General features: G+C 41.0%; 1 long non-coding RNA gene across 1 annotated transcript; it reads right to left on the minus strand.

The window, feature by feature from the left end:
• Positions 1-11,407: 11,407 nt before the first annotated feature.
• LOC306781971 lies at positions 11,408-51,617 on the minus strand. Its single transcript, XR_013772245.1, has 3 exons — positions 51,525-51,617; positions 40,774-40,856; positions 11,408-11,462 (listed from the first exon to the last, which is right to left on the minus strand). It is a non-coding gene; the product is annotated as an uncharacterized lncRNA (long non-coding RNA).
• Positions 51,618-72,089: the final 20,472 nt, after the last annotated feature.

Consider the following 72,089-nt stretch of genomic DNA (forward strand, 5'->3'; position numbering starts at 1 on the left):
GTGCCCCACTGGCTAGCTCATGGCCCCTGCTCTACACTGCGCTCATACGGGGGTTACAGCTGATAATGTTGTCTCGACTGACGGCATCCTTGAGGCAACGTAACCTGTTTCCCCTCAGGTAACACTGTTAGTAAGTTGCAAAAGTACCAGCAACACGTATACAAACGATAGATTTGTATAGATTCCTCCTAAAAAAGTATCTTCCATCTCAAATAAATATTTATGAAATATGTATTAAATACACAGTACATATTTCAAAACATAATTTTCATAAAGAATGCAAGATATAATTCTGTTATCCCTGACAATACATCTAGTTATGTGGTTCAATTTGTCAGAAAACATCTTCTGATTATGCAACTATGGTGATGAGACTTTGAACCATTGTCAGTCTCTGTCACGCACCTGGTTTGTTTAACTAATTAAAGGATTCATCATTTCATTACTTATTTATGTATTTGTTCATATATTTGCCCGTTTCATCAGTCATCCAGTGAGTCATACAATGTGATACAAAGACTTTAACACCATCACACATTAATTATATTTTTGGGGAAAGCGAAGTCAACAGTTCACAGTCATGACAGAATATATCTTCATATGTCCCCATGGCCATTTGGTCGTATGCCCTGTGATCAGGTACGATTGTCTGTTGCTGTTGTCAAAGAGTCAGATCTACAGACAGAGAGAAACATTTATTTAACACCCACAAGTGTAAAATAGACTGTATTATATTTTGCAACTACTAAGGAGGGCTATGCACACATTTCACTCCTGTCATCCATTATTCAGGTGTGTAAAAGCATCGCAACATAACAACAGCTTAACAAAGTTGTATTCCTGTGTCATTAACATGTCAGGCAGCCAGATCATGAGACAGGAACAGGAGATCCAAGGCAGGCAAATAAATGAAGTTGTGATTGACAACTGCAATATTCAGGATATCATTTCTTCGTGGAGCGGTGTCAGTGGACTTCTCAATCCATCTGTTCTGAGGTCTTTGAAATGTATTCAGGAGTTTAACACAAATCAGTTATAACGTATAAAACATAAACCCAAAATAACAAGCAAGTTTTCTGCCTACCGAAGTCCTGTATTGTATCAAAACAAGTGTTGTGTCTACCGGTATGTATTTTATCAAACGGCTCTTGTTCTTGGGTATAGGTGATAGCTGGCACTGTAAATGTTTCATCATTCTTTTCTGGCTCCTGTCTCAATAAGTACAGAAAAAATAAAAAAACGTGTTTTCTTTTTCAATCTTAGAAAAATCTGAAATTCAGCTGCTTGTGTGCATGCTGAGATACACTACATATGCACAACAGCCGTGCACACTGCAGGCCTGTCAGACCTCGTTTCTTCGATGAAGTTTGTGTGTCTTTCATCATCATAAAAAGAATGTGTGCAGGGCACAGTGACATTTGCACATACACAACCAGTGAATTAGGCCCAACCCTGCTGGTATTTTTAGCTAGCGAAAAAAAAAAATGTTCAAACTGAATTTGTCTGATAGTTACTTTGTCGTCCTTACTCCCCTTTTACATTGTACTGAACGCTCTTTATTCTGCACAGTACTAGGTTGTTGTTTTTCTAGTCTGGTCTTGTCTGCAATGCTTTAGTGTAGATTGTTTGTTTTTGTCAATTTCTACTCTATTCTATTGTAGCACAAAGGGAAATGTGTACCACATGCTGTTGCAGTTACATACAGTGCTAGAATTCAACCTCCACCCCTTTACAGATATTTTTAACTCCTCTGACAGAAGTTTTTCCGACAGAACCTATCTTTAAGACAGCCTGATGGTGAAAATTGTGGTAAATCTCCTGCTTTCTTGTGTCACTTGTCTCTGTTCTGATGTGCTGTGTTGTCTGCTCTATTTTAAGTTGCTTAAGCTTTTTTCCCTTATTCGTATATTCCATTCCAACCCTGCTGTATCACATTTGTCTGTTCTATCTTTGTCTGACCTTCCTGTTATTCGCTGTGTTTTTAGTATCTCAGTATCAGGTGCAGTGAGTGACAGTTATTGGTCTGGTGTCAGTGGCTCAGGCGTTACCTTTCTTTAAGGCTGATCTCATTTCCTGCACACTTCCTCTGCGGGGTTAACGGCTGGCAGGCTCATACACATCCTGGCTGAGGTACATGCGGTAGGAGGGAAAACAAAATAGGAGCCATTGCTGTCATGGGCGCCAACAAGTGGAAGATAGCATGTGTATGGTGACATTTCACGGCATAATGTCCAATTAAGCCAGTTGATTACAGGTGTCATAAAGCACTATGCAGCTTTGATAATCATAAGTCTTCCTTAATTGTCCAATATAACCTGTAATTTTTCATTATTGCTTCCCCCTTACACAGTATGTATCTGTCTGAGCCCGAGTAGATCAAAAGAAGAGCACGTAACCGCTTTTTATTTAACTTTGCAAACAAGCATTTTACTGTATGCCTCACAGGAGGACAACTGGTGGTACAGACTGTTTGAAACGTGACAAAAAGTTGAGGTAAGGTATTTGTGTATGAGTGTTAAAATTGAAACCCTCAAGCCTTTTTTTGCTTGCACTGTCTAATGGCTTAAGAAGCCCCGTCCTAACTTTTCAGCCTGTGTGAAATCAGCGTATTGTTGTAGCTTAAGTGAAGAAAGCAGGGAGGAAATGAATGGTAAAGAGCAGACAGATGATGTTCAAAAATGTAAGGTACGCACGCACTACTGGTGGGAATGTTTTTCGTGGACTTTAGAAAAATAAAAATCACTTATAACAAGTTTAATAATAGAATTCGGATTTAAAACAGATGGCAAAAACGTGTGAGAAACATATTGCATAAGTAGACTATTCCATAACTTATGTTTGCCCTACTTAAAGTTAACGTGTTATACTGTATGCCACGCATATGTTTGAACTGAGTGTTTATACCTCACATGTTGAAACAAGGGCCGTGTTGACATTACACCAGGTCTACTCTACTCATCCACAAAAAATGCTGTTCCTATTTTTTTCTGAAAGCTGATTCCACCTTTTAAGCACAATTCATGATCCAGCTAGCAGCTCGCAGGAATAAGGCCAGATGTTGGACAGAGCAGGTTTTACGCTCTTTTCGCTCTTAGGAAATCTGTTCATGAATGTCTCAATGTTTGACGGTGTGACTGCGCGCCAGACTGACAGAAAGTATGACAAACTGCCCTAGAAAATAATGAAATCCCTTTGCCTGGCATTTATATCCATACCATATAATGACAGTGAAATGAACTGCATCATGAATGATTTATTAAACGCCTTATTTAATAAAAATGCAACCCCATGCAGTTCCTAGGGAATAACATTCACAGACATTCAAGAAAAAACATTTTACATCCGATTTAATTCCATACCATCGGATATCGGCTCATTCTGACTAACTCTCAATCAATCCAATGTGTGCTTCAGACATTTATGTTCACGAGTGTTGTTAAAGAAAAGCTCAGCTTAGACCTCCTTCCTGTTTTGTGTTTACTCGTGAGACATTAATGTTATATCATCAGTATGCTGTACAGTGCAATATACCATTTACACTGTAATGGTATGTCCCAAAGTCTTTGATATTCCTGTCTGGTAGACTGACTGGGGGCCCAGAGCAGAGGGAAAGGAAGTGTGATAAACTCTCCATGGACAGCTGGGGCCCAGATCTGGCCACTGAAGGGTTAGTAACCACAGACAAAGGCCGAGGGAGGCAGATAGGGAGCCTTCAAAACTCTTCACTGTAGGGGTGTGATAGATAGGGCTAACCCAGCTCTGGCATTTTGAATTCTCTACATGTTGTTTTCTTCGAATGAAAAAAAAGACATAACATTTGATTTAAACTTCCAAAGTTGTTGACATTTCTCAAAAACTATCGAAACATTGTTTGCAGAAATTGTTTCCAGAAGGATAAATAAAGCCTTTGGTGATGTCCTGACTCCAGCAGAGCCACCAGCAGGTCAAATTTAAGGATTTTAATAAAATATCTTGACAGCTGATGGATTGATTGCCATTTAATTTGATACAAGCATATGAACAAACTAATGACACTGACATCAGCCTCAGGTGTAAGCATGCTGACACGCTAAACTGAGATGCTGAACATGGATAACATTAGCATTTGTATTATCGTCATAGTCAATGCCTAGCCCCACAAAGCTGCTAGAATATATTCCAAGTCTTGTTTTTATTAGCCTATGTCAAGTCATCAAAACAATAACATCTCGGCTTTAAGAGAAATTACATGAGAAGTAACCCAATATAATTATAACCTGATGTAAGGGCAGATATAGTTAAGAACATACTGACAAGAGTTTTGCCATGAAAATATGTGATTTCTTTTTAATAAAAGAAAATAAATAAACAGGTTTGGTGTCGACGGTAAAGTCAAAAAAGGAAACCACATAATTGTAGAGGGTAAGTAAAGCATAGTACAGCTAATATTATTTTTGAGGTCGGTTTCCATCCATGGTCGTCGCATGGAGGTGCGAGGCCCTGCTCATTGCAAAGTATGGGCATGAATCACAGTCACGTGCACATCGTTATTCTAGTTCTACTGTACACGCTCTTGCTTGGTGCCACAAGGGGGCTGACGCCCACCCTCCTGTTCCCCTCTGAATTATTAAATTGAGCACCTTTGGACTTGATGTGTCTATAGAAACATGAACAACAAAAACAGCGACATTATTTGCCCAATACGTGCGACTGTTGTTTTGGAACGATGGACAGCATTGTGTGTGGGTAAAGACGCACTTACACTCGCACAGCTATGTCCGTATCACTGAAACTGAGTGGAGGAGAACAAGAAACAGACAGACAAACAGTAAACATCACTTAGTTTGCTTTTAGTGGTTGTTAATAGAACTTTTGGCCTTCAGTCCATTCTTCCCCCCCATTGTAGCAATCCACAGACAGAGGGGAAACGAGAGAGAATCGTTCATAATTTCAAAACATTTTTAGTGCTCTGTCTTGACTATGCAGTGTGAAATTGACTTTGAATTTCATGAAGCATGTCAAGAACAGTCATATATATATATATATATATATATATATATATATGTTTGTAATCCCATACATATATATATACACAGAGACCGTGTGCGTGTTTCTATCATTACCGGTCAAACTGGACGTGCAAAAATAAAGGACATGCAGTAAGTGAACCACAAACATATATTATAAATCAAGGCTTAAGAAGGCTTTTAGTGTATTTATGACACATTGCATCTTAAGTCTCTAGTGGCATTACAACAGCACCCAGCAACAAGGCACTCAACTCCTAAATACTTAAAGGGCTTTAAAACACAGATGTGGAAGACGTCACATATAGATTCTCATATGACAAGTGTAGTCCCATGTTTTAACGAGTCTGTTGAGGCACCATTAAAAATTCTTTATTCAACCTTATATTACCTAGATTTGTCGCAGAACAATACAATATTCATTAATAACCTATGGTGGGATGATAAAAGTGGAATGCTGTACATATATGGTCCCATTAGAGCTCGACATTCTGGGAATATTTCTACACAGAGCTTTACATATTGTATGAGTACATGTTGTTGATGTTGTCTTTGTTCCCCCGTGACCACATTGGGATAATTACTTCTTAACCGAGACAATGCACATACATGAATATGTCGTTGTACCAGACAGTAGGGTTGTCGAAGCTGCCTAACACTGTCAATCCTTATACATTGTTCTGATCACATGTTCTCTCAAATGTACATACATGAGAAGCATGAGGAAAAAGCTATGTACCGTAAAGTGGAGGCACTATTGCGGAACAAAAATGTGGACAGCAAATAAACAGCACTTTCTCATGTATCAGTGAACATAAACAAGAGTAGTCATTTCCAAATGCATCACACACACACGTACAGCGCAGTAACACTCATGGTGGTCCTGAATTTGCAACGAATTCATTTGTCAATTTTTATATAGTTCTATACAAACTCATTGTCTTGAGAAACATTAACAAAACTTTGCAGCAAGAGTTGTGGTGATTCACATTATATAACACACAAAATAACATCAATGCAGAATGATTTTCTCACTTATTTACAGTCGGTGATATCCTGTGAAAAGTAACACTTGGGAAACGAAGGAGTTATATGACAACAGAGATGACGAACATGTTATCGTATATATGCGATTGATATGCATAATTAACTGTTGACTCCATCAAGCAGTTCCTCTTTAACTTCTGTATCTTCATTTCCACACAGGTTTCATTGAAGATCTGCATTACACACACACACACACACACACACACACACACACACACACACACACACACACACACACACACACACACACACACATAAAGAGCAATTATATACAAAGATGAATGCCCGTAAATATGACCACAATGAATTGAATTTTAAAACGTTTTTTTTTCCATTTCCCTGTGATGATATATGATATTGCACACAATCAGCTCCAATGTGACAGTAATAATGATCACCAAGATCATTTGTATGTTTAATATATTTATATTTACCCTTTCATTGTAAATTTCACCGCTCAAATTCTCACTAACGTTGTCTTTCACTCACTGTCAGAATTAGAATATGTAAGAATGTGGACGCCTTGAATACAACCCAAGACAATGACATGATGGTTTAATTACAGTAGACCTTAAAACTCTAGAAAAACAATTTCTAAGTAATTGTAAGATAATCTAGCGGCCCCTAGAGGTTATGCTGCTCTTTACACCGCACTAAAGGCCATTTTCTACAGAGAGGACTTCTGTAAGATGACGTTTGCTTTTCTGGGGAAGTCAACATGGGATCATTACTCAGCATGTTGCAGACTGTAAGCTAAACCGTGAGTCTGAATATGAGTGTCTAGGCAAAATGAAAATGGCCTCATAAATCACCACGCTGTAATACAATATCATTAAACAGGATCTGACATATAAATCACGACAAAGTCTATATTATCCCTAGGGGGTATGCACACTTTGCACTGTCAGGCTGTCTGTCTCCCAACATGTCAGTCTGGCTTCATTTCTGGATCACTGTTATTATGAAAATCATAACATTTAACAGGGTATGGAATTTAAACATCCAAAATTGAAAGCCAGTGTCTTCACAGAGACGCGGGATGTCTATATGTACAGTTTGATTTTAGACCTGAGAATATACAAGGGAACAACTGACAACATTGGGTTATGCATTTGGGTCTCACTTATGAATGCCATGGAAACTGTAAGTAGAACTAAATACAACTGATCAATAACTTACAGATACAGCATATGAATTCAGATTTAAGTCCTTGACACATGTCTCAATGTCTGTGTAAGCAAAGTGACTTCATGTAAAAGAATGGAACTCATAAAGGGTGCATTTCCTGGCAACAGCAAACTCGATTAGTCTGGTGAGGAAAACACTGCTGTATGAAAACGACAGCCTCAGCTGAGAAGGAACCCAAAGAGGAAATATTGTAGAAGTCATCAAATAGATTTATACTCCGAACAGAAAATGAGGCAAAATTCCCGCCAGACTGTGCGTCTCGTATACATTCAGACAGTCCAACTATAGCAGTGTGTCATCTTTCAGTGAACACCCCTGACTCACCATGACAAATCTGAACAGTCGCGTATAAACACACGCAGACACGAGTACAATTGCCTTCTGTCATGTGCTCAACGTTATCAATAGCTTGTTTATTCTTGCACAGTAGTTAATAAAGATCAATTGTCCACACCTCATTATGATAGTCTTATCTTATCAAATGTGAAATCCTCAGCTTTTGTCAAAAATGTGACACAACAATACGGTGGATATATTATTGTCCAGAATATGTGTGCACGGTCGTCTCAGTACCGTCCTTGTCATCATCTCTGTGGTCACACGAGACCAACAATCGCCTTTGGTTTAGATTTAGAACGTGAACACGTGGTTTCTGACCTGCATGAGTGTAAACAAGCAAAAATAAAAGCGGTCACCAATCAACATGCCGCTATGATGTTGAAGTGAAGAGGGAAGGAAAAGGTGTGTGAAGAAAACAAAATATGCATTGTGATGGGAGAAAGAAGAGATAACCCTCTTTCCCTGTCTTCCTCTTTGTCCTTTTTTCCCTCCCTCTATCTGCTCTTTCTGTTTCAACTAATTTTGCTGCCTCACCTTCTCTTCACCCCTCCTCCCCCTTCCATTTCTCTGTCAGTCTCTGTTTCTCTCTCTCTATGAGCAGACAGACAGAGACAGGGAGACTGTTGTTGTGCTTGCAGTCTGACACTATCAGCTCATAAATCCCTGTCAACAGCTTGTATGTCTCTCTCTCTCTCTCTCTCTCTCTCTCTCTCTCGCTCTCGCTCTCTCTCCCCCCCCTCCACTGGTGAAGGAGTGGAGGAACCCAATGACCTGCCAGTGTGAGTTTGACTGGCACAGACACACAGATAAAAACACACATTTAGAAAAAAGAAACACACACAGAAGCATGCAGCCATGGATGTGGTATAGATACAGTAGATGGATAGATAGATACTAGCCGTGTTTCTATTATTCAACCTCTCTCTCTCTCTCTCTCTCTCTCTCTCTCTCTCTTCCTCCCTATATCTTTCCCTCAGGCGACACTCATCATTGACAAGAGCTTCCTGTGTTTCGGGGTAAACACCTGGGTAATGAGGCCACACTGCACAACAAGTCCCCCCCCCCTCCCCCAAAAATGCACATAGGGGCGTGCACACAGTCAGTCATATACACACATGCACACGTATCCTGCAGAAACACAAGCGCAGTGAGCCAACCCAGCAATGTCAGCCAAAACTCAATACCCAGACTGACTGCAGTGAGCTGAGGTGATGGGGAACGAACAGAAGTCAAACTTCTTCACCGTCACTAATAGTTTATTCTCCAAACTTAGAAACAAATTTCGCTCCATGTGTTGTCAGTGGGAAACTCAGTTTGAACAATTTGCAGTATGTCTAAAACCCTGACTGACTGCAGTGCGAAGTTGTGCTACGGTGAAGTGTGCGAGCTACTGCAGTGCAGCTAGAGCTGTCAGTCTGAGTGCAGCGTCAGTAACGCAGCATGTCACTGAAGGAGTTTTTCGTTGTTGAATTGAAGGGGGGGGGTCCCCTCACCAACCTCTTAGCCTTATGTCACTTCTGACATGCTAATTAATGTATAAGTGGCGACATATTAACCTTAACATAAAGTAAAATCATGGTCCTAATGGGTTTGTCAAACATGTCTGTCGTACCATAACCACAGTGTGAAGAAAAGTCAATATGCACATAATCGAATAAGACTGCTGCATGCATCATTTAGTATCAGTTAATTCTCCAGACTCAGACTCCATTCACATTGAACTCAATGTCCCTTGGATACATTTTATATTAGAAGGTGTATTTTTTTGCTTTTAAAAGAGCTAGGCTTATATTTCCTTTTGCCAGGCGAACACATTCCGGATCTATTGTAGACGCGCTGGACGCACAAAGATAAAACTAATATCAATTTCCTCATGTGACTGTGGATGTGGCAGAGAACACTGTTACTCTTCTTCTGTTTCTTCTTCTTTTTTGCATTCCTCTTATTTGTGGAAACAATATTGAGATGTGCCCATTCGCAAGGCCCAAAACAGAGGAGAGTTGTTTTGAGGCAAAATAGATGTGGATATTTACCCGATAGCTGCGGATATTTAGCCGATAGCTGCAACCACTTGTACACCTTCACGCCGCTCTTGCTCTGTACAATGCACATGCTATCCAAACTACTATTGTCACAACAAGAATTACATCTTTCTGCTCCACTGCCTCAAAACGTTGTGTACTGTACATTTCAAAACTTCAAGAATGTTCCGTGTCAAAAGCACTACAGTGCAAAGTGATTCACTCAAGAATCTGTGTTATCGCTGGACAACACGGGCACAGCCTACATCTCATGTGTCATCGGAACAACAGGGAAGCCTGTGGTGAATCATCAGCCCTGCCAGAGCTGCAAAGCTAGAAAAGCCTTTGAACACTTTTAGTTTTGCAGAGGTTTTAATGTCCAAGGAAATCAAGCAAGGTTTTTGTGTTAAGTGTTATTAACTTTGGCAAAAAAAACCTCACTATTTATACACTTTGTATGTGCTTCTGCGTGCACTCATATGGCAATGTCTGGTTCTGCATGTGTCTAAATGTGTGTGTGTGTGTGTGTGTGTGTGTGTGTGGTCGTGCAGGGTGGGGGGGGGGGCACACATGTCTTTGTGTGCAAAGGAAATGGCTGACAGTGAAAAATGTGACCAATTCTAATTTTAATTGCCAATGAAAAAAAGGCCTCAATATTTATGGGTTCTGTCCAGACGAACTGACGAGAAGGGTTTAAGCATGAAAGCATATTCCTTATCACAATTAAAAAGTGCTTGAACATGACTGCACCCCTTTGAAATTAGATTAGCAGTAATATTGGACAGATTCGCTCTGGCTTCGAACAATGGAATGTGAATGGGGAGAAATAAATTATTTAACAGAGCCAAAGGTAATGCTTCCCTTTCGTTGTCTCTTTTTTTTGTTTTGGATTAGCCTCATGCTATTTTTTGATAGATTTTCTTGTGTGGAACCACTCATTTTTTTCTTCTTTTCAACATGAAATTACTTCACATGTACATGAAAAAATATGCTTGGAGTCCAACCTAGGGATTTGATTGAAGGGACCAAAGAGAGGGGGGGGGGGGAGTAATTTGACAGCCTAGTTTGGAATCCTTGTTAAAGTATTTGAAGCCTGGAGTGAAAGAAAATATCTTCTCTGTTGTATATATGGCACCGTTTCTGAAACGTTCTGAAACTTTTTATACTTTTTTATTTTGCGCCCACATGCAAGTCTTGATTGTAAGGATATTATATGTATGTACCACCCATCTACACATACAGATAGACAGTGACAGGCACATACACAAACAAACAAATAACTGTGAACATGTCGGTTAAAATTCCCATCATGACAGAATAAAAAAACGGAATTCAGCCAGTCACAAGCAAAGCCATGGGAAAATGCAAGGCTGCAACTAAGGGCTGTGTAATTAGAGAGAGAGAGAGAGAGAGAGAGAGAGAGAGATATTAACCCCAGGCACAGAGAGGGAAGGAGAGGTGACAAAGTTGAGAAAAATCCGACCGTGTTAACCCTGAAAGAGACAATAGAGAGGAACAAGGAGGGCAAAAAAGCAAACAGAGAGCAGCTGCTGAGGATTTACGTGCTGTAAATAATTCATGTAATCAACTGTAGGGGCACAGAGAGAGAGCGAGAGAGAGAGAGAGAGAGAGAGAGAGAGCGAGAGAGAGAGAGAGAGAGAGAGCGAGATGGAGACAAAGACAAGAGAAAAAAAAAATCTGGTCTGCAGAGAGAAAGGAAGAGCGATGGAAATGGAGAGATGTGCAAAGATAAACAGGCATTGTATAGTGTAATGGACAACAGAAAGAGATTGTAACACTTACCCGGTTAATAGTCCTGTCTAGACCCAGTGGTGTTCCCCTCTGACTCTCTCTGCCACACCTGAAAAAACAATAACTCTGTTTACATGTGTTATTCTCTGGTTTCATGCACAGCTTCAGATTTTTGCTTCCAGGTTATGAATGGCAACTAAACCTGTACATGAGTCAACATATATTCCCTTGATATTGATTGTCTGTAAGCTTTTGACATGATGCTTGAACTTTATTGGTCTTCTTAGAGGTTTGTGTATATGTCTGCTATAAAGCCCACTACAATGATCCACAGTGTTTCTGGCCTATGATGACCAGAAGCTCAGTGCCTTTACAGCATGTTATATGTTTGTTTATTCATCAATTTAAAACCCCTGGCTGCAGTCATGTTTCATTTTAGGTCAAACACTATTGCATATGTTGGTGCTTCCTACTGTGCTTGTGCTTGTGCATGAGTAGACTGAGTAACAACATTGACATTAAAAAGTCCACCTGTTGTCACCAAAGACCAAAATGTTTCACACTTTGACCACATTACGGTAAGTATATCACTGAGCTTCACTTTCTGGTATGGGTGTAAAGGTGGACAGGTCTCCAGTTTTGACTTCATGCTGCCCGGGACATTGCACACCGCAAAAACTAAAACAACTACGTGAGTAATGATATCCCATGATGTCTGACTCCTCTGACAAGGTATTTATGTGCTGTAGCTTCATACGGTGATTACAAATATCCCCGCAGGCAACATTCTGAACATTATCATGGGAGGTGAACTGATACAGAGTGCAAAATCCCACCAGCAAACATATTACATATGTAACAGCAATTATATATAACTATAGCTCACCATGTTTGAGTGTTCAAGTTTTATTTTTAGTGTTTAGGTTGATTAAATGCATGGCAAGTTAATTAAGAGCCATACTTTATCCAACCTTTTGCAGTACATGCCTTCTCATGATATGTTATTTACTTCACTTGTGCAGTATAATCCAAGTCTCTTTTATCCAGCCGTATGCTCAGTACAAACACATGCATTTTATCCAAAATCTTACTCTCCCATTTAAGACTCTTCCGCCACTACCGTCCAAGTTTGCCCATGCGTGCTGCGGGTCCGTGTGCGCATAGAAGGAAGTGATTTAAATGTATATATTTTTTGGCGAAAATGCGCGTTTGGAAGTACTGAGCATGCGGCTGGATAAACAAGACTTGGATAACACCGCACGAGTTGAGTGAGAGTTTGTAAAGAGATAGTGAAATAGTTTTACTGTCGTTAAACTTGGCCTCCGTTTACTTTAATGTACAAAGGATTTACTCCGTTATTTGGATTATATGTCCACTATGGAGGCATGGGAGAGTTTTCTTTAGGAATTCAAAGGAACACGCAGTGAGTGACTGATATTAAAAGGTACTTTTAAGGATGAAGTATTTAAGCTGAAAGAAGAATTTAAGCAAATAGTCATATAAAGTTGCAGGAATATATACAAGTTTACAAACGACCCATCCAGGTAACACAATGTAATACATTGGAGGTGAATTCTTAACCAGATTGATCTGGTTATTTAGACTCTCCTATATTATGTCACCACTTGTCTTGCTCTTCTTTCTCCCCCTTTCACCCTCCACTAAAAACGAGTCTCTACAGATTACATCACAAAAAAACACATACAAATAATAACCTCATTGCACTCTTTCTTTGCTCAGTTATATTCCCAGCAGCTTTTTGAGAAAATGCTGATCCTAAAATCCCCATGTGTTTGGTGGACTGGACCAGAGCCAGTGGAAATTGCAAATAAACATTGGAGCTGTTGTGTCTGATCTGAGCACAAACAACCTCAAAGCTCTCATTCTTACACATCACATCTGTGTGTGCGCTTGGGTGTGCATGAAGGAAAGTGGGAGAAAGTGAGAAAGAGATTGTGTGTGTGTGAGAGAGAGAGAGAGAGAGAGAGAGAGAGAGACAGAGATTGCAAGGCCTAGAAGGTGTTTCAAAGGCATTACAGCATAGATTTATGAGGGCATTCGCAGTAACACTGGCAATTAAACAAATATCCCAGCTCCTGTCAAAAGTTCATATTCGGTCTGCGTGTGAGGAAGGGAGGCAGGCAGAGAGAGAGAGAGAGAGAGAGAGAGGGTGAGAGAGGGGATGGAGGGTAGAGAGCGAGGTGAGACTGGTGGACCAGAGAGACATTGAGAACAAGAGCCGGAGAGCAGAGGACACAAACAGAAAACCATTTCAAAAAGGGGGGAGAGAAACCTCTCATGACAGGCCAAAGGCGAGAAAGGACACAACCAACAATTCAAAGAGCTACCAAGAGAAACTGTTACCAGCTCTCCCCTCCCCTCCTGTCTCTCCACGCCATGGTTTTAGCCACCAAGCCAACACCACATTATGGGTCCCTGGGCTTTTTATAATGGCTGGGCGTGTTCTGATCCTGCACTGAAGTCATAGGCCGTTAAATCCCATTCCTAATTAGTGGTGGGAACCAGAATGAAAAAGGGAACCAGCAGATCGGTCGAGGAACAATTAAACATCAGTGAGGGAAAACAATATTTCACATCATGGCGTGTGATGTGCCACACAAGGCACATAACATACACTCATGATGCTGTGGATTTCAACTGGTGTTTGAGAATACGTGTCTCATATCTCCTCTTCCACTCTGTTGTATACTTGACACAATATGGTTGGAGTTAAAACTTCATAATGTCTATGTGAGGTAAATCCTAGCATCTAACCAAAATTAAACACTATTTTTCATTTCAGTTGTTTTGGATAAAGAGATGAACATAAATGGAAGGTATCAAGTGAATCTCAGCTTCGTAACAATGGTGAAGCATGTTTTCTATAAGCATATCTTGAGAAAAGTGGAATAAGATATGTAGTGATATCAGTGCAGAAATCTCTCTTTTTAGTAAGAGCTGACATTTTTGGTGAATTTGAATGCGTTTCTAGCTCGTACTGTAGAACAGAATGCTGTGGTGTGTGTGAGACCACGTCAAACTGAAAACATATTGTCAAATGACTAAATAAAGATATTCATTGGGATTCCTGTAACTATTGGAGATGAGGAGTCTTCAGCGAATAGATGTATGTGATGAGCAGAGGTTTAATAAAGTCTACAAATGTGTTGAAAACTTCACATATAGAGTAACTACATGATACATGCAGCACAGTATATGCATTGGCTCAAGTAAGTGCGAGTTCTTTCTTTCAGTAAATGACACACAGAGAACCATACGCACACTGATGTTAATAACCTTAGGAATGACGAATGTAAAGGTGTCAGTGGTGATATATGCAGTTGTAATTGTGAGTTTATAGCCTGGCGTGCCTGTGCCTGACACATCAGTCAATGATGGGAATTTTTCAGGAAGATTTCAGGAAGTGAGCATTAAAGGAGCCACTTCATTAGTGATTTCTATTATCTTGCATATGAACATTCATACTACGGTAAGTCTGATGTAAATTTGAGTATGTAGTGCGTTCACGCTGTATAGTTTGGGGATTTTGTGTTCTCAAGAAATGCCAGGATGTATATATTAGCAGGACGTCCTCTGTATGAAACGTGAGCCCACTGAACACACTCAGCTGCCCAACAATGCATTGCGTCTGGGTGCCTTGAGAACGATTTTGAGCTAGGCTAAAAGCTTTTAAATGTTTCCAATGCGAGAAAGTTACCTTTTAGATTACCGATATGTGGTAAATTTATCCCCAAAAAAACCTCTGTTTGGAAATTTGCTGCGATAGTTTTCAGAGATGTGAGGGAGCCCCTGGCGGGGGGCCTTGACACACGCCCGGCTGTCGGTTGAGCATACTTCAGAGGGAATAGTCTCCGATTAAAATAAAATGTCTAAACACGGAACAACAGCAATATATCAATGGATTGCTCAGTACACCCTGGGCGCACGCCTTTCAATGCTATCCAAGTGCACCCATAATAATCTACATTATTTATTACACTCGTGACATTCTGCTCATTACTTTGGTTGCTGCCCAAAGAGCACTGATCTGCTTAAACTAGAATGTGGTGAATATCATGTTATTCCATTGTGCATGTACTCTTGAGATCAGTACTGTTATGCACTGTTGCCCATTCAGCAACACGCTCTCTGATTCGTCGACAGACTCGGCCCAATGCATCACGGCATACATCTGGCCCTCGATAGGCTCCAGCTAACGACAACAACAGCTCCTTTCAACGCGAGGAAATGGACAAATAATCATGGAAGACGTTCAGTGTTGGATGAATTTGTTTCATCGAGTCTCTGAAAACCTGAGCCCTCGTTGAAAAGCTACAACAGTATTAATAGTAGAGGCCGTTCAAAGTGAGTGTAAAGACCGTAGCGTTCCAGACACATTCTAAACATAGGACTTAGAGTAAATCTCTTCCAATACAAAGGAAAACATTTGAGCTCATGAGACTGTTCGTTCAAAGACAGGCTATAAGATGTGACACAGTGATACAGCAATCGATCATCAGTCTGCTGCATACAGACTGTTTTTATGTTTGTGTTAATTGATCTAAGCTGCAAGCATGAAGCTCTTAAATGAATATGAGTTTTTAATTATGGGTCGCTGTTGGTCCAAAAGTAATACTCATCCCATTCCTTGAAATACGGGTTTGTGTCTCATTCTTTCTTTTTTTTCCTCTACTTTCTGTCTTATAGTTCCCTCTCTCCAAGTGATTGTTCTTGTCAACACAGTATTTCTCACTGTTATGTTGGAAGCCAAATGTGCTGACTCGCAGCATGGCCGTGATGTCAACACACTGGAATGCACCACCATCTCCAGAGGGGGTGGAAGGGCGAGTTTATATTTGATTGATTGACAGTTGGTAAGTCAGGCCACTGAGTGGTGGAATGTGTGCGAAAGGCAAGCAACAAAGCAGAGAGAGAGAGTGAGGGGGAGATTATGAGTGATTGACGGTACCCACTGAGCAATTAGAGTGAGATTAATTGGTTGGTTGCCACTTCATTGGACTGTTATTAGCCTAGCTTCTCCTCTCTGGAAACCATTTAAATGCGAGCTAATTGACGTAATTGTTCTGAAGACGACAGAACTCCTGTGGTATTACAGAACACACTTTGCTTTTCCTCAGTGGGTTAACAATGAACTGAATGGTAATTGACAAAACGTTGCAATTCAGAGAGAGGAGGCAGCAGCGAGAGAAAGAGATGAAAGTCAGCAGGAGGGGAGAAAGGGAAAAAAGAAAAGAAAAGAGAGCTACAGCAAGAAGAAAACACAATAGTGTGTGTGTGTGTGTGTGTGTGTGTGTGTGTGTGTGTGTGTGTGTGTGTGTGTGTGTGTGTGTGTGTGTGTGTGTGTGTGTGTGTGTGTGTACAGTATGCATGTGCATGTTCAAGCAGCATGGAGTTGAGGTCATGGAAACTTAACCGCCTGTGTGTTTTGGCCTGTGGATTAGCCAGGACATGCCTCCACTGTGGCTGGAATGCTTCTTTATCACACACACAAGGTCAGACTTGGAAATTAGAGCAGTGTTTGAAATGACCTTGTGAGGATATTTATGTAATAACGTAATAATAGAAACCAGTTAAAAAGTTTATAGGATTTATAAATGATCCTTCCAAGGCATTATCACATCATATATTCTTGTAGCTCAAGCTCATTGTGTATTTATGATCTCACTAACTCGTACACTTGAAATGCTGATACTCATTTTCAATATTTAAATGTGTGATAAATATTTGATTATTTGTGTATAATTAATGCAAAACTTACCGCATTATTGTGACAAAAACAAACCTGAGCATACTTCCGTTTTTTTACTTCCCTGATAGATATGTTACACTGCGCAACATGCATACCACTGAAGATCAGGAGGAGTCGGCCTCTAAAATAAGTTGTCAGATCAGATCAGTAGCATTCAGGATTTTCCCAAGTTTGCGATGTGATTCATTAAAAATACATCAAATTGTGTGATCCAACCAGTTAAGAAAAGTGTCTTTTCTCAACATTATCTCCGAGATGATCGGTCTGATAAACAAGAGGAAGAGCCGAGGATGTACTACTCACATCTGCTGCTGAAAGAGGATTGTTCAAGTAAGACAGCTTCTGTGCTGCGTTTACAACCAAAGTCAGACTGTTTCCAGATGTGGTTTCTTTTTAAATTATTATTATTAATTGGATGAGTCCACATAATTCAAACATTCTATCTAAGAGATGCAACTAAAGTGCTAAAATAAGTCCGGAGGACTGACAACACTTCTACCAACAGTTACAGTTTTTATATAGAAATATTATACATCTTCAAACCAATCTTGTATTTCTGTTTGCTTTGCATTCAGCCTTCACGCCGAGATTCCTGCAAGATGGAGCTAACTGGGTCCTTGGAAAAATTGAAATGCTTACGTAAAGTTAAATATTACTTTAAGCCGAGTGTGACATATAGTTACATGACTCTAAATGTGTCATATCAATACAGGATTACCAAATTAAATTGTGTGCATAAATGTCATGCCACATACCCAGTTTCATATTGCCCGAACTGGAATTATTTAAAGTCGTAACTAGTAGAATAAGCTTACCTGAATGTTTTTAATTAAAGAGGTGTGATATTTAATCATGAAAAGTGTATATAGCTTGCATGTTTTAAGGAAATGAAACCAGTGAAAATAAAAGTTTAAAGGTAGGCATGGTAAAGTTTAGAAACTAGCAAGAATACATTCGAATTTAAAATATATCCACCCAAATAACCCGGCCCAGTGTTGCAACTGTTTTCCAATGAAAGTAGCTAGCAGCACTAGCTCCAAGAGACAGTAGACGGGCACAGAGAATGAAATGATTGGACGGGCATATCACAGTCCTGCAACAACCCAACACATTCTCATCTGAACTCTTTGCATACTGACGCTTGATGATATCCTCTGGCATCACTTTCTAACCCAGCGTGTCAACATATGACACTCCACACCCGCGGTAAGCATGTGGTTGATGTTGTGAATTCAAACAAAAACACTTTCTTAGGTTCAGGCAACAAAACCACTTAGTGAGGTTTAGGATAAACATCATGGTTCGGTTTAAAATAAGTAACAGAGGGTAGGAGGTAAAAACTTAAAACAATGTAACATATAAGTGCCGAACACATGTAACTTCAAAATAACTCAACAACACTTTAGGACCCAGTCTCCGGGTTAAAAGTCCTGTGTTTGTGTGATCCATCCGTCTCCCTAATTGTAGTTACTTGAAAGCCCGGACTCTGAAGAGTGTCTTGTGCGCCGGTATCGGATGGCGTGACAAAGCAGCAGTATTTGACGGCCTGAGAATGAGAACAGGCTGGACAGCCCGGGTTGTTGTTGTTTTGTCAGAGTGTTTGATTTATTGAGGGCTGTCAGGATGCCATTAAAATTTCAACAAATTTCACAGCATTATCAACCCTAGCTTGCAGAGACTTTACACTGCTGAACATGTTTCCTGTCGAGTACTGTACGTCCTCTAAAAAGATAAAAATCCAGCCACCACCTGGAAAGAATTACAGTTGGTTACAGTTGGCCATATCTTTTCCCCAGTGAACAGGAAATGGCTTATTTCTCCTGAGTAGACCAAGTCCCCGCTAGGGAAGTGGCTAACCACATGAAGCTAGTGTGATCCAGTCTGTTTACACACAGTCATTTGCACAGGTGAGAGAGGCTGGGCTGCTGGGATGAATACAGCGGAGCCTTGTTTAGTCCCCCTTCACTGGGGAATGGAGGCCGTTTGGAAAAGTCATGAATTCATTTCATTCATTAATCCCGGTCTAAGATTTGTTCATGTTTGAAATCACACGTGTAAAACAAATACTCTGAAACAGTTTTAAAAATAGAACTGTATAGTGTTATTTCAAGGTGGGAGCATTACTGTAACATCAGAACAGCAATAAAACAGGGGGGGGGGGGGATCTGTATTTAACTCTGCAGACATTAAAACTACATGACACAGTACGCACATGCAGCAGTTTAATGAAGCAGGGTTTTTTAACCTGAGCTAAAAGTGACTTTTCATGAACAAAATTGCCTCAAGCAACACATGTGAAGTAACCAAGTTAATACCACAATCACCTTTTGTCCGATGAGTGAAATGATAGAGGTGGCACAGAAGCTCAGTGGTAAGTAAGCACCGTCTCTTCAAAGCAAATCTCTCGTGAGTTTGATCCTGAACAGGGTCAATGGGGCTTTTATTGCAGTTTGCCTTTTTTCCCTCCATATGTCTGTGTGGCTTTTACCCAGGTGTTCCAGTTTCCCCCAGTTCAAAGACATATCAGGTGAATTGGACTGGAAAGGAACCTCCCTATAGCATGCAAGTCGGGGCTCCAATTATATTTCAGCTGAATAAATCATAGTCACATTTTAGTTGAAGAAATAAGCTGTTTCTGCAGTTTTTCTCTGTTGAAGCTATTTCAATCTTTCCATTTGCGCTGGCCTGGTTCCTTTTCTTTGCTTTCCTATGGTCAAGTGATCAAGTGTGCTCATTCGGTCTGTTGTGTAGACTGCACGTTTTGTGATAATGTCGTGGAGCTGTCGCTGAGAGGGCGAAGAAGCACAAAAGTGACAGTCTGGCCCTGTCACATGGGCCCTGTAGCGACACAAAAAGACAGACAAACACACACTTGTAAACACACTGCCATCCCTCCCGCATCTCCAAAATCCATATTTGTTTTGAGAGAGCATCGAACCTAGTCTCTAATCTATTCATATAAAACAATTCCCATGTATCTGTTTAGTTCACAGCCCTTTATATCCTATTACAGACATATCCATGTTTTACTTTTTCATGCTGCTTCTGTGATCCCCATCCTTTCAATCTTTCACATTTCCTCTATCTTCCTATCCCTCTTCAAAAGTTACTTTATTCTGACTTTCCTTTATATTCTGCATAACAACCTACCATCCATCCATCCTTCCTCCTGTGGATTCGCCTCTGTTATGTTATTCAGACTTGTTTACAACTCCCCCGCCCTCTCTCCTCCTCCAATCCATCATTGATCCTTCATCATTGCTGATCGTCCATCATTCATACAGCCATTCCACCATCTTTTTTCCATCCGTCTTTAGAAGCGTGCCTGCTTAACTCTCTGCCATGCTGTTTACTGACCATTCTTGCTTTTTTTGGACTGCTCTCCTTCAACTTTTCAGCCTGTCCTATTCATTATAACTTCTTTCCTCCTTTTCCATCCATCCATCTATCACTTCAGAGCAGACTTTTTCAAGGTTGCTATCTATAAAAATCACCACTTTTTCTTTCTCTCCATCCTCCCCTCTCACCTTTCATGAAAATGAGGACCTCTATTATAGCTACCTCTTTCATCATCACTCTCTTCCTCCCCATCACTCTCTGCCCCCCCCCCCCCCTCTTAGGTAAGGTATTTGCAGTTATTTGGGTTTCTGAATTCTGACTCTACCGCTGTGGTCAATGTTTTTTTCTCTCCTAAGAGAAAAGGCTACGAAAAAAATCAAAAAATATCTGACCACAACAAACCCGGTCCAGAGAGTCGACACCACCCTATATAATGTGATTGTGTGTATCTTGAGGGGGGGGGGAGGGTTTGAAGGGAGGCTGACAGGCAAGAATATATGCACAAACACACACATGGTCACGAACCATGTCAAGCGTCCATCTCACACTTCAGAATTATTTTCATTCTGCTTTATTTATGCAGCAATCCCCTTTAGATTCCAACTCTCACCCGTTCCTCCAACTGACTGGCTACCCTCTGTTTCTTCTCGGAGTGAAGAATTTCATAGACCTTGAGCAAAAATGGAAGAATGGATGAGAGGGAGCAAGCAAAAACACAGCTCAGGTAATAACCTGATTTCGCCTCAGCTGGTTTTCATTTAAGAGAGGAAGAATGTGTCAGAAAAAACAGCAGGCGCTCTCCTGTCTCGATTCCATGCCAGATTTTTGAAGAGAGAAGCGAGAGAGGGATGGAGACACAGAATGAAAGGAGAGAGAAAAAAATGAACTGAACAAAAAGAGATAGAGACAGTGAATCACACCCCATGCCAATAAAATGAAATGAACTGACACAAAGAGACAGAGACACCAATGATGAGTGCGCTACAGAGGGAGACAGGGGAAGGGAGATGGAGAAGGACGTGTGGGAGGGTTTTGCCAGTGAATGCATTTTTAATAGCATTGAGATCAGTCGTACCAGGAGCTCAAACAGAAATAAATGCATTGCCTCCATAATTTAAACCTCATTTTTTTTCTATAAAATTTTGCAAAAGTATGTTTATTTCTCCTAACAGGACGGTTCTTATCAGTCAGCAAACATGACAGTGTGCCAGTGTACCTGGCACTAGAGAGCAAGACAGCAAGACAGGCAGGGACAGAGAGGCTTATGGGTAAATAGAGCGTTGCAGTCACTAACACCTCATACCCACAGCCAGTTGATTACCCTAGGTGTCTGTATTCACACATGAGGAGCATTTGAATTTTAAACTCCTCCAAAAACATGTGTCAGCCTTCACCCATCTGTCTGTCACCCTGCAACACCCTGACAATAGCACGAGCACAATTAATGTAAAGCTGGGTGGATGTGCCAATTTACCCCCGATTTCCTACTTACAGCACCAGACTTTTCTTTCAAATGTGTATTTTTGTAGCATAATATATGAGGCGTGCCATTTTCCCTGCCAAACGCATCTCCATATCAACGAGGGTGTCCCAATTTGCCAATTTGAAGCACATCCCAACCCCATGTTTGCTGTAAAACATTACAATTTCAGCAGCTATATTCAAATGTGCACCTCCTCGTAAAAAAAAGGGAACATTACATTTTGGCGCTCAAGTTGGTTTTTTTGTTGTTGTTTCAGCATGTATATTTACATTCTCGAGTCATTCTTGCTTGCTACCAATGTTGAGGTTTATCATTTGTGCAACGGAATGACTAAAAAGATTACAAGCTGGGGAATCTACAACTTCCTTGATTTATATGCTGTCTTCATTCTGCATGAAGATGAATTTCTCCATTTTGATTTTGTCAAAGTTGCACCTAACTGAGCCTGTCTGTTGTTTGCTCAAGAAGAGTATCCAGAGTGATGTGATTAAAAGGTATGCATCATGGATATACAAGATCTTTGTTTGGCTTTGTCTACCCATATCATGCATAAATTGACATGAAAGCAAAGGATGGAAAATAAATGAAAGGGGCAGATTTAACTTTGATTTTGTTGCATTACAATACTGGTCTTTCAATAATTTAAACATTAACTGACTACGGGTATGCAATGCTAATCAAATGTCAACCTCTCTGTTTCTATGTGAAGGCATCTCTCCCTGTTATATGTGACACTTATCCCTGCCTCAGAAATCTGAGCAGTAATATCTTGTGTGGTATATCAGCATGATGCATACAGCGTATTCAAAGACCTGAATACAAATATGTAAATAGCTCTTTCATTGGGCTGATGGTAATCGCTTTCTGCGAGGCAGGTTTCCGTACACAAGGCCTAATAAGAAAAAAACAAAAACAAATAAATGATGTAGGCCTTACAAGTCAGTGGGGTGTCAAGAAAATGGAAAACAAGTATTCAAAAGCCTAACCCTATAATATTTGCCTTATTTTTACCTCAGTTTTTGTTTGTTTGTGTTGCGCAATAATTACGTGGAATTATGTGGAATTTGGTTCACATGAGGTTGAAGTAGAGCCAGAATTAGAATGACGCAGGTCAAATAGCGATTCAAATAATTCCTCAACCTTTGCACAAGAGGTAAAAGGATCAATGTTCAGCTTCCTCTCAACATCTGTTGAGTGTTTGTTGTTTTTAATTTGAAGGAAAGGGATTGATTCATATTCCAACCAGCAGTTTCAGAAAAGCCAGTTTTGAAGGGCAAGTTCAACGCTGTGGTTTTAATAAGCAAAATAGCTCAACAACCACTAAGATCTTCGGGTTTAGTTGTTGTATTCTCTTTCCCAGGATGATGCAATCATCATGCACCACACTGACCTTGTGCAAAATATAATGAATCCAAATGTATTTAATTAGCATACAATTCTTTTGTAATCAGAGCAGCTGTCGGGTTTCGGGTAGAATGCACAAAAGAGAAAAAATAAGAGAAAAGAATGAGAATAAAAATAAAAATGTGCTGCTGTTCTCTAAGCCTGCCTTTGTTTACCCATGGTTATGCTTAAATCTGTGCTTCTATTGTTGCCTTTCGGAATGGTAAACACTAAACAGCTCTCTTTTCCACTCCCGCCCTGTACCCATCCATTTAGCAAGCTTCCTTCACTCTGCTGCTGAAGTTCTTTGGGCCGTTCTCTCACACTTTGTTTCTGACTGTTGGCCTCTTCTTTTCCTCCCTCTCTATCTTGGACCTATTTAAGTAGCAGGCATCAAACTATGCGCTAACATGTGCTATATACTACTATACAGTATTTGCTGAGCGAACTAAACTAAAGGTGATTAAAGGATGAATCATTGTATATTCTGGGTATTTGAGGGGCTTACAAGTGCAAAGTTTCTATCAGGTGCCTTTTGCCTTCTTTCATTCATCAATCAGTTATGAACACATTTACTTGCATTTAACGTCACACTGTATTCGTGAAGATGGTAGAAGTAATTCATTACAACACTTTTCCACGCCCTATAGTCGTAAAAGTAAAAAGAGTAAATGTGCTTGTAGTAATTCTACCTGATGATGTAGTGGTGGCTGTGCCAACAGCTACAGTAGTTTTCATAGTAAGAGCATTAAGTCTTCTAAAGCTTCTGTATGCTTATTTTCACAGTGTGTGTGCATGTGTGTGTCTGTGTCACAGCTGTGAATGCAGAAGATGAAATGTGCAGTTGTAACACATTTAACAATATCATATAGAGGCAATGGTATTCTTTCCTGCACCTATTGGTATTATCATGGGCACTCACAATGACTCAAATTAAAAGTCCCATTAATCCGACAGTGTAATCCCCCCATTGCATGGAGCGCCTTGTTCAGCCTGGTTGTGGATTAGAGAACACTGAGACCCTGTGTTGGTGGTCACTGATGTATAACACCTCATGAAGATAACATGGTGTGTGTGCGTGCGCGTGTTTCTTGCTGTGCTGGTGGTCAGTATTGCGCGTGTGTGTGTGTGTGTCTTGGGGGAGTATGTTGTACATGTGGATAATGTGCTTCTTTTCTTCCTTTGTGGTTACCTGGTGAAGGGGAAAATCCCTGTGAGGTGGTCTTCCCGCAATGTGGACTATATAGACAGGGGGCTGTAACAGAGGAAACAGTGAATTAATAGAATAAGGCCCCCAGAGTAGAACACTAAGTCAGAGGGCTCAGATACGGGATGGAAAGCAGAGTTTTAAGGAGTAAAGGAAAAGAGGGACCAAAGACGATATGACAACATTTGCCAGTTTTCTAACCCTATAACCATCCACCCAGAGGTTTACACATCTGCTTTGAATTTATAAGAGCTTTGACGCACGCTGACCATATTTCATGCGTTTATCTTTGACGGATGCAGACAAGTTATTTCAAATGTTGTCTCTTTGTTCCCCACAGAGTAACACGGTCATGCCAAGGTTGTATTTGGGGTCATCACCCTAAATAAGCCTCTCCACTCTGACTCCTTGAGTTAACAGGACACTGTTTTAGTCAATCACCCTCCCTCCTCACCCTCTCTCCAGCAACTCATCATGTTGGTCACACAGTGTCGGTTATTTGTATGCACAGTACCCCTAACTATCTATAAAATCCTAATTCCAACCCCCGCAGAGTAAAAGAGAGCAAATGCACCTCTTGACCCCACCACATCTCATTCCCTGAGATCATTCGTTAAACGCAAATTGGAACTGGTGGGCAAAAAAAAAAAAGGCAGATGGCGAATGGGAAACTGAAACAGTAATAACAATAAACATTTATATCCCTCTGTGGCTGTATGGGAAAATCTATACTGTACAGCCTTCATACAATCATGAAAAAAGTATCGGTCAGAGATGCACGGCTGCACAGCTCTCACTGGAGCTTGGCATGAATGTATTCATCATACACTGTTGTTGCATCCCAAATGGGGACAATCTTAAAAGGTGGTCCTAAACATAAAAAACAGTTTATCTTCATTTGAAGCACTGATGCATAGTGGTGCGTGTGTGTGTGTGGGTCTAAGAGATGTACAGTTTATATATTCATGGCTGACTTTTATAGCCATGAAAACGAGGCCCACTAGTCCACGGTAGCAAACAGGCAGATATTATTCCATTTCATCACCATGAGCTTATAGCACAGTGAAGCTGAGTGTTGACAGTTTATTATAAACCATCCCCCAAGACGAATATGTGTGGTCAGAACTGAACACTATGCATACTCATTAGTCTGGAGTGGTCTTTTTTTTCAGCAGATACAAAAATGTTGTTGTTTGACTATTTGGGAAATGGTGAAGTAAAAATAAAAATAAAAAGATGAGTAAATTCAATTCAAGTTGTTTATATTTAATTGGAATATCATCGTTTTATTACACTCACATCTGTTTCAAACTTTGTATTAATGTGTATTTAAGTAATGTAACCGTGGCAAGCAAAATCAGACGAGTTTTTGATTTGGAAATGGAACAATTTGCTGATACTGAAGTCCAACATGCTGGCTGAGCTGTTGCTGCACCCCTGAGATGCATTGCTTACGGATTGGCTCCAATATCTTCCTATTAGATCAGCACTTCTTGTGAGCAATGTGCCTTTTGCTACTGCAGTCATTTATACATTTGTGCAGGCCTGCTGGAATGTTTCCCAGCCCAACAAACCAAATGTTTTTTCGTAAACTCCTGCTGCATTAATGCAGGATACATGTACCTTGGTCATGCTGTAAAACAAAAGCATGGGTGGGCACGCACAAAGTGTCAGGTACAGTGCAGAACAAAAATCTCCTAATCCTCTAACTCTTTGCTATTCATAATTATTTCACAGGGCAGCCGTCCCAAAGACATACGGCCCCTACCCTGCTCAGCCCAGTCTGCCAAGATCCTACACTGGGTTTGATGTTCCTCCAACATCCTACAGGGTATGATTATTTCATTCCTTTTTTAACATAACACATCAATTATTCAGCCTTTGCTAGACCAGATTTGATATATCTTTTTTGATTTTTTTTTTTTGATTTAGCAAAAATGACTGCATGTGTGTATGGGTGTGCGTCCACCCCATCTAAGGGGAGACTGAATATAAAATGTTCCGCAAAGATAATACCTCATGCCTTGGATGATTGATGGATGGTGAAGGGGTGGAGTAGAAGCAGCAAAAAAAATGCAAGTTCTCTGGATAAGTGATGGCTGCATTAGCATAGGATGGCAAATGCTCCTTTCACTCTACAATAAATTGCCTCCCATTCTCAAGGCAAACTGTCCGCACAACAAGTGTAACTGTGACAGTGTGCGTGTCTGTACGTGTGCTACATTCTTGTACTAATTCTGCTGGGTTTGTAGACTGTAGTAGCACTGCATCAAGCACAAGAAAAAAGATTAGATGATTATACAATGACACCTCCAGGTTTTGCAATGCAGTTACCGTACTTTTCGGACTATAAGCCGCTACTTTTTACCCCACGCTTTGAGGCGTCGGCTTGTAGTCCAGTGCGATTTATATATGGATTTTTCCATAGCTTTTCTCCGCCACAACAACAACCGCAACTTCTGGTTCCGGTCTAACACAACATTTACGAGCTCCCGACACAGAACAGTTGCTACCAGCAACCCCTCTGCTACCAGCTGTTACTGACAGGGTCGCTACAATATGGATGAAGTACCTTTGACCTACCTCTCACTAGGACTGTTAACAAAAAAGGTTGAACGGCAAGATGCTTTTAACAGTACATGTCCGACTCGCTCAAGGACCCAAATGCAGACTCCGGACAGCAGAGTTATATTGCAAACCAAGATCATTTATTTCTCTCACTCAAAAACACGCACACAAAAACACGCATTGCGCTGTCCTCCGCATCTCGTAGTATCCCAGCCTTTCGGAACCCGTTGGTGATGGTGGATTCTTTCACACTGCTCCGCGCTGTTAGGATCCACTCGCAGACTTGAGAAAATGCTGCTCTTCTCATGCAGCGTGTCTACGTTGCTCATAGCTCTGAATAGCATTTACGGCTAACTGGCTTGGCCAGTTGCTGCTAGCACAACAGCTATTCAGAGCTATGAGCAACAACAAGTTATTGACTCATTGCTTTTCGTTTGGTAGCCGTGAGAGACCTTAGTCTGTAATGCAAGTATGTCTGCATGAAAAGATGTACAAAGATATATTATATATTCGCTAATGCTAATCGCGGTTAGCATTTCCCCATTGGCCGTAATGTTAAAATTAGCTTAGAAGCTAGCGACATGTTATGATGTTCATAGAAGAAGAGAACTTTAGTACTGTTAAAAGCATCTTGCTGTTCAACGGGCACACCTGCGGCTTATAGACCAGTGCGGCTTATCTATGTGCAAAATATTTTCCTTTTAGAAATCAGCTGGTGCGGCCTATATGCCCGGGCGCTCTATAGTCCGGGGAGTACGGTAAGTCAATTTCAAATACCCACTGGGCAGCAATCGTAAACTTTTACTCTATAAATGAGATGAAGTCCTGAAAGTTAGAACTTAGTCCCTAAATCATTTCATTGTTAAATTAATTAGCTTGTGATGCACAAGCCTCTCATTAATTCATACCTTTGCAAAAATGATTATTTTATCCTTTGGCCTCATTTCTTCTCTCACTCCCCCTTTCTCACCATCCCTCTCCCCTGCCATTCCCCTCCTGTCCTTACATCCTCATCTTTGCTAATGAGCCCACTTAAATCCATGCCAAAACACAAACAGCAAGAGAAGAAATAGCTACAATGCTTACTGGAAGCTCTGTTTGTTAAAGGATTCATCATGTGAGCTGTTTTCAATAAATAATATATGCAAACGCTGACTTTTGTCTGCAGACGAGACTTCGGGACATGAATTATGCATTGTTATTTCTGGATAGGGCAATACCGGGACAGTGTGGCAGTGTGGTGTGTGTGTGTGTGTGTGTGTGTGAGAGAGAGTGTGTGTACCCTGGTAGATACAATTTCTGAGGCTTACAATCACATCACCTATGTAGACACAACTCACTGTGATTACAACTCTGAATAAATTGTTTGATGTGTAAATATGTACACGATCCTCACCTTAAGCTCCTGGAGGCTCATTTTGACTTTGTGTTCAAACTTGACTCCAAAGGATCACAACCACTACCCTTCAATTAGCAGTTGTAGTTCATCTTATGCTGATGAAGTCTCACGATTGGTCAGATGATTTAAAACAGGATTCATATATGAGTTTTCACTCATTTGTCCTGTGTGTGGGAGGTGGCCCTCCCAGCACATTTGTGTTTACAGTATTTTTTTTTCCCATTTGATCCCTACTCTCTCCCTTCTTTCCTCTTTTTTTCCTGCTGTTTCCTACTCTGTAATCACTACAACAACAAAGGAAGCTGCGTTCCCGCTAGACAGTGGAAAGGTTCCACTAGAAATGCTAAATGTGTGTGTGTGTGTGTGTTTTTAGGCTTCTCGTCTGTTGTCACCGGGGGAACATGAGTGGAAAAACTTGATTGAAAATCAGGAAAAAAGGGAATAATTACAAAGAGGAAAAAGGCACCCATCCACCCGCGACAGCAACCATCAGTGATCTCTGCTGTCATTTCATTCCGCAGTAAATAATTCATCAAGAGAAACAAAAGGGGAAACAAATATGCAAATAAATCCCGAAAAGGCCAGTAACATCGGCCTACCGCCACATGGGAAGAATAGTAGTGGATTATTATCATGGCAGGTTATGACTGTGATGAATCTGAATTCCTCATGTTTCATCTACCTTGACAGTACTGAAGTCACACATGCACAGAGAAAGAAAAAAAACCTGGAGGGATTTGAGGATTTGATTGAGGAGGGAGGGATGGAGGGATTAAGGACAAGGGGAATGGAAGGATCGAGGGAGGGGGGAGGAGAGGCAGGGAAGAGGGGTAGCAGACATTGGAGGGAAGAAGAAAGAGATTTGGGAGGGGACTGGAGGAAAGGAGGGAGGGAAGCTTTTGAGGGTGTATTCGACAGTACTGTGAAAGGTAGCCATCAAGAGCTTTGATGAAAAGTGCAGACCTTCTAAAGCTTAGGAGTGACAGCATATGATTTGGTCAAAGCATGAAGCTTTTCAAAGGTAGACATTCTCACTCCTATTTTATCTCTCTCAGGTTCAGTGTAACTTTTGGGCTGAGCTCTGGCAAAATTCAAAAATTGGTTTGACAGATTGACTGCATGTGATATTGTCCCTGTGACTTACCAACAGTAGGCCAGCTGGAAAAGTAGACATCCTGAAATGAAGGGGAATTACATACGCTGTTTCAACAAACTGTCGTAGATCGGCAACTATGCTGCTTTTATTGAGGAAGTGACACAGAATGCGGAATGCTGAATGCTTAAAAGAAACCTCATTATCATTGCCCTCGGTTCTTTAGCCATACAAAAGTGCTTAATAAAAGAAGCAATGCATGACAGTTCTTTTTAAGTTCTTATTTTAAATGTATTTCAAGGAAGAAAAACACTGAATTTACCACATTTTACAGATTATGAAGTCACTTTTTCCCATCCCTCATGCTACAAACACAACCCTTATGGATGTTATATGCGTTTCCTCAGTTGGCAACACCTTAACACGCAGCCACTGCTTTGCTAATGGCCACCTAGTTCTTTTGGAGTGGTGCTTGAGGCGTATTAGCAGTTTGGCTGGGCAACAGCAATATGGACAGGCTTTCTGAGCCAACGGTCGTTAAAACTGAGGGTTGAGGTTTACTGTCCCAGGTCAGTGGTACCAGGCAGCCTGTCAGATGATACTAGTGTGTCATTTTCACACACACACATACACAAATACATTATGTTGGAAATAGCATGCAATTTAACACCTACGCACATAGACGGACAAACACACTCATGATAATGCTCTTTACATGTAAAAGCATGCATGTGCACAAAATTGAAATGACATGCCTGTGAGGCTCTTGTCTGATAATGGTGTCTAGTTCACTCTCTCACACAGTTACACACACACACACACACACAGATAATAGTGTCTAATTTAGGCCCTCATATCTGTAGAGTTCTCCAGAGGACTAGACCTCATCAGGAATATATTGGTGACCTACATACTAGGAACACACACACACACACACAGGCATAACTGCAAATGATTCTATACTAGAACACAGACATCTACAGTACAGGCATCTGCAGCACATGCATGCATGCAGAAACAGGCACAGAAACAAACCTGCACACCCTGCGTGGAACTAAGCCCACACAATCAGATACACACAGACATGCAGGCGTATAGACATGTCCATAAGATGTACGTGTCTGGTGCTACCCACTCCACAAAATGTACACAGACATACGGTATGCAGGAAAGGATGCACTCCCACATCTTCTTTCAAAGGTCAAAAACTATTAATAAACTATATTGAAAACGGTGATGTGAAAAGTTCTGCACATATTCAGCTGGTTAAGTAGGGGTCAAATGAAGTTTTAGCCTGCTGCTTTATGTAGACCGGTCTTAAGAAAAAATTGGTTAAATGGACTGTTCTTGTATTCTAGTCTTCCAACCACTCAAAGCGCTTTTACACTACATGTACTTCACCCATTCACACCCATGCATACACTGATGGCAGGAGCTACCATGCAAGGAGCCACTTGCATGGTCATCAGAACTATCTGACATTGATACACCGCAGGAACAGCCTGCGGGAGCAATTTGTGGTTAAGTGTCTTGCACAAGGACACATCGACATGGACTAGCAGAGCCGGGGATCGAACCGCCGGTCCTCTGATTGAAGGATATATATATATATATTATTTTGATTTTTTTAGAATGGTGAACAGATCAGAACTACTTAGTAGGTGTCCATCATCAGGAATTAATGGACACTCTGCAGCCAGTCAATCGGGTATTCACCCAGACCATAATATAAACACAATTATATTTTTACATAACAGTAATCGTAAAGGGTCTTTGACTTTGTCAATAAAGGGCGCCCAGGCACCGGTGGTTGATTTGTTGGCACTATGCATTGTTGACACTAACCTCTCATGCCTGAATGCTGTTTTTGGTGTCTTTCCACTTTAAGTGGCTGTACTTTTCTGCCCATAGCAGATCTGCTAATGATATGATACAGTAACTGCACCGTGTGTCTGATGTCTGATGGGGAGGACTGGAATCGCTGTATATATGCTGTAATGCATTCTGTTGGCACCAGACAGACCTCCAGTCATCATTCATCATTCATGGGCATCGTCTGTCAGCTTCACAGTCTACTAAATGTCGACCTGACGGAGGGCGAGAGAGAGAAAATCTCAACAAAACATGCCAGAAGGCCTGACTCATAGTTATCACCACTGCAAACACCTCGGCAGAGACTTCAGAGACTTTGACCAAAGTCAGAGACACAGACATGTACACAGACATACTGTATGCAGGAAAGGATGCACTCAGAGACTTTGAGTCAGAGACTTTGACCAAGTAAGAGATAAAGAGAGAGAGTGAGATGACATGACAGAGAGAAAATTAAGGAGATGATTATTATTACTTTGATAACATGGGTCCTAATATGTTTGAATGATAAGAGCCAAACTACATTCAGTGGCATGTTAAGCCCCTGCTAAAACTTATCTGCCAAAAGGTGGAGACCTCCGCTGACATATGAGTGACTGTCTGCTCAGCACCATGTTTATGTGAAGCTCAAAGACCCTACCACACACACTAGTGGTGGCTACGTATAATGGAGAAGGAACTGAGGTTGGACCACGACTGATCTAGAAATAGGCATTTGAACCGGCATGGAAACACATTAACTATTTTCACGTTTATGGGTGGTGAGAGGGACTCGGCTCAATGGCGGAGAGGACCTGACTCATACATCGTGCTGTCCTCACTTAGCACCGGAGCTAAGATGTAATGCCAGCTTTTGGAGCTGCGGTTGGAGAACAGCTGATGGAGCCCTCACTCACACTGTCCTATCTATTGTGTCTTTGCAATATGTGACAGTGGATTGTGTTTGGATGCATGTCTGTCAATAGAGACAGTGGGGATTGAATGACTGAGACAAGGAAATGATTTGATGTGTTGATTTGAACAGGTATTAAAGTCCCAGTGATGCGGACATTAGAGCGTCTTTAGCTTCTGCACTGTGATGTGTTTCCCGGTGACATAGAATATTCGAGCTGTGTACAGAAACAAGAGGGATTTAAATATAACCCTTCTCATTTGAATGGACCAACAAAAAGTAGGTGGGTACAGAATGCCTTTATCTGACACACATGCAGTGTTCCCTCGAAATGTTTCCCAGAGTCGATCCTGCTTCCCTCACAGAATGCGCCTAGAAGGCAGCACCAGTCACTGATTGTGTAATTATCTGCTGCCTTCATGAATCAGATGCTAATTACAGACAGATTCTGCACACAAATTGAATGAAATTTGAACTGTGCTTTCATGTATATATATCCTGCCCTTAGAGGCAGGGAAGTTGAAAGTTTGAACTTAACAAGTTGATTGAGATGTTTATTGTATCTGAATATCGGACAGACTCACACAAGGAAGCTTCTGCCCGAGGAGGACAACATTGATGCCTACTTTAGTAGTCACAGGCAAGAACATAGAAGCGTGTTTGCTAAAAGCAACATGAAGCCTTCCGTCATACATAGAGGAATGCAAAAACAATAGTGGAAGAGCATGGGAAGAAAAGTTAACACAACAGTCTGCAAGTACTTATACTACAGTATAACAGGTTGGAGAAATAAAATACCTAAAGTACATTTCCGCACAGCCTAAAATGTGTCTGGAGATTCTTGGTCATCCGTTTCCATCTCACGCTAAACAATTTCTACCTGTTAATTTATCATAACTGTTTTTCAACATTCTTCCCAAATATTTAATCTGATGTAGGAGTGTGTGTACATGTATCTGGATGCACTTGAATAAACGTGTATTCCTTTTTTGAAAATATTCTTCAGTGTATGTCATTATGTTTCTTTTGATGCAGATTTGTACGGTTTTATATTTACTCTCGTCATCTTTAGTTAGTTTTACTGCGTGTATAGAGATCATAATTATTATTATTATTTTTACAATTATCATATTTTGGTATGCCAACTGTCTTTCTGTTCCTTTATCTACTATTTCCCTCCATAAATGCTTTAACACAAATGCAAACTGTCATGGCAATAAGGCAGGTTAAAAGGAAAGAAAATGAGAGCGGGTGCAGTGTGATGATGATATGTCTTGATTCCATGTTATTTAAAAAAGAAAATGAGACAGAAAGCGAAGGAGACGCTAATTTAAAGGGACAGAGAACGTATGAGAGACTGACTGACTGACGGACACAGAGTAAGACGAGGACAAGAAGGAACAGACAGCATTTTGTAATCATACATTCAGTGTGTGTGCTACCAAAGAGCTGAGCCACTGTTACGTAAACCAGAATGAAACATTCATGAGCAAACCATCGTCTCACTCTCAACCCATTGGGAGAGTGCATGAATGACCCATATGGTGGGTTGGCAGAAACTCATCTATGGCAAACGGGAACACTTTGAAAGGTTCAATGAGCAAAGGCCCGTATCAAACCCAAAGAGAAAGACAGATGTGTGCGAGGGTAGGGAAAAGGCACAACCTTTATTGGCATGAATGGAAAGGATCATCTGTTGCCGGAGCAGCTATACGGTTATATTCTAAACCTTAAGGGAAAAAGTAGCGAGGGGGGGGGGGTGAGGGGAGAAGAAGAGGGACAGAAATGGGGGGTACATACTGTAAGGAGTAAGGGGGGGAATGAGGAGAGAGACAGGGATTAGGCAATAAAAAGACAGATGAGATCAAGAGACAGCTCTGATGTGCTCAGGCAGCGTATGTTTTCTGTGAGCAAAGACACACATATGCACAAACGTTGTGATGTGGTTAGCTGTGACTTTGTCTCTGACTGGGTGTATATATGAGATGTTTAGAGAGGGGCTGTACTGTAGGAAGTTGTGCCAGATCCCCAACACCACACCCCACCATCATAAGGAGAAGGGGACTTAGTGGGCTTTGGGCTTCTGTTGTGGTTACTTTAATGCTCTCCCTCTCTTTTTTCCGTCTCTGACTCTCACTCCATCCCGGTCTGTGCTCCCTGTCTGTTTCTCGCTCCAACGCTCTGTTTCCCTTCGGCTGTTTCGCCGCATTTTCTTCTCTCTATATCCATCGATCTTTCCCTCGTCCTTAACCCCTCCATCGCTCACTTTCTCAGAGGCAATACACACAGATGAAAAACATTTGCGGTGATCTAACGGCATGGTATCTGCATTCAAGTCGGCAGTGTAAATGTGAGTAGAGCTTTGTTACAGTGTGTGTACACTGGGATACTACGAAGTGTGAGTTTTCGGGAAAAGTCACAAATGTTAAAGAACCTGATCTTTCAGGCATGTGTTTGCCTACATTTTGTAAAATGAACACAGGAGGCGTTTAGATTATGACTGTAATAAATATAAGAACCTCCTGCCAGATAAACCGCATGGCTCTGTAATCATAAGGTGGTGGGCTTCCTTGAGGTTTAGGGCTTCAGTTGTGGTTGCTTTGTACTTCAGTGTAGGGCTGGGCGATAAATCGATTTAATCGATTAATTCGAATGTGTGCTTTAAGGCGATGTGTTTTATTGAAAATCGAGAAAATCGCCCCCACCCCTTTTTCCCGTAGTAGAGTGCGCGCGCATTGTTTACAAACTAAAACAATGGCGGCCAGCAGCTTCACTGCTGGCCGCCGCCGCCGCCACCTCACAACAACAACCCAGCATTTTGGAGACATTCACCAACTGTACTCCGCATGAGAAGAAGAGTGCCCGGTGGAAAGCCATCACGGATGCAGTCGCGATGTATATCGCAAAAGATATGGTGCCCATATACACCGTGGAAAAGCCGGGGTTTATTCACCGTCTCAAAGCTTTGGACCCCAGGTACGTGCTACCAAGCCGTAAACATTTTTCTGACGTTGCCTTGCCTCGGCTGTACAATAGTACACGCCAAAGGATCTCTGCGGAGCTGGAGGGGATGTCATTCTACTCCGCAACAACTGACCTGTGGTCCAGCAGGTTGACCCAGACACCGATCCACTTGACTGGTGGAAGCGTCACCAACTTAACTTTCCAAGGCTAAGTACTTTAGCAAAGAAATACCTCTCTGTGCCAGCTACAAGTGCCCCCTCTGAGAGGCTTTTCAGTGTGTGGGGGGGGCATTGTTACATGCCACCGTGCATGCCTGAAGCCAGAGGTAGTAGACAGGCTTGTCTTCCTGGCAAAAAATATTTAGAAAAAACATGCACTACTGTTTAATACTGTTGGTTATGTTGTGAATGCACTTGATTTTGTTTACATGCACTTATTTACTGTGCAAAATATGTTATGTTGATGTTAGATCAGATGTTGCACTTTTGAAAATGTGAATGTTAAAGGGTCATATACATTTTATTTCATGCTGTGTTTGTATCAGTGTATTCAGTTAGAAAAGCTTACTGTAAAAAGTTACATTTGCACAGTTGTTTACAATGGAAGGCTACTATTTAATGCCATTTAATGTTATGTTTAATTTAATTTTATATTTAAATGATTCAGGCAAACAAAAGAGTGACCAAATACTTTTTGTATACTACAGGCACCTTTCTACAATGTTCAGGTTTTGTTTGCACTTTATTTTTATCAACCTACTTGGGAAAATCATCACAAAATAAAAGAAAAAATTGTTTTCAACAGCTTCTGTCATCTGCAAAAAATTTTGGGGGAAAAAAATCGATTTAAATCGTGAATCGGATTTTTTGTAAAAAAATCGGAGATTTTTTTTTTAGGCCATATCGCCCAGCCCTACTTCAGTGATATTCTTTTTTTTTCTGGGATTATCATGACGTTCACTCAGCATTTCTCCCATCACTCAACCTCTGCCTCTCTCTCACCCCCAGTCCTTTTTTCTTTCTCCCACAAAGTGTGATTTCAATATACTTTCATGACTTGAATATGATACGTGTGTACGATAACCAGAGCTACATTTTGTCCTTTGCTCTTATAGTTTCTTCCCCCCTCCCTCCTCTTTCTCTCTGTTCTTACATAAACCTTGCTTTGTCTGAAGAAAAAAAAGATGCCATATACCCTTATTCTAACTTAAAAGAAATTGTTGACCTGCCTTCTGTGTCAACATAGTCAAACAGGCTGGATGAAGACTCTTAAGATCTGAGTAATCGTACACAGACACCGACACACATGCGCTCCCCCACACCCACACATATACTGGGTGATTTTATACACACATGGAACCGAACAATCTCATTTTCTGTCTATATAAGCGCACACAGATGCGTGTGTATGTGTGTGTGAATAAGAAAACTACTATGACCTCCTTTGCCATGGCCCTTTCTGCTCATTGGGGTAATGCATAAGTGACCTTTGACCCCTAATACATTCTATGCCTGCTTTCCACTGCTGCTCCCTGTGTTTCTTTCCCCCGATCTTCTGTGTTTTTGTTTGTTCTCTTCCTTCCCATCTGTCCGTCTCACTCAGTCTCTCTTCCCTAATGAGACAGGGACTGTCCTCCCTGTGGGGAAAGAGGTCGCAGCCCCTGACACACACACATAAACACACAGATTAGCATACAGACGTTGACTGCACACATGCATACGCATACACATGCATACGCAGGCAGAAAGGACACATGCAGACATGCACACATTCATGGAGATAAAAGGACAAAACCCCACCACTACCGCCACACACTCACACACACACACACGCACATGCACACACTGACCCAGAAATCCCATCTCTAGTGTGCAGAACATCAGTTAGCTGATTATGCAGCTACCCTCTGCTAGCCCACGAATCCATGTTGGATATCTGCCTTTAAAACCCCAAAATCCCAAATGTCTTTTTGGCACATCAATAGAGAATTATATATTCCTAAACAGTAGGACTTGCATACATACAGCTTTTCACAACTGTCTCATCTCATCATGTCAGAGAATGAGCCTATTTGGAAAAAATACACATTCAGGCAAACATTTCACACTAAAAGCATCCAAAAGTAACATTTAGCTGTCACACTGAAATGTAAAGATTACAGAGGTTCCCCATCATGATTTGTTTTTCCATCGATCAGCATATATTCTATAAATATTGTATAAACAAGTGCACATATGTTATTTTCATAACAGATCATGACAAATGAAGCTGTTGGTCAACTCGCCCACAATCAGCAGCAACTGTTTCACACTTTGTTCAGTGACAGCAGGTGATTGGCATCTCAAAAGTTTAACACCATATGGTAAAGTAATGCTGATCTATTCCACAGAAAATGTTACAGGAGTGAGGATTTGAACATTCCAACACTTAAATGGACATATGACTTGACACATTTTGATCATAAAAAAAGTACATCATTTTATACTATATTGTATTACTGTGGAAATACTTCTAAAAGGTCTGTTTTCTTACTTTGGATATTCCTAACGACCTGTCTAATGTAACACGGTGAGTGGTGAAGAGTTATCAGGGCAAATCAGAGAGCACATGGTCTGATGTCACATGGATGAGTTGATAGAATCACAAAAAACCTCACAGTCTGCCTTCTTTCGCTGCATACTCCATTTAGAAGGTAGACCAGTCAGCAGCAGCAGCTGCAGCAGCACAGAAACTAACTTCAGATCACTCGACAAACACTTTGGCTCGACTGTGTCCCAGAGGGCTGGCTTTATAGATTGCTGCACTGCAGGGGTGAGGAGTGGTGACCCCAACAAAGATTGCTTGCTAAGCACATAGGCAAAGTAATCTGGCTCTATGTGTGCGTGTCCACACATGCAAGTGTGTGTACATACACCATATGCTTGTGTATTTGTCATCATGTGCCTGAGCATGTCTGCAACTGTGTGTGTGTGTGAGTGTGAATGTGTGTGTGTGTGCTCGCCTGCTTACTGAGAAGGTGGTCCCTGTTGCATGTCCATTGATAATGCCATGCATTGCCTTTCTGCATGTTTGAGCTTGGTAATTGAAAGGCCATCTGTGGTCTACTGGGGAGGTTCAGTAAAGGGTAAACTACGAAGCTCATTATTTCAGGGGAGGGTTGCCCTTGGAGGCCAAAACAGATTAGTTTGTGTCCAGTTTAACCTTCAGACAACTCAATTACTCCAGGTGAGGTGTATGCATGTGCAGTATTCATGCATGTTCTTGAGAGTTTGTGCACACTTGCATACATGTTCTCAAACAACAGCAATAAAACAAAGTCGAGCTGACCTGTAGTCCTCGGTGGACAGAACCTGCTACCACTTTGTCAAGCAGGCAATGCTGTCTCAGCCAAAACTTTGTCCAACAGCACACAAAACAAAGAATTTGATTACGCAGTGAATGAGTATGTGCTGGTCTGCCTCGGTCCGTAAACATGGAAACAAGACATGACCTGCATGTCTCAGCAGTTTCATGTGTAAGCTGAGCTCTGTCTGTGTGTGTCCTCACGGTTCTCCTGTCACTCCTCAGGCCTACAGAGCAAAGCTTTCCACTCTATCAGAGTGTCTCATGTCTGCGCACCGGCACATGTGTATCTGCATTTACATGCATGTGTGTTTCCATCTGTCTCCCGTCACCAGCAGTCCTCTCTGCACTATTAGGACCTGTTAAGATCAAAGGTCATTTCTCTGAAGGTTAAAGTTGACCCTTCAAAAGGTGAAATGGTCTGGTGTGAGGTGACGTTGAACAAGCACACAGCTGAAGGCTTGACAACTAACACCTTTGTGAACTTAGAGAACATCCCATGTGGGCGGTCAAGACTATATTCTATATAAAGATGTACCGCAGTTTTCTTTTATAGGTAAAGTGACAACGGAAATTGCTCTGAGAGAGAAGAGGTTACCAAACAAAAAAACGAAACAGTAATTTAAGACTTACAGTTGCCATAATTATATTACAGCCCCTTATGGATATAATTTTTAATATCTCTCACTTTGGCAACTCCTTATGGTGGTATCATAAAAGACAGCGTGACAGACAGAAATGCACGCCCAAACGTTTACCCTCAAAGATCCAACCAGGGGACACTGGCATGAAACAAATAAAATCAACACATGAACTGCACCGCCATGTTTATTCCTTTCCACAAACCAAAATGCAGGCCATCAGAATCATTTTAAAAAATCGTATCACATCATTTATAGGCCAAATGACAGTTGAAATATGCTGTAGCTGCTAAATTAGCTGTTTACAATAGAAGGATATTATCAAGAACAACAAACATCTCAGTAAAGGACGAATGAGTGAGAAAGAGAGATGACTCATTTAGAAAGGTCTCGTGTCAGTCTGTGTTGACAAGAAGACTTGAAAGGGGAGGAAGTCCAAGTTCACCCTGGAATTAAAGATAGGGTCTGTGTGGCTTACATACACAGACATCCGTTAACATTCACACACAAACACACTCGCGCACGAGCACACTCTCGCACACACACTGCCCAGACAAATATCTCACCCAAGCACCAAGTCAACCCATTCACCCAGCCCCAGCAGTTAAAAACAAAGTTTTCCCCTCCAGCTAAACTCAAGCCTCACCATAATTGAGTCTGCGCTTTCAAGTGATTTTATTGAATTCCACTTCACTGCAGTATTTTTATTGTTTTTACTTTGTTTTCTATACTGCTGCACTGTTTTATTGTGTGTGTGTTTTAATGTTTGATACCTTGGGAGGACTGGTGAAATAAATGTCATCATGCGACTATACATTATCTTCTTTATGTTTTGTTTTGATGCATCTCGTGAGGATATTTGCTGCTATCACTGCTGGGATATTTGCAGTGTTGAGATATGGCTACGGCAATGCAACCACGACACTTATAACTCGTGTATTTACTATATTCTATAAGTGTGATCAAAGCAAAAACATAACCAGATTTACCATATGATCAAATGAGGAATCCATCCATCAAACTTAAATGTGTGTGAGTGTCTTTCTGTCTGTCCGGCCGTCTATTCCTTTGATTTTTCTCGACAACCTTTCATCTGATCAACTTCCCACTTGGCGGATGTATTGCTGAGCACCCAAGGATGAGCAGTGTCAAGTGCGATCACTTGAGGTGTATGGGACACATCTATTAACACTGCGTTATGTGCACACTGTGTAGTGTAGTGAGAGGGGACCCCTATTAACTGTTTCACTGCCAAAGGGCATGTTGGGTACAGCTCGCTCTCCGTCAACATTGCTGGGGGATGCAGCTATGGCAGGTGTATAGTTTAGGACCCAAGGAAGTTCAGTGTTGAGCGTGAAGTTTTATTGATGAGCGGTTCCCGAGAAAGCAGCAATAACGGAGGCCAAGCGACCGGCCCGTTCGAACAGGCACTGCAGTAGGAACCATAAAAATGGGAGGCCACCATACCTTCATTTGTGTCTGCATTGTTGCTTAATCATCAGTGGCTATAGCTGCGCAGCCAGGGGTCCTAGGGATAGGACACAATGCATCTAAGAGATGAGAAAAGACACAATTAGTGTCATTAATGTGCTGTAAAAAAGAGACAATTAAGAGTCTCCTTCTCTTACACATACTGTACATATATATTTTACATACCACAAATGCACATACAGCATATGGTTATAGAACATAAAACAAACTGGAAACATCATACACTGGTTCTATTACCCAGTACACATCGACATACACACCCAGATACACAAAGCTTAGACACGCATAATGAGGGCTAATATAAGGCTCTCAGTAGATGTTATCACAAAAGAACGAAGTAATGTAATCCAGCAGGGAAAGAGCCCAGAGTGAACTCCTGCTGCTTTTCTTCTCCTTTATTGTATTGGTCGGGAAAAAAACTTGGTGGCCAAGGCAATAACTTTTTTTTATTGTTGAATGAACAAAACCCTGGTGCATGCAGTAATCAATAAATGGTAATGTTATTGCCAGTAATTGTCCAAAAACGTTCAATAACAGCTACCTCCTTTCTCTATTTCTCCTACTTAATGTGTGTGTTAACAGTATCTCTGAGGCATCTTTGATCAATTTGGCGCACATTCCTTGATCGTCCCGTTGTGCTTTTCGACCCTGAACTACTCACATTGGTGAAAGCGCTAAACCTCTGAATTTACTCCCAGCCCACACAAACACAAACCCCCTTAACCCCCAGAGTGTGTGTGGGTGTGTGCATACGTATGAATGTGTGTCCATCTTCTCTCCAGTTGAACAGGATGTGGGAGGTCAAAGGACAGGGTCAAAGGTCAAAGCCTGACTAAATAATTACCAGATACTCTTTGCAATGAGAAACACCCACACACAGACACACACACACACAATCAAACACACAACTTCACGACTATATGGGTTGTTATTTTTGAAATGTCTGGACAGTGTCTTCCTCTGCGACCCCCTTAGCTTGTGCACACACCTTCACCTAAACACAAACACACACTTGAACGTGCTCTCTTTCCCTCCCTGTCTCACTGGCACACAACCCCCAACGCCCCCCCCCCCCCGCCCCCAACCCCCACTCCCCCCTCACACACACATAATTTCCGAGCCTGAGTGCTTGTCCCACTGACAGGCTATCAGTCAGGAAACAGAGGGGCGAAAAGGAGACGAGAACAAGAGCAAGAGGCAGGGTGGCTAGATTTAGCCTGTCAGTCACGAAAGGTCAAGGGTCGCACTGAAAGCCCATTGACATGTATGCACACACGCACATACGTATGCGTGCACTCAAACACACACATGCACACACGCACACACACAGTATTCATCAAAACAAGGTCAGAGGTGGAGGGCAGACAGCTGGCTTGGTTTACAGAGAGAAAGAGAGAGGGCAGACAGCTGCGTAGTTTTACTAGCGTCTGCCCCTTAAATAGAGACTGGAAGAAAGTTTAAAGAGGGCACAAGTGAATGTTTACAGCAGGGCAAGGAGGTGCAAGCACTTATTTCAATTGTTTTGGATGAAGTTGATATCTGTAATACACCTTCAAGAATTCACGAGCACACTGAAAGAGAATCATTTGATCAGCGAAAAGAGGGACCTTGTAATGTCATTGGATCAGATTCCAATTTTTGTCTTGATATTTTTGCAAAACTGCTTCGTCTTTTTCTGGCATCCTTTGTAAACTGTTAAACAGAGGCAGGAAGCAGGTGAAACAAAAACAATCCCCCAGCCAAATCCTCTGTTTTTCACTCTATATCACTGTGGCGCACATAATCATCCAGATTAGTCTAGACTGGAACACACCGATCCAACCCTCTGTCTCTGGACTACAAACCTCTGTCCTTTTAAGTCCACACCCTGGTAATTAGCACCATAATAAGAAGAGATAAGCAAAGAGACATAGGCAGAAAAAACACTCACACACACAGACAAATGAGTAAATCCTCACACAACCTTGCACAAAAACCACGTCATGCATTGGGACAGGTAAGGTTATACACAGCGAGACATGCACTTCCCCAAGACGTCCACTAACCACAGGGCCCACTGGTCAGGTATTTGTGCTCACAAGCTCTGACCAAGACAAATTAGACCTTTATTGTCTCTGACTGCTGGAGAATTTGGCCGTAAGGCGAGAGAGAAACGAGTTGAGATCAGGTGGAGGGAGAGGATAGAGGACTCTGCTGTAGATTCTGATGGCAATGGCTGGGTTAGTGGTTCATGGTCAGAATGGACTTATTTTTCATGTAGTCATTTGAGTGTAAGTGTTGCTCACTGCCTTATTTGTTCAGTTAAGGTGGAAATCTATGGTTGTTCTGTGGTTACAAGAGCGTTATCTGCTGACACAGAGATGCCATAAAAATAAAACAGAATCGTACTTTGTTGTACTGGTTGAGTCACTAGTATGGAATATGGATTTGCAATTGAGAGTAGCAAAATGCATTTGTATGAAAATGTCCTGTATGCCACTTTGCATTTGTTTAGTCCTCCCAGTAGGAATTGTTTTCATGGAGTACCATTTTCACCTGCAGGGACCCCACATGGGGCCCCGAGGATGAAAAAGCCAGATTAATGTGATCGCTCAGGGCAACACAAAAAGCCAGACCGTACTGAACAACATGGGTGGTCAAGGTAGAGCGGCCAGGTGGGTTAAAAAGGAGGACCCGAGGTGAGGAGAATGGAGTGGAGCGTGTGGTCGACACAGCGGGAAACTCAGTGGTCATTTCACCCATGGACACACACCAATTGATAGACTTACTGATAAAATGATAGATGCATGGTTATCCAAACATGGAGACAAACAGCATGACAGGCCAGTAGCCAGATGAACAGATAGGGATGCATGCAAGGCTACAGTCACACACACACCCAGACACGCACAAACAGAGATACACAAACTGGTCAACCTGACCAGACAGGCTTTGCTTTGCCTGTGGGGATGATCAAGGGTAAGCTGGGATACACGGTGATTAATCTTATTGATGTTGCACTGTCTGGGTCATAAAAACGACTCTTTTCTCACTACGCATGTAAGAGTAATGCTTTTTCTTGTGATTTTATGTTATCATCTCATCTCCCAACCCACCATTGATCATTTGTGTGTCTGGGAAAGGTGAATAATAAGTGAAGGTTTGTGTGTTTAAAAATTCAACGAAACATTATACCGTATAAAAGCCCACACGTTCGGTGCAATGCAGGAAATAGGAAAGCAATGCTAGGGTTAATATTTCATTTGCAAGATCACTTATATTTTTTATAAGGCTGTGTCAAGAACACTACAAAAGCCATCCATCTAACAAGTAATTTCATCTCACATTCAGCCGTCAAGTCTGTGTGGGACTATTTTCATGGCACACCTGCTCACAACACAGTTTCTAATAAAACTCGGCCCCGTCCCACAGGACAAATAAGACACAAAGCACTATGGATGTTTTTAATCTAAAGAAATGCTAATGCAGTCACTCGCCTGTTTACTAAGCAACCTTTAAAACACACCTTGCACCGAAGGCGATGAGAACTAAAAGTTGATACAAATCATTCTTATCTCTCAAAGTTGTTTGCAATCGCAATAAAAACAAACCAGATGTTAACTATCAGATTTCAGATCAGCATTGTTAGTTTTACTGTTGTCAGAAGGAGAACCATCTATACAATACCCAAAGTAGTTAGCTTATCAGATTTACATCCATACAGTTTCAGGAAGACAATGCATGGTAGGCCCATTAATAATAGAAGTACAGCAATAGCAAAAGAAAATGTCATACAAAACTCATTCAAAGATGATGATGATGATGACCACAGTCCCACCTACATGAGAGTTAATCTGCAATATTTATTTTGGGACTCGTAGGACCCATGGACTCCAAATCTAATTTCTACTATTTGGGTGAAATAACAACACTGGTTTATCCTATAAATTCTTGAAAAAAGATATATTGGAAACAACCAATAATGCAAACATGAATCCAATCACATTGGCAGATTTGACAGCAAATGTTTTAGGCAACACGATTGCACATAAAGTCAATAGAATACTGAAATTATTTGCCCATAATTCACACTTTCTGCACAGCAAAAACATTACTGATTTAGAAAAAACTAAAACACCAGTACAAGATGGACACAGGGAATTTAGTGCCTATTGAGGCTACTAGCTAGAGCACTGTGTATTCATATTCATCTGAGCCAGACTACAATAGTGCATTATTACGATGTGGTGTGACAATCCAATCTGATGGCAATAAAAGCTCCACCCAACCACACAGGGAGTGGAAAGATTTCATGCAGACGCCTTCTCTCTTGCTAAACCAGGCGAAGGGAAACGACGCTTGGCACAATGGCTCTGTTGTATTATTAGCCCCTCAGAGGAAGCTACAATTGTCGGATCAGACTCCAAAAAAAAGAGTAAAGTAAGTCTGGGAAAATATCAGCTTCCTGTCCATGACTTCAGGGTTTAGCCTGAGTAAGTGGTTGCCTCTGCCTTTCTGCCTGTCTCACTGATTCACACACTCTCTGACCCTGTGTCTGTCCCTCTCACTCCAGTTATTTGGCTGGCTCCTTGTTTACTCAGATCAAACTTGTTAGGGAAAGCCAAGTGAGTTTAAACAAACACATGCGCGCACACACCCAGACACACACCGATCAAAATTAGCTAGCATGGAGGCACCACAACACATCAATGCCAAAACACCAAATGCACCAGTGTCTGATTCTCTTATGGTACAACAGAGATTATTGCTGTAATTTATGCTGACATGAATGAATCATTTCAATCTCTGTGTGAGACTGTGTGTATGCACGTGCACATGGAGATGAGATGGTGAGGGAGGCTGAGAAAGTGATGGGGAAATGAGACAGAATGTACTCAATTTATTATCATTTGCTCTAACGGTCAGATTTGGTTTCCGAGGAGCTCGTCTGAGCTTTCATCGCTCAGTGGGAGCAACAAGCTCTCAGAAATGAGAGCGAGCGAGAGAGAGGAAATACCAGGACATTGCCTTCCAACTTATCTGGTTGGTAGCCAGACTGTATCTCCCCGGGGCAACACACACTGTCTGTCTGACCTCAAGTGAACTCAACTCAACTGCAACAGTAGTCTCACTGCTCCTGATGTGAAGCTGGAGGAGAAGGGGTTTGAAGGGAGCTGAAGACAGCAACAAAGATAGCACGGAGGGGAGCAGGATGGAACAAACTCGCTTTACATGTTCCTCGCAAAGAGGCAAAACTCGAGTCATCCTCTCCATTAAACTGCTGTGAAGAAATTTGGTAACATCAATGCAACTCAAAGAGCTAAAATTAGTCAATATTCAAAAACCAATACATTGCCCATCAGCTGGAATTACACACAACATACAACAAAATCACGTCATGTTGATTGAGAATATATCTTAGAATTACTAATGAACTGCATATAAAGAGATAACAAAACGGTCACATTCAAAGTCATCACATACTGATGCTTGGTCAGACCCCTTTTGCCTTTGGAAGGGCCACTTTCTTGAGGACTGGGTATCCCAGGGCGTCAAGCTATGGCGCTCCACTACGGTCGCAGTAAACGCGGGGTTCAAAAACACTTGCTTAGGTTTTGGGAATGCATTACAGTTGGGCTTAAAATAACCACGTAAACTAAGTAAAATGCAAGCAACATAAGTTGGTGATTGGACACTCCATGCAAGCAACATAAGTTGTAACATAAGTTCAAAAACTGTGTAACTTGAAAAATAACTCAACAACACTTTTGGTACACGGACACTGGTCTCCTGGGTGAAAGTCCTGTGTTAGTTTGTCAGGTCCACTTTCCCTGCCACCAACAGTTATTTGGGTTTTTATACTATCACCATCAAATATCATTTTTTACATTCATGATTGAGGTATATTGTAATTATTAGTGTTGCACCATTTTCTCAATTTGTGTTGGTTGGAGAATGACAGTACACAAGCTGATTCAAATAAATGTATGATTTCTTGTTCTACTTCTGATGCTTGCTTTTCTTCTTCTGTTATTTAGCATCAACATATTTATTCATCCTAAAGCCAATGAAGCATAATTTAAGTTGGAAATAAACCAAATTTGAAAGGAAGAGAGAGATACAGAAAGACAGATTGATGTGAAGGCAGAGAGTAAATGCACGGGGAAAATGTACATGGAAGAGAACAAAAAGATTTGAGTTTCACGGTTTGGGAATGACAAAAAAAGAGGAGGATAGAGTGATAAAAAAGCAAGTATAGGGAGGGAGAAAGAAAAGGAAGGCGAAGGAGAGTGGGTGTCCATCAGAGTAAGACATAGTAAGGGAAATGATGGAGTTGGCACCAGAGTGCAAAGGTAGAAAAGGGGAGTGATGAGTTTGGAAGAAGAGTTCAGCAAAGGCCTTGGATCCAATCAAAAGGCTGTTTTTGATTCTGTTTTTCATTTCACCTAAAATAATGTTTCAACAGTCCCTTGCTTTTATAGCTAAACATCAACCGTGGTCTTCGAATGGGTACTTCTTTTGTGCAGAACACTCCATGTGGCCCCAGATGAACTGTGCAAACTCACAACTGTATGGGGAACCGAGCACTGCTGGATTAGCTAACCTTGTTTCACTCCCATGAAGATTTATTCACACTTTTGGAGATGTGGTTTTGAGCTAGACACTTGACTGTTTGACATTGCTTGAAATATTTCAACCCAAAATGGGACAGCAGAGTTGGTTGCGTGAATATTTAGTCATGGGGAGCCCTGCATCAGTGAACCTCATTATTTAGAAGTATCAGTGCATCAGTGTTGTGTTTACATTGAGAGTTTAGTAACAAATATGGATTGGTAATGTTAGACAAGACTGACATGCTATCATAAGTGAAATCAAAGCCAAAGGTAATTTATGTTATCACAATATTTTCATGGGTCAAATATACACAGAATGTCTTTCACCATCACTGCAGTTTGGGGGATGGGGTGTGGCATATATACCACATTAAACAAAACAATTGTTTCTATTTTCTTAAAATTTAAATCAATATTTGTTATCCATTCTATGAATGGAGAGTAAAGGAATATGAACGGGGCACAGTATGTTCTGTTCTTTGCATCACTTGTATCCTGAAGAGATAGAAACCCAAACCCTGAAAATGTTTCTAAAACTTTTTTAAAATTGTATGTAAACAACCTGACTTTTTTGACAGCTCATTTCACATTTTTGGGGTAGAATTCTCCATCAAAGCATTAAAATGATGCTATGGGACACAAATGAAAAAGCCAAGAGGTGCATTGGTAGCAACCCTCATAAATATAGGATACATTACTACAACAAATAATTACTGAAATTTCAGCTCGGTCCACAGTAATTCTCATGAGAAATAAAATATGGATTAGGATCGAGATAGAGCGTGTGAGTGGTGGAGGAAAAACAGTGAGTTCTACAAAGTGTGTGAGGTCTCAGTGGTAGCGGTGTTTACCAAACTATATGGTCACGCCTCATTACAAGCACAAACAGAAGTGTCCCACAAGCGCAACAAGGTGACATCAAATGTACACGGTGTGTACAAGTCCTCTGAGACAAACTTGTTTTTCAGAAGCAGACCAAAAATGAAAAAAAAAAAAAACTTTCCTTCACAGGCACAAACACCAATGTAGAATTTTCTCAAAAATACAAACTCCTGAAGATACATGAATGCACAAATGTTCTCACATGCACACACGTGCAGTGCGGCTGTCTGCCTCCCACATGCAGTGTTTGTGACGCAAAGGAAAAGTCATTAGACCCGCACTTCCTCTCCAAACAGAAGAGAAAGAAGAAAAGGCCGTCTTACATGAAACACACAGGAAATGTGTGGGTAACTGCCTGTGTGTGTGTGTGTGTGTGTGTGTGTGTGTGTGTGTGTGTGTGTGTGGTGTGACTGTTTGTGTATTTGTGCACATGCACGTGTATGTTCCCTGATCTGAAGTTCTGCCCCTCGGGCTTCTGACCAATGTCTCGTAATTGCTTGCCTTTGATTGCTTTCATTGAGTAGACTACAGCTACGATTACAGACTATTACAACACACAGCTAAGGGTCGGCCTGCTCAGCAGACAACGCTGATCTTGTGGGTTCAGCATTTGTCTGAAGCGTCTCCCCGTTATTTCCACATTTAGACATGACTGAATTACATTTAACTGGAGAGTACCCACTTGAGTTATGTGATGTCCAATTCTTTATTTTACGAATCAGCATTTTAAATTGAGTAACAGAGGTGACTGGACACTGTAAGAACTGAGCACATTGTTAATTTCTGTAAACACGTCCCAGATTCACCTTCAAATAATGACAGATTGTGAGCGTTTCAAAAAATAACACATAACACGCACGGTAGGTAGCTCTGAGCTTTTCATTTGTGTGCTGGATGTGTTTTTCAAACAAGGCAGCAAACCGTAAAATATCTTAACTCATATATGGCTTCAACTGACTTCACAAGTTTCATTTCTCCCTTTGCAAAGGTACAAACAGTTGGCAGCTTCTGCTTTTTTATGGAACTTATGGTTCTAATTGTGTAACTAATCAGTTGACAAGTAAGTGTGTGTGCGTGTGTGTTTCTTGTGTGTCTTTGAATACATGTGCTATCATTTTACATACCACCCAAACCAGCACTTCCTTGTGTTTCTGAGTGAGTGCATATTTATCTGCATCATCAGTCAACATCAACAGTCAGCGATACTGTATGTGTGTGTTTGTATATGAATGTAGTGTACTGTCTAAGCATGTTGAATGTGTGTGTATATATATAAATAAATGACTGACACGAAGTGGCAAGGAGGACAGAAAGAACAACAGGAACAGGAGTGCAAGAAATCCAAAACAACAAAGACAGGGAGAAAACAAAAGATAGAAAGAGGCAGGGGTGAATCCTGAGGTTTGGACATCTGCTGAAGCTTCAGGAAACTCAATCACTTCATGGCTGAAGGTGGAAGTCTTAGCTGTCTGCACTAAATCATGTCAACATACAGTACACACACACACACACACACACACACACGATGTTGTGAAAACAACACAGAAAGGTGAAGGACAGTTTTTCTGACTTCCATGGGGAAGAGTACGTACTCCCCCTCACACACACAAACACACACACGCACACACACACACACACTCACAAGTGGAATAATTTGGACACTGTCTAATCTCTGCATACCTCTGCCATGAACATCTGTCTCCTCAGTAGGATCCAAACCGTTTATAAACATGCAAAGGCAGGCTTACAGGCAGGCTCGCATGTAGACACACACACACACACACACACACACACACACACAATCTCTATTTTTCTCTCACTCTATCACACATACACACCTCACTCAGATGAAATAGATGGCTATATTTGGCCCAGTCTCCATGTGTTACTGGTTCAGTATTTTATCACTCATCATCTCTGTTTGTTTGGGTGGGTTTTTATACCATTTTTAAAATAGAACTATCCATGTTCATACAATAAGTTAATACTGATCCTCATGCAATATTAAACTGCATTATGTTGTTTCTCAGGTGTATAACTTTCTTCATTGCTAACAGCAAACAATGGCTCAGGTGCTGTTGATTGGCATGTGAAAAGGGAAAAGGGTATGTGCGTGCAGAGTTGGAAATCCCCCCCCCCCCCCCCCCCCCACACCAGCAGACACAAAAACATGCAGATGTTACTAACTTTAATCTTTAACTTTTCAGCTTTAGGGGGAACAATTTGCTTTGCACTCTTCAAAGGGACAGTTTTAGTGTTTTAGATTATAATCTTTAAAACAGGTTTGGGTGATGTTTGTGTGTGTGTGTGTGTGTGTGTGTGTGTGTGTGTGTGTGTGTGTGTGTGTGTGTGTGTGTGTGTGTGTGTGTTTCCCTTTGCATCTGGTTGCTCTCTGCTGGTCTCAGTTATTCTGTTTACTCAACCACGATGAATCTCAGTGTACAACAAATATTTGTCATAAAATGCATGACAACCATGTCCTCATGTAGTTGAACTTCAAAACGTATGAAATCCTGAAAGCGAACTATATGCTGCGGTGGGACATGATGAGGAGAAAGTTGATTGCAAGGTACAAAGCAAAGAAGCAGATGAGGCCTAAAACAGAATACAGCCTGACCATTTGGAGATGTATAGCATCAGCTTGACTTAAAACAAGTAATCAGTGTTTCATCATCTTCACGTCCACAGTCAGACTTGCTTTTGTGGGTTTATGAAATTCATAGGTCTACATTTCCTGTTTCGACCCGTAAACAACCTACATGTGCACACGAGTGCTGTGACGGTATCATTTTTAACTTTTTCAGAACTGCTGTAGCTGAAATGTCAGAGTCAACTGTGGGAAACTGCACAGAGTTGGATGCATAATGAAGGGGAAGTACCAACAGACATAACTGTCTGTTGCAATTTCCCTTCTGTCAGTAAATGAATAGTTTTATATCTCCCAGTCCGGTATATACAGTGTCTGTCTACTTTGCAATGTATTTATACATTTACTTTACTACTTATTCCTCATGTTGGGGTCTGGTGGGGAAAAAAAAGAAATTAGCTCACATTTAATTAAACCAGTGTTCATTATCAGGCATTTCTCTCAAACACTGCTAAATTACATATGTATTCATGATTTGTATCCATTTTTTATGCATTCAGTAACAACATCTAATTACATCATAAATGCAAGGAACACGGTAGCTGTAATTTAAAAGGTTATTAATGTATATAGCCAGTAAAAAACACATTAGCTTCGTGCCTTACCTTGGCACTCCAATTCCCCTGTACATTCGAGGTCTGGAGCCAGTGAGGATTCCTCCAGTGTTAATTAAACCGTGTGTCTTGGAGAGAATTAAGGTCGTGATCTCCCAGACCTCACCACTCCCACACTTCCTGAGAAGAAAAGAGAGAAGAAAAGAGACTTAATGAAGGAATAAAAGGATGAAATGACTTAATGAACTGCCTAACGAGGCCTGCGGCCGTTTAATAAGGGCTTATTAAAGCTCAATTAGAGCAGTAATCCAGCTTGTTTGGAGTCAGTCAGTGTTGACTTGTGGCTGATTGTGTTTTTATGGTTGCTGCATAAACAAGGAAGCATCGTCATTCCGCAGGAAGGAAGACAAACTCAACAGTATGTGTGTGTGCGTTTGGGTGTGTGTGTGGTTCAAAAAAGTGGGATTCGTAAAATGATTAGGTGAGAGCTTCAGGTGACATTTTGATTACATTGAGGCCAGGTGGTCACATGCTGAAGTCCAATTAAAACACTCCTCCTGAACATTAAAACAACGAAAACGAAAGCAGATCCAAACACAGATATGGACCCTAAACATATTGTTACATGGATGTCAAAGGTAGCCCAATGTTTGTCGATACTTATGGTCGATTTCTCAGCTTCTCAAAGGGAATCGGCTGCCATATAATACCTTCACGTCCCTAAGCGACAGCCAGAACTCAAAGCACCACACCTAGTTTCACAGATCATGTTTTCGGATCTGATACGAGGAAGTTGAATTATGGACCTGAGCAAAATGAGTCACGTGGTTTGTATAACCCAAATGATTCAGCTGGCAGACTCCTCATTGATTCAAACACAATACACAATGTGTCTTCTGTAGACATCAGCGTGACTCACATGAGTCAGAGACAAAGCTGCATTGCGCCTCAGGACACATCTAAAGAGTGTAAGGTATACAGCACACTTGAAGCTGCAGATTTTCATTATTCAGACAGTGACGCCATCACCCCTTAGAGGACTGAGTCAACCTCACAGTATGTTGTGTCCTACTTGTATGGGAATGCCTAACCACTCTCATTACTATCGCCCCCTGCTTTGTCTCTCTGAGTGATTCGTTTTATATCAGTGATTCAGATTTGTCATGCCCGCAGGCCCTTATGTGGGCGTCAGCAATAAAAGGGTTTACTCATCCTTCTTCCTGATCATGTGAGAACCCACCAGACGACCCCGTGAGACAATATGTTGTACTGCGCCGTACAGTATGTTTATGAAATGTTGATTCAAATGAATTAGATGACTAAATGTGGCCACCCAGTTTTGTTCGCCTGAAAGAGACGTGGCACATTCAGACAGAGGATCTAGATAGCTGTTCACAACTGCCCCGATTTCATTAACTGCATTGGTATGCTGTTGGGTAGTGTATAAAAAGCTGGCCAGGAATATAATGAACACGATAAATAGCAAAGACATCATCCTATGAACTATTAACTCCATTGAGACCGTCCAGCGGATCCTAATGATCTGCACTTAGGGATTAAGAACGGCGCACTTTCTCAAATATACTAACCCATTAAGCTAACCGGTTAATGGGTATGATTCAGTCTTTGAATAAAAACAGCATTTTGATCCAGTACCACAGAGCTAGTAAAATACATAACATAATAGTTTACTGACATAGGGGTGCGGCCTGGTTGGAGTGACTAGCAAGCATAAAACAGCACAGCCAAGAGTGATAAGCTGAGACTCCTTCTCAATCAGGCTTCCAATCCGACCTCTCTTTATGCCCGAAGATCTTATATGTTTCCAAATCCCCCTCAAGACAAACATTTTAAGTAATATTAGCTTTTGAGTCTGTTATCTTATCTATCTGTTATCATATGGGAACAGTTGTCCTGGAGTCGACATCTAGTGGCCATTAGAAGAACTGCAGTATGGAAGAACGTAAAAATTAGCAATTAACCAAATACAGTGTGTGTGTGTGTGTGTGTGTGTGTGTGTGTGAGTGGTTGAAATAGACCAATACCCATGAGCACAGGAAAGTCACACACTGACATGTTTAATATTCTGTAGTGTATGCTGTATATATGACTCAGATGCATGTTGTATTTTCTGATTAAAATCTCTACCACAAAATCAATTAAAGTGACAGGCAAATGTAGACACAGTGGTGTACACAGTCCATTCACCCCACAGGGACATTTAATGCATATTGCTAGAGCTAGATTTAAGCAAGATGACATCACATAGGTGTCAGCTCTCTGTGAAAACTCACCACTTTGCGCGTGTGTGTGTGTGTGCACGATTGTATCTCTGGCATTTTGAGCATTTGGCATTTGGCATTTTTTATCATCTACCACAAATACACACACACACTCTCTCTCCTTGGGAAACTGCTGACAGATAAACACGCACCTTTCTAGCGCTGTGGTCATCATTTTCCACCATGCTGTCACTTTCAGAGTGCTAATCCACCAGAAGAGTTGTACACACGACCATTTAAGTCACTTAGCATTACCCTTGGCAATAGGATTTAACTCATTTTGCCTGTAGCACTTTTGGTTTTAGTTAAACACATTCCCTCAATCACTTATGGCAGATTAATCCCCGCTTCCAAGTTTCCCTAATTAACTTCCTAAAATCAAAACCATTTGGAGGGTGGAGGAGCATTCTGTGTTTAAGGGTTTTAGGTTTTTAACCTTAAGCCCTCGGTGGTTCGGATTTTTTTCAAATGCTTTCAACCTTCTTGATTCCCCATTTTTATATCAGTTTCAGGTTTTACACATATGCTCAGTGTCTGAGAATTATGTAATTTAACCCAAGGGCAGACTGAAGTCACCCTCCAGAGGGTTATTAAACTGATTTTAGACATTACAGCGCAGATACACTTTGAACATTGAAGAGAGATGTGTGACAGCATTTCACAAGGAAGGTTTGAACCCTTGCAGTCAGAGTTCATGGACCGTGTCTCTGGCAAGTCTACTGCTCTGCTAAAACACTTCAATCCCCTCCATTTATTTCCAGAACGCAAAACAGCTGACAATTTCCTGCAAGCAGGCCAACGACTTCCATCTCCCCTCTTCCAGACATATGTCAATTTTATGTCCGCGGATTAGGGATGCCAGTTATTGTTCTGCAGCATGAGGATGATGTCATCTTTCCTACAGGGCAGTTTCTGTGAGATGTAGACAGCAAAGCAGCTGACAATCCCTGCAAAGATGCCAACACATCACATCATTTGCAAAACTACATCCCTGCTCTTCAGCTCAGTCAGTTGTACCCTGGAGAGTGATAGAGGGGGGAAATAATGAGGTCATCTTTCCAATGGGGCCCTAAATGTTGGAGTTATTATGCTCGTGTGCTGAGCTCTGGAAGACTATGATAATGATGATGGTGGTTAGAGCAGTGTAGATGATGATGATGGTGCTGGTCAGTGCAGTGGTCATGGTGGTGATGATGACAATGACAATGTAATCTTCCCTAAAGCCCCCTTTTAACAACATGAGTAGTTCACTACTTCTCTCTTGGTAGTGCTGTAGAAAAACCAGTGCTTGTATGACTTCAGCTGATTTACCTCTGTTTATCAAACACTCTTGTTGAGTGGTGGAGGCACTAATCCTCCTAACGTCCTCAGTAATGTATCTGTTAATATTAAGATCATGAATGGACCATGAATTGGTGGATAAATGAAGCTGACTTTGAATTTTAACATGTGTTACAATGGTCACCATAAAATCACATCCCATTATAACATTTTGAATATTGTTTTGGTTTTTTTTTCAAACTGTGGTAAAAATATTTTAATCTGAATGGGTAAAGAATTTATAGTTCATAATGTAATTTGGTCCCACATGATCTACTGACAGGAGACTTTTTTTACTTATTTTATTACTTATTTTTGCTCTGGGGATGTACAAAATATGTAATATACTTTAATAAGAATGTACTAACTCTTTCTGCAATATGACATAATATCTGTCATGATGTATGATGTGGTATGTATATATATATATATATATATATATATATATATATATATATATATATATATATATATATATATATATATATTGTGTTATCCATTTACTCAAATGTAGTCCTCTTGATTTTCACAACAAGGACTTCCTTCTTCTAAAAGCTGATCAAGGCAATTATGACACTCTTAATCATGAGTTGACATGATGAAAGGACCAAAAATGATTAGGCTGATCTAATGAAATTACTGGTGTTTTTTCTGAAAAGAGCCCAGATGTTTATTAGGTGTTTAAACTGTAGGCTCCAGTGATTAATAGCAGTCCATCCTGCATTGCCATTCTCAGCATAACTTATGAGACACAGTGTGCGCTCACTGTTTGTATTACCATCAAAAGCAATTGCTTCAACATGCTCAAGTTTCAACTGTGAGTGTATAAAATATAACTATATCTAAAACTAGATATAGTTTAACACACAAGGGTGTAACTTGAAAATGTAGGAGATGGGGAAGATTGTTGGAAACAACCGAAACCAGTGGAAACAAACAAAGATACAAATGCCTGTTAAAATGTAACTCTTAGTGGGCTTTTTGGTACAGCTAAACGACACCAAAGCAGAGGTGGTAACTCCAATCTCTGAATCAGACTGCATATTCGATTTGAATTCCAGTAAGAGCGTTGCATCTCTCAGCCTCCCAACAACAGTATCCTTTACAATATGACAGCAATGTTGACACTCTGGCCTGTATTGATGTGTTTTACTACGGCCTGGCTCAAGAAATTGATTTATTCAAATTGATTTATGCGTGCTTGCCCTTTAAAAGCTTTGGCACAGTCAGCCGTTTAATGTCGAAAGGTTTTAACAGTGAAAGCTGCTCCGCATGCGTTACATTTTCAAGTTACACCCTTGTGTGTTAAACTATATCTAGTTTTACAGAAGGCATGATGTCATTCTGCCTGCGGGGCTTTCCCATGGCTCAGCTGATAACACATGTGGTGGAGAACTGTTAAAACACATGGGTGTGTAGCAGTTTTTAAACTCCTAACCCATATCAACCTTCCATGAGAAACAGAGAGGAGAGGGTTTGGCAAAGAAAAACAGGTCCCTTTTTCCCTGCCGGCAACCATCAGCTTTAAAGCTCATCTAGATTATGATTACCTTGGCTGAATGCGGTGACCCTGCCCATGTTGTTCCAGGCAGGCTACAGCTGTACCTCACTCAATAAAAAAAAGCCAAAAATCATTTCATCAGCATTCCCTTTACCTTGCTGATTTACAGAAGGACAAGCTGCACTTGAATGAATGTACGGGAGTGGTGGGCCTTTTAAATGGTCAGAGTGAAGCTGTTGAATTCCACATGCTGTAGTGCCTGTGTTGACATCAGTGTAGGTTGTGGTTGCTCACTTGATCCACACTGCTGTACAAACACTACTCCACCAACAACCCGGTGAAAAGTCGGATGCTTTCACTCGGTTAATCTGCGCTGTGAGTCAGGGAAACTAAAGTAATATCTACATACATACAGGGATAACATCTGACTCACCAAATTTGTCTTTTGGGGCTCTGCAGCATGCTAGTAGCCGATTCGTATTCTGTGTCAAGCACTGTAGAACTAAACACAGTATTGTGCCGAATAAATATAGTTTCATGCAGCTGTGCGAAATGACTGAAAACTAATACAGAGTTTAGCTGAAATGAACCAAAGTCCCACTGGGGCAATCACAGGATAAGCTCAGCTGATATGGACCCATGGGAGGAAGTTGAACTTGTTTATGAAGGAAATGACATCATTGGGCATGGATGAAACAATGATCTCATGCTGACAAGATAATATGAGAGAGAGAGAGAGAGAGAGAGAGAGAGAGAGAGAGAGAGAGAGAGAGAGAGAGAGAGAGAGAGAGAGAGAGAGAGAGAGAGCACTGTTTAGTTTGGCTGCAACAGTCACATGTACAAATGAAAGGTGGCTGAGTGCACCAAGGTTATTTTAAACCCTTTAAAGTTTAGTTCTTAATAGATTTGGTAAATGGCTGTGAAGCAACATTGGCTGATTTTGTTTGGATAATGTCAGATTCATCGTCTGTTTCTTGACACAAAAATGCAATATAAAAATGTAGGCCAAATTTTCTTACACAGAAAGAATGTGAGGAATCTGTTGCACCAGTTGCCTTGAATCTCTAGTGCAGTAGAGACTGTAGTCTCAAATCTTCATGGTTTTGGAAGACAGAGTATGACAATAAGACGGAAAATGTGTTGTTTTCTCAACCAAAAAAAAACAGCCCACATTGCATGTATTAATGCCACGGGTCGTAACGATTTTTTAGCACTGTGGGATATTGTTCAACCTATGTGTCAAAGCCTCAGATCTTTGATGTCACTTGTGGATTGATAATGAGCACAAGCAATAGAAAGAAGAGTTTAAATAAAACCTGGTGAAGAATTTCAATGAATGTCTAAGCAGAACATTTAATTTTCTTGGACAACCTCGACTCCTGGGGGATGTAGATGAACAAGATTTTCCGGAAAGGAAAAGTTATTAAAAGATAAGCAACCTATTTCTGTTTCTGTATTGTACACGTCTTTTTTCCTTTTAATGTTGGTGTTCCAAGCCTATTCACTCACACAAGGGAGCATTACAACTTTCCAAAACAACATTCTGTAGCTCTGCACTTTCTATAAACTGCTCCTCGGTGACCTCTAATTGTCCTGGGGATTGGGACAGCGTGATTGAAAATAAAAATCCTTCACGCCAAAAAATGACTGGAGGGGGTTTGGATGAGCTGTTGGACCTCCCAAGAGCAGAGCTGGACTAAAAGCCCAAAACAAAGCTTGCTGCTGGGTTAAGGATCTTAGAATATGCCCTGGATCATAGAGCCAGAGAGCCAGAACATGCCCAGGGACAGTGGTGGAAAACTAATACTGATTTTGGCTAAAGAGGGATACTGGGTTCTTTGAGAGACAGTTTGTTCAGTGTTGTTCGGATGATGACAGTATTCAGAGGGAGTTTGCTGTTTGCCAACACAAAATTCAAATGTGTGGTTTAAATCACAATAACTGCACAAAGAAAATACACTGTGAAATATGACGATATAAATTCAAATAATCTGTAAATAAACCGTTTGGCCACTATGTAAAATTAGCTTCAAAGCCTGCCGTTCTTCCTGGTAGCTTGGAGTTAGACCACGGCTCTACCGTGTTCAGTTACATACTACCTGGGTTGGCTGGGGCCCCCTACTTCACCGCTGTGGCAGCCTGGGTTAGAAAGGAGAAGTTCGGCTGCAGCGAATAGTCGCTGCGGGATCTGTGTGGTTGGGTTGACGTTATGTCGCGGCAGGGCGTACATTTATTGGGCTGCACCCATAGAATCCAGTGGAGGGCAGAGCCTGTGTGAGTTAGAACCAAGTTTTCAATGTAACCCTAGTTCTATAAACACAGGCAGAGCCCTCAAGGGGGCTCCTACGCCGCTCGCTGGAGAGGGTGTACAATGGCTTAGCAGCTGGTAGAACTGGATCGTATACTGTGGGGTCCGCACATATTCAGGTTGGCACATCCTGATTGGAAGGCTCTTATGCTAATGCATGCTCGTGATTGGAGGAGAGTATAACCCATATCGTCCAGTAGAGGGCTCCACCTGCGCTTATCGAACTTGGGTTACGATATTGTCTCCTTCGTTGCTACCTATGTGCATGTGTGTGTCTTTATCAACACAATAGGGAAAAAATGTTGATTCATGTGTTTTCAACTGAAACTGAACGTAATCATACAATGTTTACTGACTCCATATGATACACATACTTGCGATACTATAGCCACTCATAGTGACTACAGCATTATCCAATGTTTAAGCACACCCAGATCATGGTTAGGGCCGGTTATAGGGAAAGATTGTGGTTTTAGTTTTACTGGGAGAAAGTCAGCAGGGCCTTGAAGCAAGAGAAAAGACAAGTTAACTTCATTTAGATTCAACCAAAACCAATTTTGTTTTACTTAGCATAACCAAAATGCATTTGTTGCATAAACCTAACCACAGGCAGCTGGTAAAGTCCTGTGCTCGACATGTTCACTGGTTTAGTATATAAAATGTCATTACATTAATATATATTAATCGTTTTAAGTTTATTGAAATTCAGTTTCAAAGTATGAATACATTTTAAATTATGCTATTCAGTTTTTTTAATGCAGTTAATCACGTTGAACAATTCAAATATTATTATTATGTATATTTTAATATTTTATTATTATATTTCTGCCCATATGTTTCTTTTTAAAGGTAAATACTTCAACATAAATGTTTCAGCCAATGAAGTATATTTCAGTGTATTTCTAATGAAAACATTCTCAAAGGCCTGTCAAAGCTTATATTTCCAGGCCTAACGACAGAGAAGTCCAGTGAGTTAATTTACACAAACATAATGGTCCCATCTGGCCTGATTAACATACTACATTGCTAATGCTAACTTTTAATGGTGTGATCATCACACCCGCTCATTGTCACTGAATCCTTAATGAAATATTAGCATATTAGAACACCATATTGTCTCTCACTCGCCCAGGGGCCCAATGCAAGGTGGTGTCAGATTCCATTTTTGTCTTAAGCTGCAGTTTGAACAGTGTACAGTAGTGTTCATTTAGACATTTTGAAAAAACAAAGATCACGTAAAAGCACGTGTCCTCGGACGAGAATGCAATTTGATATATTGCCTGTTTGACATTATTGTCGAACTCAATCAAACCAGTGATGCATTGCAGATGTGTTTTCTCTTCACAGTAAATTCAGAATAAACAAAAAAAGGTCGTTATTTATGTGTATCCAGGTGAGTTAATTTAATTTGCTATGGTCTGCCCAATGTGTTCATCAAAATGCATCTGAGTAAATTCAAATTGCATACATTTTGCTTCCTTAAATCTGCAGGAAAAAAAACACATTTCAATTTTTCTTGTTCAACTTTCCATGAAAAGTATGATTTGAGATATGATATCTAGTCATTGAAATGCACGCAGCACAGACTGCAGTCGAACTGATCCGCCCCCAACACACCCACCCGCCCCTCCGCACACACATACACACACCAAAACACTGTCCTCTGCAGAATCTGTCGCACTAATAAGTCATATAGGATCTCTTCATGCGAGGAAGAGGAAACATAAAATAAAAATGCAAATGCCGGCAACAGCCTTTTAATGTTGCTATAAATCAAGAAGGACCATCAAAGGTAGTTGAAAGATGTAGTGGAATAACTCCCTCTGTTAGCAGTGTGACACACACACAGACACACACAGACTGACAGAAAGATTGAAACATATCTAGATCCAAGAAGAAAGGCTAAAAAGTCCATTGTCCAATATGTTGATGGAAGGAAAGACCTTCACTCACAATAAAATAATTTCAATTTAGTGGATACATATGTATACATATTTACACATATGTAGTATGTTACCTCAGCTATTATTACAGTTCCTCGAGAGTAACACTGGATGGTATAGATATGAGCTTTGATGAGTGCTTGTGAATCTCAGTCAAGTACACCCAGGCCTCAGACCACCATTGGAGCCACTAATAACTGCCTTTCAAAGCAGAGACAGGCTTTCTTTTCTTCAGCCTAGAGACAGAGGTAGAGAGGTGGGGGGGGGGGGGATAGGAGAGTAGAAGACAGGTGGGGAGAGAGAGAGAGGGAGGGGGAAGGGGGGTGAGAGCCAGCATATTTCACCTCCATTCACTTGCTGACATGGCCTCTGAAAGAAACCTTTCATTAGACCTTCAGAACAGTCAGCTTAGTCCGTCCAATGCCGTCAATTTAGCTGTCATATTACACTGGCTCACTTTCTGCTCTTTCATCTCGGGGATTTTTCATCTCATGTTTTTCATACGGGAGGATTGGCAAAAGAGGTGAATGTGCGGAAAAGTCTCAGAAGTCGAACCATCTAATACATCAGTTAAGTGATTTAAGGTGTGCATGGTTAACCTGCATATACCTGAATTCAAGCGAGCAGAAAAAAAGTGCTTAAGGAAGTGACACCTTGAAAGAGAGTCTTTCAGCAATACGTCACTTCAAAAAAAAGGTGTCTCTGCATTACTTCAGCTTTTATCATTCAGGCATAGTTGATCAAATACAATGTGTTACTCATAGCAAAACAGCTTAAAACACTTCTGCAGGCTGATTTCCCTTCAGTGTGTTCCAGGGCTCAAAATGGCCCATGACCCATATTTAATCAAATGTTCTCAGAGCTTTTGAGGGTCTTTTTTTTCATGTTTCGATTGACAGAGAGCTAAACAGCCATGGTTCATTGCACTTTTGACCAGTTTTTGGATTTGGGTGGGGCTAGGCTCCGTCTTTGTTGGCTGAGTTGCGCTTTGCTGCAGATATGTGTGGTTCAGATATGTGATCTCAATGGGTCCTTTCAGAAGGTGATAATTTAGTCTGCCAACACCTCTTCTAAATCATTAACTTTAGGGAAAGTTAACCACGCACGCTTATTTTTTTTCACATAGTTGTGCAGTGAGAGGAATGCTCCATGCATCAAAGACACAGGGAGGGAGAGAGGGAGTAAGAGAAATATATACAGTGCAGAGAGAGAGAGAGAGACTCAAAGCTCTCACCTTAAAATAGAGCACATCAATAACATTCTAATGTTGATGTAAGACTTGAGAGGATTGGCTGGTTTCACTTTCCTCAGAACAAGCTCAAACTACCCTCCTGTCTCTCTCAGAAGCATTTCAGGCCACCCACAGATCATATAGAGGCTCTCTATAACTCAGCAGCTAAAGAGTGGTGTCAGCAACTTCTCAACCATCCTGTTGCCTCCCTCTTTGACTGTCCAGTTAAACTGACTCCCACAGCTTTAACTACTTTTATTCATGTGAAGATTATGTAGTCAATCATGTAAAACAGATCAAATCGGCCTATGCACATATCAACTCTCAGGATCTGCAACACAGCTTGAAACATTTTCATATTTAAGGTTGGTTTCCTATATCTTGACCTTATAGGCTGATTGCAGCAACACGTTTGCAATTACGACTATTTCTTTTTTCTTTTTTAAACTGATCAAGAGCTGGTAATCTAGAGACACCGTAACACTTTGCAGCCCCGCTGTTTTACTGAGCTCTGGTTTGCACAAATATCAAAGCTTCTTACTCCAACAACTGAGCGGCTATGCATACAGTAGCCCAGCTGACACTGGGAACCATAGTACCTGTCATTCAATGGTGAATGAATGGTGTCATTCCAACAAACTAAAGTATATTTTGCAAAACTGTTTACAAAGGCTATTTATTGCAGGGTTACACAGTACCTTAAAGGCCCCAACAAAAGGATGTCTGCTAAAAGAAACAAAACTACGAAGAAAGACAAATGCAATGAACTCAAGAATGCAGCAGTGACACTAAAAGCCTTCTGGGTTGCTGGTGGGAGTCAACATTGTGGTGGTATACAGTAAGTGTTTCTAAGTTCAGTTGGAAATGGGTCAAAAAATACAGCATCTCAATTAGGACGGGTGAATTTAATCATAGGCTCGAACAAACAACATCTTACTTGCGTTCAGAGCACGAGAACAAAATCAAAAACGCTATCTCAACTATTCATGAGCCGTGCAAAGATAATGTGTTCGAACAGCAAAAGGCAGGGTTGTATTGTGACACCCTCTGCCTGTCCCAACTGCTGTGGCGCTGTTCTGTGGCTCAGCTTGACCTCTGACCTTAATAAAAACAGAATATGAGTAAAAGGATCAATAAAGCATCATATTACTACTGCTACAACACATCAAACATGAGATTTATTTAAAAGCCCTACAAACTGATGATATTCGTGTGACAATGTGAATGCAAGTCTGTTCATTTATGAGCCAATCCAATACAGAACTACTCTTTCTTAAAGTCTTTACTGCAGGTGTGAAAACTGTGATAACAGAGATACATCACACACACTATAATGTGTTTTTGTTTGCACCCCCTCCCTGTATTTTTATTCCATTTGATTTATGTGTCATTCAACCTGCAATTTCTAGTGATGTGAGTGTTTTCTTTTAAGGCTGTTGAACTGCACATGAGGTATCAGCAGTGTATTCTTTCTGCCAGAGACACCTAAACTACTTTTCTCTGTGGTGGGACGAGCCAGCGGGAGTAGTCAACAGTTCACATTACAGAAAGTATTATTCTCCGATGTATTTTGTTTCTGTTTTGACAAAAATAATCAAATCGGAGTCCTGAACGGTGGAATAAACACAATCTGGGTCATGGCAGGTCACAGCGTGGCCACAAAACTAGACAGACATTCACCTACAAGAGATGCAAATACACAAACAACAACTAAAAAATGACATATAGTCAAACACACGCACAAACACACAGTTTGGCCACCCAGGTTGAGCAAGATAGATGGAAACTTTAACTGTGTTTATAACCTAACTCTGGATTATAGGTTAGAGAGAGAGAGAGAGTTTCAGTTGCCCAGCTGTAAATAATTAAAATGCAGTCCTCCCCTACTTGCTCTCTCCTTACCTCCATTTCTCTCTCTTTCTCTCTCTCTCTCTCTCTCTCCCTCCACACACACACACACACACACACACGCAAACACAAGTCCACCTTTATTATCTTTATTATAACTTCCCTTCCTGATATATATTGGTTGTTGATTTTACAGAGAACAAGCACAGCAGGCTTATCTTGTTAAAACACAAGGTGTGTGTCTGGGAGCCTATGTGGTTACGCTATGTCAGGTAGAAAAGAACAGCAGATTCCACCACTGCTGATAAACACACACTCGCGCTCACACACCTCTCTAACAGTTTTAAAGGTGGCTTGGGGGGTTGAATGGCTCCTTTAATTGTTTTGGATTTATTTAGTAAGGCTTGCCCAAGCTCCAAAGTCATAGACATGGGACAGGGTGGCTGACACACACCCAGAGTGGAGGTCAGTAACCTTTCCTCGCAAAATCTGTTTTGGCCGCAACAAAAATCATTTTGAAAAGTTTGAAAGCCACTGTGCGTTAAAGTCAGCTGCAAACCATTTACTGCGGAGGCTGCAGACTAGCTGCCAAGTCTTACGTAAACAGCATGTCTTATTGGCAGAGCTAACACACAGCTGAAAGCCTTATACATGAAAGACTTATACTGTACAAGGCCTGAGGCCCATAAAAGCATTTATAGCGTGAAAGAGGCTGGGAAGATTGCTCTCAGAATGTAATCTATTACAATTAACAGATTACCTGATTTAAAAAAAACACAGAATTATTTAAATGTGTGGAAGACAAACAAAGACAGGTTTTCCAAGCCATAGTGTTGGATCCCAAAATGAAACCACTCAAAATGATTCTCCACATGACAAATACTGACATGTTTTCATGAGCGTGCGGGCCGGGATAAGGGGAACATAAGCGATCCAGATGTAGTGCAGTGATCACACTTAAAAATAAGCAAAACTGCAATTTCTTTCATGCTAGCTTTGAATTGTATGCAATGCAGAGACGTATCAGTTTAGGCAAAAGACAAGAGTTTAATAAGAGTATCTCTTTCATGCAGTGTTCAAATTAGGATGTATATTGTAATATTTTGACAATTCATTTTTTTAAAGGCAAAAAAATTATCTCAAACCAAACCAACACAAACTACTCACACCGAGCAATTACACACACGCACACCATTGCGGTTTCCTGAGTCGCCTGCCAAGAAATGCAGGTCCTGAGCAAAGGATTTGCATTGCAAGGGGTTAAGGGTTCAGTGCATGTCAGATGTGCAATTCACTAGAAACATCAAAATACACACACATAAATACATCCAATCCCACGGTGCATGTCCTTTTGACCCATGAAAAGGGCAAAGGGCCATGAACTCTAAAAACTTTAAAGATTTTAGCATTGTGTAGGCCTACTCTGCCAATATGTTCCATCTGAACAGCGAACTTTCGTCTTCCTGGCCACTGTACCTTTTTTCCTGGCCACTGTACTGGTCTTCAACGTTTTTCAGGCCAAGGACCCCCAACCTGATAGAGAGATGGAGCAGGGACCCCCGACTATACATATTGTATAAAATTGTGTTTTATATTAAATGGGCCTAGCACCGTGTATACCTCTTTAATGTGCATTCAATACTAAGCTATTCAAATAATACACAGGTTCCTATATTCATTTTTTTATTTTAAACATGTGCAAGGTACAGTGAGTAGGGTGGCCGTGCCACTGCCATTTATAAACACACCTTGTCAGCTGATACCAATGCCAATATCAACATTGTCTGTCAATTGCATGATAATCATGCATACAAGCTATTCAAATAGATGTTTTCATTTTAAACGTAAATGTGGAAACCAAAATGAGTGATGGCCTATTAGTACCACTGCCATGCATAAAGATACCTGTTATCTTGCATACAATACTGAACTATTAAAATAATGGACATATTCATGTTTAGAGAAAAAATAAAAATAAAACTATTTTTAAATTGTTGTAAATTGTTTGATTGGTTAACATCTCTGGTGTAGGCTATATCCTATGACAAAAAATCCAGCAGATAAATGAGCACATCTCCAATACTGTAAGACAAGCAGAGACAATCCAACACCTGCAAATAGTTGGGTTTGAGTGCAGAATCCTCTGTAAGTCCAGTTAAGATGTATAAGGATGTATCACTTCAAATCCCTATTTGAACCACCTGTAACAAACTAGACGAGCTTCAAAACATAAACATTATCAGGCACCCAATATTAACCCAATAACACAACGTGTTAAGACCCTAAAAGATAAAAAAATAAAAAAAAAGCTTGCGAACCAGACAGCATTTTCAATAAGTCCGCGATTTAGAAATTTTCTTTTGGAAATAAAACGAGCCAGCTTTAAAAAAACAACATACAGCATTTAATAAAAACCCTTCAATTGATATTACCGCCAGTCACCCAAGTCTTTCATTCCAATTAAATCTCTTTGTTGCCAGGAAAAGAGCAGTGAGGAAGATCTCCTCAGTCAATTCTTGCGGCTCATTGTAACAGAAAAATAAACAAATCAAAGTACCAGTCATTGGAATCAAGAGATAAATTGTCTTTACACAAGCAGTTCACAGTGGCAGAATACCCGGACACTGTGATGGAACATAAACTGAAAAATATTCAAACAGATTGTCAGTGGAAATGGGTCGACCCCGACAGAGAGACCTGTTCTCCAGACAGGACACTGCCTTCACAGAACTAAATTGCTTTTTACACTGCACACATTGCACAAAATAAAAGAAGCACTTCTTTTTCAAAATGTGATCCCAACCAGGAAAAAATATTCCCCAAGTAGAAGATAGCGAGTTTGCTGTTATGTAACAATGACAGAGACGACTACATGCAATGAGATGCACAGAAAAACATATGTCTTTATCAGTCAGATGCTGTAGTTGACTTGTTCTGCTGGGTCATTTTACTTTCATTCATACCTCTGAAACCTCTCAAATCAACCTGGACAGCTTTTTCTTGCTGCCAGTCAGTCCGCTCTCAACCTCCAGCTCTCTCTTATCTTCGCCCATTTCCCCTTTCTCTATCATCTCCTCCCCTCCACCTCCATTCATCCCATCCATCTACGCACACAAACACTTCCTTCCCTTCCTTCTCACTCTTGCCATTAAGTCGAACCTTTGCAATGTCAAGTCCTTACTTTTTCATTACCTTTACACAATAGACCCCGTACCCATTTTACTCTTTGTCAGGCACAACAGTAATGATTATAATCTCAACCTCCTAAATGACCCCATGCAGGAAATACTCAATTCCATTTATAACCTTTCATTTCGCTCTCAATCGCCATAACCTTTCATTGTGCCCAAACAAAAGGACTGTTATGTTCACACTGGCCTGACAAGGATTTATAATGGGCCTTATCGTCGCAATAATGGAAATGCTTCAATTCATCTTTTTGCCGCATCTCAGTAATTATGATTAAAAAACATTTTTGATAACCAGGTAGTTCACCGTAATGTGAAAAGAAATAGACAATTGGTCGATTGGTCGAAAAACTTTGGTTTTTGGTTACATTTGGTGTCGGGTCAGTTCGTTTAACATTTCCCAGATCCACCTTGAAACCACATCTTATTGTACCTGATATTCACTGTACTTTCAAAGTATTTCGAAACATAAGTACTTTTAAATTAGCTGTATTTAACATTGAGAGCATTAATATAGCAGCAAACTCGTTGTCAAGGCAAGATATAGTGGATTAATGTCGACCTGAGCAGAGAAAGAAGTCACTCCCCCTCTGTGTGTTGTAGTCCGTTGTTCTCCTTGCTTTGTTGACATCGCATTATTGCATTATGTTAGTGCTTGTTAGTGCTTGCGAGCGGAAATGTAAAAAGAAAGTTCTATAAAAGTTCAGAGGAAATGGAGTTCATTGGTTTTATGTGATCAAATCATTTTTTGTATTTTTTTGGTACCATGGCTAATCGCTCTCAGTCAAAAAGGCTGACTCTAATGCGTAGGTCGTTGGGAGCGCATGGTCTGTTTCAGGGTGTACTTTCTCAGTAAGGAGTGTTTAAAGTGCGACCAAATGAATCATTATAACTGTCTGTGACACCTTTCGCGACGTCCGGCCAAAACGGATCCTCTTTCTGCGCTCCCCTTATCTCTGCTATAGCTAACCTTATCTCACAAATGGGCCCCATACAGACACACAAATGATCATATACATCAATGGCACCAAAGTGGACAAACACACACAAAGGCACACATATCACGCACGTTAATGGCACTGGACTTGATCTTTTTCCATTTGAAAGACACAACACACTTAAAAAAAAGGGAGGAGAGAGACCCCTTTTTCGACGATGATATGAAAGGCTCATGTTGCAGCGATCTATCAAAGCAAGCAAAGGTTCATCGGTGGGTCAGACTACTGGGGGATTTTTTTCACTGTGTTCCCTCTCAAATTACATGGTGGAAGAGAGGAATACAAGGAGAGGAAAGGGGGGATGCTCGACAGCTGAGGCATAGAGAGAAACATTCATATATTCAGAGAGTTCCATATTCATGACTCTTAGTGTGCACGTTTTGTTGCAAAAAGGACCTTTGCCCCACCTTAAGATAATGAGGCAACAGTAGTGGCAGTATAAAAGACGAATTGGTTCTGATCATTCTAACATAGGGTTCATAGAGGAAGAAGTTCAGCGAGACTGAGAGGCAGACCAGAGGCAGCGAGGAAGGAAGAGATACCAGGTGGATGGAAGGTCAGTGGGGCAGTATCAACATCAAGGCAATATCTAGCTGTACAATTCTCCCTCTCTTTCACCCTCGCATCTGTCTCTCTCCCCATGGCTCTCTCATCCCCCTCTCTGATCCTGTTGCTCTCCATTGCCTTGTCCTCTTCACCGGATCTTTCCCTCTTTGCCACTACTCCTGTTTCAAACACATACACAAGCTCCACAGTCAGTTCAATCACCGACCGAAAATGACCGTAGGCACTGAGAGAGAAGGGAAAGGCATTGTGCGAGTGGGTATACGTGTGTGTGTGGGGTGGGGGGGGGGGGGGGTAATGAGACAGAGAAAGGTGGGGGGGTGGCGCGTATGACAGACAGAGGGGAGCGAATGGGAAAAGGAGACAGACAGCGAGGGGGACTCTTTCATCCAATGGAAGTAGGGGTTAAAAAGTCGAAGGCATCATAAGCGTCAAAGGCAGACAACAGAGGCCATTCTTCCAGCTGTCTTCTATTTTTTCAAGTACAAGGTTATAGTGTGAGACTGAATTATGGCTCATTTCTGTACAGTAAAGATGTTTCTCTTGTATGCATCGAGAAATGGAGGACAGCCGCAGAGCACGTATCTAATGTCTCTCGAGTAAATCAGAATTTGAAAAATCCTTTTCATTTCCATGCATGCAATTATGGGACTTCAAATGGATCGGCTCCCATTCTTGTGCTTTATTCATTTTAGCGAGACTGAGCCACCACCTCAAGAACCGTAAACTCCAATATGGAAATGCACACGGCTGTAAAACAGCTTGTTGACTGTAGTTTTGACTGACGGCTGGTTTAAAATGTACAAACACGGATATAACCAGATTAGACATTTTTTAATATGAACATGCCAACCCAACTTGCATGTTGCTTAGCAACTGTCACTTTTTTAGATACTGTTCAAGGACTTTGCTAAAAGGAAAAATTACATTTAAATCGTATTTATTGAAAAGAAAATGTCTTGCACAGTTTGGGCCTTTGTTATTGCACCAATGTATTACCAGAATTCCATCCGAGCAATGAGCCATGCAAGGTTGTTCTTTACATTTTTTTAGTGCAGCTGAGAGCTAACCAATAAAATACTGATTATTCAATTTACCATTCAGAAAAAGGGTGATTGTTTTTGTTTGGATATAAAATCTAAGAACACTTTCAGCACGGCAGTAAAACTCAAAATCGGAGAAAACAGTAAAAGACATGAAACCACAGCATTAAAACATTACCACAGGGAGGATACAGAGGAACCCGTTTCCCATTATACCTTACTTCTCACCATATAACATCTTACAAAGCTGAACTGCCATAAAATAATAATCTGGAGGGAAACAAAAGATAAGTGTGCCGGAGCACCATGAAAATGAATACATTTCTCTCTGCACTGTTACTCAGGGAAAATGAGTCAGTGTAGGGAGGTGGCACATTTAGGAGTTATAAACAACTTGCATAGAGATCACAGAGATTAAACAGACAAAACCAGAACAGCAGAGGGTAGAAATCACAGAGCACAACTAGGAAAAAGAGGAGAAGAAGAGAAAAACAAAGTGAGGAAAAAAAACAACAAGATCCAGCTTAGACACAGACAAGTGGATAGAAGCAGCAAAACAATACGAGCCAAGACGTGAGGATAACTCTAACACTGAGTGAAGAAAGGGACGCAAGAGACACACAGAGAGGGAGAGGCAGAGTGAACGAGAGAAACAGAAATGAAGGAGAGGGAGGAAACAGAAATGAATTGTGATGAACTGAGAACAAGGACTGATTGTTTGTGGGAGTGTCCTCACTGCAATAAAATAACAGCTGTTAATATCTCCAATATTCCCTGCACTTTGGGAATTCCTTCCAACAATCAAGAAAAAAGTGAAGTTTTTGTCTTACAACGTTGACCCTCTCACAGCGTGTCTTCAGTTCATGGAAGTTAAGTGTAACATTTTGTTTGCCTAAATATCTGTCTTGTTCAGCGTTCAGTTGTACTTAGCGCCACCCTCTCGTGTCACTTTTGGTTCCAAAAAGCCAAGATGGCGACTTTAAAATCGTACCAATGTGTGAAGTCACAGTGACAGTATCCACTTCTTACATACAGTTTATGGTTATCACAGACTCAGAACACACACAGGTGGAGGAGGCACAGTGGGCCTAACGTCAAAGAAGATCTATCGGTAGAGAAGTACTTTAAATAAAGTTATGGTTTTGTGTGCAGCATAAAATGTGCTCAATCAACAGCAATAGTGCTGACCTAACAGTGTTTACCTGGGGTAGGAACTGAAGATCGGGAGTTCTGCGACGACCCCGTAGGTCAGGACAGTGCAGCGCGGCAGCCATGCGCGAGCCAGTCGGGCACAACAGAGACTCACATGCACTAAAAACCCGCACGCGGCCGCCCCGGCTACGTAAACAGAGCACAGAGAGGCTTGGATCACAGACATAGAGGAAGAGCGACCTCGTTCTCTGCTTAGGTCGACATCACTCCACTGTATCTTTACATTGCAAGTCGCTGTTTGCTGCTGTATCAATGCTCTGATTCCCGTATATAAAACCTTTCAAGAAATATGAGAAATATTGAGTGGATAGGAAAGAATATGCGATTGGGAAATAAGTCCATGAGGGGAGTCTGTGAGTGTCTGTGCTGTTCAGAGAGGGAAGGTCAACGGCAGGATAGGAACGCTAGAGACAACATTCAGAGGTAAAAAGCACTGACCATCGAGTTCATCTGTTTTTTTCTATGCATGTTTCTTACCTAAGAAGCAATCTAATTTACCTTTGGTTGGCCAAATATCTGGTGCAGTGCAATCATGTTGTTGCTCTGTACTTCCCCGGAATCACTTTTCAGGTAATTACTGTATGTTTTTTTGTTTGAATTCGATTTCCTTTTCCTTTGTCTGCTGTTTGGCTATCGCTGCTCCTGCTAACTATATTCCTAGCCTCCTATACTCACATGTTTAGAACAACGAATGTAACACCTTACATGATCTGTTAAATAATTAACTAGCAAACTAGCAAAACAAATGGGAATTTATGCAGATTACGACTCATCTAATCTGCAGATTATTTTAACAGCACCACCGCTTAAAGCTTGAGAGCATAATCAATATAAATATGCATCCACTCGATGGGCTTTTTTCCATTTACGGGTTTCTAGAAACACAAGAGTCACAGTCACACTGCACTGTAACCCGTCTACACAAACATACATGTCGATCCTTTCTTTAATTAAAGGAACTCTTTCATTGTCAACTACAGCAAGCATCTCCGTCGAAAAAAAGAAATCAAATCAGAAATGAAGAATGGTTTGAGAGAGAATCGCCCTTATGAGATTTGCAGCCTGTTATTTTCACTGAGAGTTGTTCTGTTGTGTTTCTCCAATAGGCTGTTGCGTTCTGTAGCAGGGGGATAGTCACGCCAGAGCTGCTTTGTATGAATAACATTTCATGTGCAATA

The sequence above is a fragment of the Melanostigma gelatinosum genome (genome assembly GCF_949748355.1).
Source record: "Melanostigma gelatinosum genome assembly, chromosome: 9".
NCBI lineage: Eukaryota > Metazoa > Chordata > Actinopteri > Perciformes > Zoarcidae > Melanostigma > Melanostigma gelatinosum.